The 60,948-nt window shown below is 25.6% G+C and overlaps 7 protein-coding genes and 1 non-coding gene across 8 annotated transcripts in view; 3 read left to right on the forward strand and 5 right to left on the reverse strand.

Moving 5' to 3' along the window:
- Window positions 1-4,604, reverse strand: part of LOC124930642 (serine/threonine-protein kinase BSK1-like) — a 7,392-nt gene extending 2,788 nt beyond the window's left edge. The window contains exons 1-5 of the mRNA XM_047470969.1: window positions 4,059-4,604; window positions 3,858-3,993; window positions 3,493-3,626; window positions 3,299-3,404; window positions 2,073-2,158 (exon numbers count right to left, since the gene is read on the reverse strand). Of these exons, the coding sequence (XP_047326925.1) occupies window positions 2,073-2,158; window positions 3,299-3,404; window positions 3,493-3,626; window positions 3,858-3,993; window positions 4,059-4,376 (780 nt within the window). The 5' untranslated portion in view covers window positions 4,377-4,604. The remainder of the gene's footprint in view (window positions 1-2,072; window positions 2,159-3,298; window positions 3,405-3,492; window positions 3,627-3,857; window positions 3,994-4,058) is intronic.
- Window positions 4,605-23,368: 18,764 nt separating this feature from the next.
- LOC124932194 (glucuronoxylan 4-O-methyltransferase 3-like) lies at window positions 23,369-24,558 on the forward strand. Its single transcript, XM_047472810.1, has one exon. The coding sequence runs from the start codon at window positions 23,546-23,548 to the stop codon at window positions 24,413-24,415; it is 870 nt and encodes a 289-aa protein (XP_047328766.1). The 5' UTR covers window positions 23,369-23,545; the 3' UTR covers window positions 24,416-24,558.
- Window positions 24,559-25,620: 1,062 nt separating this feature from the next.
- LOC124929181 (phosphatidylinositol-3-phosphatase SAC1) lies at window positions 25,621-33,021 on the reverse strand. Its single transcript, XM_047469474.1, has 16 exons — window positions 32,706-33,021; window positions 32,427-32,631; window positions 32,194-32,359; window positions 31,818-32,040; window positions 31,388-31,464; window positions 30,681-30,868; window positions 30,484-30,581; window positions 29,927-30,060; window positions 29,703-29,837; window positions 29,063-29,447; window positions 28,863-28,984; window positions 27,828-27,938; window positions 26,998-27,198; window positions 26,667-26,861; window positions 26,159-26,270; window positions 25,621-26,075 (listed from the first exon to the last, which is right to left on the reverse strand). The coding sequence occupies exons 1-16, from the start codon at window positions 32,853-32,855 to the stop codon at window positions 25,824-25,826; spliced, it is 2,754 nt and encodes a 917-aa protein (XP_047325430.1). The 5' UTR covers window positions 32,856-33,021; the 3' UTR covers window positions 25,621-25,823.
- Window positions 33,022-35,295: 2,274 nt separating this feature from the next.
- Window positions 35,296-35,367, forward strand: TRNAK-UUU. The gene has a single exon. It is a non-coding gene; the product is annotated as a tRNA-Lys (tRNA).
- Window positions 35,368-41,752: 6,385 nt separating this feature from the next.
- Window positions 41,753-42,509, reverse strand: LOC124928611. The gene is made up of 2 exons (XM_047468851.1): window positions 42,119-42,509; window positions 41,753-42,023 (listed from the first exon to the last, which is right to left on the reverse strand). Exons 1-2 carry the CDS (start codon window positions 42,467-42,469, stop codon window positions 41,985-41,987), a joined length of 390 nt encoding a protein of 129 aa, XP_047324807.1. The 5' UTR covers window positions 42,470-42,509; the 3' UTR covers window positions 41,753-41,984.
- A 4,722-nt stretch (window positions 42,510-47,231) lies between these two features.
- LOC124930631 (ACD11 homolog protein-like) lies at window positions 47,232-48,272 on the forward strand. Its single transcript, XM_047470960.1, has 5 exons — window positions 47,232-47,257; window positions 47,343-47,595; window positions 47,669-47,841; window positions 47,926-48,071; window positions 48,159-48,272. Exons 1-5 carry the CDS (start codon window positions 47,232-47,234, stop codon window positions 48,263-48,265), a joined length of 705 nt encoding a protein of 234 aa, XP_047326916.1. The 3' UTR covers window positions 48,266-48,272.
- Window positions 48,273-49,808: 1,536 nt separating this feature from the next.
- LOC124932816 (protein MIZU-KUSSEI 1) lies at window positions 49,809-50,685 on the reverse strand. The gene has a single exon (XM_047473499.1). The coding sequence runs from the start codon at window positions 50,667-50,669 to the stop codon at window positions 49,992-49,994; it is 678 nt and encodes a 225-aa protein (XP_047329455.1). The 5' UTR covers window positions 50,670-50,685; the 3' UTR covers window positions 49,809-49,991.
- A 3,269-nt stretch (window positions 50,686-53,954) lies between these two features.
- LOC124932292 lies at window positions 53,955-58,075 on the reverse strand. The gene is made up of 2 exons (XM_047472909.1): window positions 57,326-58,075; window positions 53,955-54,962 (listed from the first exon to the last, which is right to left on the reverse strand). The coding sequence occupies exons 1-2, from the start codon at window positions 57,851-57,853 to the stop codon at window positions 54,171-54,173; spliced, it is 1,320 nt and encodes a 439-aa protein (XP_047328865.1). The 5' UTR covers window positions 57,854-58,075; the 3' UTR covers window positions 53,955-54,170.
- Between the last annotated feature and the right edge of the window lie 2,873 nt (window positions 58,076-60,948).

Genomic DNA, 60,948 nt, shown 5'->3' on the forward strand with positions numbered 1-60,948 from the left:
GCAATTCAAAAAGAAGAGATCCATGACACTGCTTCAGCAATGCAAACATATTTCTCCTGCATGCTTACAAATTAGAAACTTGAAGCTGGAAAACTGTATTAGTAGTAAGTTCATAATAGAGATGTTGAGCCCATTTGAAAACAACATTTTTAGTAAATTAACAGTTTTGATTGGGTTCCTTTCAAAAATAATTTTGATTGGGTTCCGTTCAAATAATAGTTTTGATTGGGTCTTAGGAAAAAAAACTGCTAATTTATTTAGAGACACAAATACAGTTTCATTTGATATTAAATTCGGTTGGTTGAGATCACAATTTTATTTGACAAATAGATTGGTAGTTTGAAATATCATCTATAATTTAAAAACAAAAAGTAAAACATTTTCATTCAGTATAAAGTGAGGGGACACATGTGGCTGGAAATTAAGTTGGATGATCTGCTCATACTATTGGTGCACTTTTTCAGCTTTAGATAATTTGCCAAATGAAATGTGATCCAACATATCCGATTCTCACTAAGAACGCCTTAAGTTGAAACAGGGGATCGTGCTAGTTTCCTAAAATTCAAAAAAAAGTTGATCCAACATATAAAACAACACATCTTCTCCACAAAAAAGTTAAGTGATTGAGGCACTTGTCATAGAACAATTAGTGTCTGAAAGGTGCCTTAATTGCCCATCATGGAAACAATTAGAATTCAGGGAGGAATATTTGGTCCAAATGGTTGAGAAACTGGTGTGTGAAGATCTGATGAAATCCCATATTGTTCCAAGCACTAAACCCATCCAAGATGCATGAATGTGTAGAAAACACTAGGGTTCGATAGGGTTCTAAGAAGAGGGGTGAGAAGGCAAGAGAATTTGGAGAAGAGATAAATAAGTTGTTTATTGCATAATCCTAATTGGAACCCAAGGTTCCATTTAAATACTAAGAAAACCCTAAATTTCAATCCTTATCTAAACAGGAATAATATAAATCCTATCCTATTATTAATGAACTAATAATAATCCAATACTACTAATCTTATCCTAACCTATTTTAACTACTAACTGGACCATTAACCGCCTTCAGGCCAAAGCATCCTCCAACCCAACCGCATTCCGCAGGTGCCCTAAGTGCTCATAACACACCGCTTCATCTTAACCCTTCGTTCCTCCTTTAATTTCAGCCGCTTGATCACATATATAAAATGGAGGAGCAGCTAACACTAGCTTATTTAGTAACAGAATGGCCATGGGTTTCCTAACATATTTGTGGGGACAACAAAATACTAATCGATATAACATGATAAGGGGGAAAGTGTAACTAAGCATTATTTTTACCAGCAGATTGTACTGTTACTCTTTCTTCTCCAAGATTTAATTATTGTGTCCATCTCCAAATTGGATAATCCTTGTTTAATAAGAGAAATATGAAACATAGGCTTGTATGTTTTGCTATAAGAGCATGTGATGCAAACTAGAAACAGGGTGAAAACATATCCATAAAATATGAAGAAGCCCAGGGAACACATACAACAGAGCATTCAAGCTAGAGTGGCACCTATAATAGCTGTAAAACATGTGTAAGCATAATAAAACAAACAAGCCTATGGTTGTACTTAGCATGGTAAGAACACTATTAATTTTTCTCTTAGATTTGTTGATTAAAGAAATCTCTAGGTACCAGCCTAAATGAGGGAGATATATATGTAAACAGCCCAATTTTACTTTTTACCAAAGGCATAACATAGACCTGTTTTTGTATACCATTTTTCATGTTGATCATATTACCAAAAAAATCTACATTTTGTTATATTTTCTAAGCCACAATGATCTAAGAAGTAAAACAAAAAATTACAATAAAATTTGGATCATGATTTAAAAAATAATTACATAGCAAATGAAGCAACAAAAAATTACACTATAATTGGGATCATTATTCAAAAAATATTATGAAAGATCCAGGAAAATCTTATACCAAACGGGAAAAAATCACATCCAATTTTGAACTTTGGTGATTTTTCAATAGTATTGTGACTGACAGAAATCATAACAAAATACAAGTTTACAAATAGGCTTTGTGAAGCACTTACATGACTTGGTGGGATGTGCTTTCCACTAAGAAGATCCAGAAGCACTGTTCCAAAGCTAAATATGACACTTTCTGGGGTAACCCTTCCTGCAATAATGCACACTGACTTAGCTGATTGATGTAGATTCATTGATTAAACAACCCAATCTGAACTGCAGTCATACATAACAAAGACAGGAATGCATATCCATGTACATATATTGTGTGGAAATACAACAAAGAACACAACAGAAGTTGGCGATGAATGGGCAGCGTTTGATGGCTGATAAATCTGACAATTCGAATAATCTAGCAATCTTAACCATGGTGTTAGAAGTACACATATCCATAGTTAATGGTAGTAGTAGTAGGTAAATAGAAGTACACATAGTGGAGTATGCATTATATGGAGTAATGAATGAAATAGTTACTGAATAGATTATCTCTATCTCGTCTCATCTACAAATTTTACATCTCAATATGTAACACAATGGCCTTGTTCAGTTTTGGTTATTCGTGATTAATCTCAAATAACCCACCATCAATTAATTAATCCCCTCGTCAATTAAATCATTCAAATCATGAACCAAAAATACCAAAGTACCATCTTTTCCTTTTTCTTTTTTAAAAAAAAAGTCATTATATATTTATTTTCCTAATATCCTTATGCCCAAATAATCTATACCGAACAGGTTATTTAGAAATAACCCATAACCGAACAAGGTCCATACTTCATCCTGTTACCAATTTCCTCTAGATAAATCAAGGGATATGTGGTTATTTTGAAATAATCTTTTTGTTTAATGACTTAATCTTTTTAATGAAAAAATGAATTATTTGTGTTACCAAAATATCTTTAATTTTTTAAAATATTATAAATAAATAAATAAATAAACACTTTAGTATTTAGTTGATGATTTAAATAATTTGATAGAAGTGAGTGTCGATGAGATATAGTTTTATTTGGATTTAATCCAAATATTCCACATCAAACAACCCCCAAACAAAAAACAAAAGGGAAATTCTCTCCTTAATCTTAATAAATTTCTAAATACTCGAATCTTTACCAAAAAAAAAATGAAGAAATCTGCAACAAAGGCATAGCGCCGCTAACACTTTTGCCAACTTAGAAAATAGCATATACTGATCTCTCAACCCTCTTATATGAAGTATGTTTAATGAATGCAAACTCAGACAAACATATATAATTATATGGAGAAGAGAATCATAAAGATGGTTAGATAATACCATTTCTAAGATACTCAGGAGGTGTATAAGCAAGGTTTGTACTGTAACTTTTCCCATCTCTGCTGTTTTTCATCAAACCAAAACATGATAACCGCGGATCACCATTCTGCCAAAAACATTGAGAATTTGACTTAACTGAATTAAAAGTTTTCATTAGAATAATCTACTAATCAAGAGTCAAAAATAAGCATTACCTCATCAAATAGAACCCTATAGGCATTCAGATCATGATACAATGGTCGATTTTCACTTCTACAATATTCTAATGCTTCTGCAATATATAAGGCGGCCCTCAATCGCATAGCCCACTCAAGCGTTTGATTCTCCCCTGTTGAAATATTAGTAATTTGAAGAAACAGAATGAGAATTTGATGTCAAAATGTCAAAACCAGTATATAAAGATTCAGAAAATGACAACTTTTTTGCAATTAGGGCAAAATATCAGTTCCCAAATAGGGTGCATTTCTATATGTTTGCTCATTAGGTTGTTGATTAACTAAAAGATTCAGTATCTTTTAAATGTAAATGAAGTTCAAATTTAATTGAAAAAGCTACTTACAGTGAAACAAATGTTTAGCTAAGGTATCATTTGGCATATATTCTGCAACAAGAAGCCTCTCTTCTCCATCACAGCAATAACCAATCAAATTGGCTAAACGCTTGTGTCTCAGCTTCCCTACACCCCAAGCTTCATCCTGAAATATCAGAATCATGAGAAAACCCTAAGAAAGAAAGCTGGGAATAAATGAAAGAGCAGTACAGCAAACTGTTTGGGATCGGGCCAAGCCATTTTAGTAAATTTCTTGATGGCGATCCAACGCCTGTTTTGAAGACGGGCTTTGTAGACAACATTAGGGGCTCTCTCTCCGCTTTCAGAGACGATGAAATCTGAGCTGAAATTGTTGGTGGCGGCTTTAAGGTCGGAGAGGGAGAACTCAGAGAAGACCGGTACTGTTCCAGGTACGACGGCGGCTGAAGAAGCAGATGTGCCATTAGAGATTTGAGGATTGAATTGGGTTCGTGGATGAGATTTTTCTGAGATGGGTACTCGAGCAAAGATAGAATGAAAACAACCCATGATGTATTTCGTGTTGACTTAAACTTAAAGAATGGTGGGTAGTCCCTGATTTCAAATAATAGTCTTGAATGTTTTCATGGTCTGGAAGGAAAGAGAGAAAGATTGGAGTTTGAAGTTTATAATAGTGAAATCGTGTAGAGTCGGTAGTAGTAGAGAGGATGAGGAAGAGATCTGATCCAAACAACGAAATGAAATCGAATCAAAACTGGACTGCAGCCTTCTCTTCTCTCTTTCTCCTCTTACTGACAAAAACTCTGTAACTTTTCTTTGTTTTTCACTCTTTTTCGAGCTTTGACAGCATGCAATGCGCTACTCTTGTCCCTTGTTTCATCTTTCCTTTTTTCTTTTTTGGTATGTATTTTGTCAAAAACAAAATCTTGTTTAATAAAACAAAATGGGTTAGTTGAGATTTATTTAATAAAAATTACTAAAATATTTTTTATATTTTAAATTTTAATTTCATAAAATAAAAAAGTAAGAAAAGTAAGGAGAGTCGTGTTAATTTTTTACATTTTATAGATTAAATAAATTAATTTTAAAAACAAAATCAAGATAAAACGGATTCACACTTAAAACACACATTTTAATTTTAAGGAAATATCATAGGAGAATAATGCTAACTAGAGTTATTTCCCTACGTTGTAGGGTCATTTTACACATGATAAACAATTTTTTAAAGATAAATATTGTTGATTACAATTTAGAATAAGATAAAAGATAAGTGTAAATTTATTACATTATTACGTTAAAATTATAATATTATATAAGTCACACCACCATTCAGGAATATTATTAACAAAATTGAGTGAGTTTAAAAAAAAAATGACATACTTTTATACTAATAAATTATATTTTAAATATTTCTTCTCATTTTTATAATATTAAGTACTTTAAAAGATAAATAGATCTTAAAAGTTATTTTAAACTTTTAAGAGAAGACTCATAAATTACCTTTAAATATGACAAATTATAGATATAAAAAATGTTTAACAAAAAATTTAACTGAAATTAATCATTAATAAATAATCAAAAAAATTTAACAATATAATAAAAAAATCTTATAAATAAAATAAACAAATAAAAATTACAGAATTAAAGGAGAGGAGAGGAGAGCACATGGAGTCGCTCCGGTGATGTGAGACCCAATTTTTACTATCTATGAGCTGTTTTTATGACTTTACATTTTAGAAGGTTAGCAGGACATGAGAGCTTTTCAAGATAGATTGGTCCAGTTCCTATTGTAATTCATAAGAATATATCCGAACTTTTCCTGCCATTTTCTCTCTTGCTTATCCGTTTTTTTATATTTAATCAGTCCACCTCATTATCAGGATCAATTTCAGATATAAAAACTTTATTATTGACCTAAAAATATTATAATTTGACATATTATAATAAATAAATATATTTATCAAACAAATTTTAGAATTAATAAAAAAAATTAATATAAAATTTAAATAACACAATTATATTATATTACTCAACTTTTAGGTGGTACAATTTAGCTTCACAATTACTTCTTATCCTTAGAATAATTTGTCGAACTATAAAATGTGAAAATATTTGCATTGTTTTTATTATAAAAAAAATAAAAATATATTTTTAAATATCTTAAATCAAAGATTATAATATAAAAAATATTAGTTATAAAAAAATATGATCTTTAGGCACTTTTTTATATAAAAAAAATAAAACAATAAAAATTAACTAATAAGTTTTGCTTACAAAATACAAACTACATTATCAAACTATTTGAAAAAAATAAGTTCTTTTAAAAGGTTAATCTATATATTTTTAGAAAAATAAAATAAAGTTATAAAAATTTCAAAATTAATGTAATTTTTTAATTAACTTTTAATGATATGATATTTATTTTAGATTCATTATCTACTTATTTATTATTCAATTCCAAATTCAAGAAAAATAATAAAAGAAAAAATATAATTCATATATTTATATACATAATCAAGCAAAAAATATAATTAAATTATAAGATAGAAAACAAAAAGTGAATAAAAAAATAAATTAAACTTAAAATAATATTTAAGAAATTTTGATAAAAATAAAAAAAAAATACAAATTTGGTACATCAAATTTAAAATTACATTATTATTATTATTATTATTATTATTTTTATTATTATTATATAATAAATGTTTGAAAATATTTAAACTTAATTTAGATATAATCAAATAAAAGTTATATTATCTTATGTCATTTTTTTTAAATCATATAATTTTTTTTGATTTTTTTTATATTAAATATTATTTTATATGTGATAATAACATTTAAATTTAATATATATATATATATATAATTAAATAAATAAATAATATTATGAGTTTATAACTATAATTTTAAAAATAATTTATTTTTATTTAAGTTATTTAAACTTAAAATAAAAATTGAGAAAATTTGATTTAAGAAGAAAGATAAAATTTAAAATTACATTATTATTATTATTATTATATAAATAAAGGTTATAACATTTCATATCATTTTTTATATTATATAAATTTTTTAAATAAAAAATATTTTATAAATTTGTAATTTTAATTATAAAAATTATTATACCCATATAAAAATGTACTGTTAACAAAAACATAAAAAATTAAATCTCACTCTAAAAAAAATTAATATTTTTTTTATGTAGGGTAAATAAAGTATATATTATTATTTTTCTTATATTAAATTAAATCTCTCAACTCTAAATTAATTTTTAAACATTTGTAGATTTACAGATTTACTGGATGGTTCTTAATTCTTAAAGATGAGATTATTGACTCTAATTTTTAGTTACTTTTTTTTCGTCTTAATTTCTTGTGTCATGCTGTGCGAATCCTTTGAATTTTTATATAATTTTGTTGATTGTTTTTAAAAAAAAAATATTTTATTTTATGAATTATTGTTATACAATAATAAAAGCAAATTCATAATCAAATGAAGATAACATTACTCTTCATTTTACTAACTTCATAAAAAACGAAATTAGAATTCATTTTATAAAAAAAAAACTAACATAATTCAATAGTCAATACCCGATTTTAACTTAAAAATTGAATAAATATAAATAAATTATATTGGCTTAAAACTTAATTTATCTTTTGAATGATGTTTGAAAAAAGAGGATTGTTATTAGACTTCTAAACTATTTTATTAAATATATTTTTTATTTTTATATATTTCTAAATGTAATTAAAAAATTAGAATCCTTTTTTATAGAAGGCAAATTTTTGTTAGAAAATTTTCATCACAAAAGAAACGAAATAATTTACTCGAAGATAAGAGAGGGGATAAACTCATGCGGGATGAATGATATAATAGTATATAACACATTTTACCTATCATTGATATAGTTTGATATTATAGTTCAGCATTTAAATAAGTATTTATAACCAATTTTCAAAAAATCTCTTTTTTCTAAGACCAGCATAGTCCAAAAAATTTGAAAGTAAGTCAGGAAAAATTTAGATTAATAAAACTCCTTCACTAAATTATAAAAAAATTCTCTTAAATAGTATCTTGTAAAAAAGAAGATTAACCAAATGATACAAATTCTATATTTATAATCAAAGATTAAGTGAGTATTAATATATTCTGTTCAATAAAAAATATATCACTACTAACTTAATTCTAATAATAATATTAACTTAAAAGTAAGATATATATTTATATAATATAAAATATGTTTCGATCATATGTATATTAATTATTTTTAGTTCTTAAGGTTGACTGCATCAATTTTTTTTTTTCAATGAGTTTCAATAAATTTAGTAAAAGAATTGTTGAGACCTTTGTATTTTTCATAAAGTTAGAAGGTGTAGATATACAAGAGGCAAGACAAAAAAAAATATATTTTAGAGATAGATCACACTCGGTCACTGTGAAGATGAAACTACGCTGTAGTAGGGTAAATACCAGTATTGATAACCTTCAAGAAAAATGCAGAAAATTATCAAATAATAAAAAACTGTAATAAAAAAATATTGTCCACCAATAAATAGTTTCTTGAACAACCAAATTAAGAAAATTCTCTTAAAAAAATTCAAACTAAAAAATAGTATTATTTAAAAAAAAAATAAGTTGGCTCAATCAAATTTTCTTGAGACCTTTGTATTTTTTATAAAGTGAGATAGTATTGATATACAAGAATCATGACAAAAAAAAGAATATTTTAGAGATAGAACTTTGTTTGAAAGTTTAAATCACACTCGGTCATTGTGGAGATGAAACCACTGTAGTAGTGTAGTAGAGTGATTACCGGTATTAATAACATTAAAAAAAATGCAGAAAATTACTAAATAATAAAAGATGTGATATAAAAAAAAATATTGTCTCAAATAAATAGTTTCTTGAACAACCAAATTAAGAAAATTCTTAATTTAAACAATTCAAACTAAAATAATAGTATTATTTAAAGAAAAAATAAGTTGGCTCAATCAAATTCTCTTTAGACCTTTGTATTTTTAATAAAGTGAGATAATGTAGATATACAAGAGTCAAGATAAAAATAAGAATATTTTAGAGATAAAACTTTGTTAAAAAGTTTACATCACACTCGGTCATTTTAGAGATGAAACCACACTTTAGTAAAGTGATCACCATAACATTTAAGAAAAAGGAAGAAAATTACCAAATAATAAAAACTGTGATATAAAAAAATAATATTGTCCACAAATAAATGATTTCTTGAACAACCAAATTAAAAAAATTCTCTTAAGAAAAAAAAATATATATATATATATATATAAAGATTAAAGATAAAAAAATTAGGTACGAAATTAATATATATATAGATTTTAGTTGAGAGAAATATTTAATATTGTTATTTAAAATATTTATTTATATATAACCACCTATTTAAAATAAATAGTCTTAACTTACCTAATATATATATATATATATATATATATATATATATAATTTTAAATTTTTATATATTATGATAAGTAGAAAGTGAAAAAAAAATTTAACTAAAAAAAAGAGTAATATTATGAATTAATTAGAAAGATAAATTATGAAATGAAAAAATTCTTGAATATAAAATAATGAATTGAGATAGAAATCATAATGAATTTGTGTATAAACCTTCATATTCATCTATTAAACATTATTATATATTGTTATTATATATATATAAATAAATATGTTATGTAATATTATATATTTTAATATAAAAAATATTTTATATTATTAGTTTGAAAAAATATAAATATCTATATAGTAAGAGTAAGAAAAAAATACTTAATAATTAAATTAAGAAAGATAGTCAAATATATATAAAAAAGTAATTTAAAACGTAGAATAATTTATAGAGTTAATTAAGAGAGAAAAATTATGAATTGAGATAAAAATAATTTATGTACAAACCTTCATATTCATCTATTAAACATTATTATATATATTGTTATTATATATATAAAAATAAATATGTTAGGTAATATTATATATCTTTATGTAAAAAGTATTAATAAAAAAATATTTTATATTATTAATGTGAAAAAATATAAAAATTTATATAGTAAGTAGAAAAAAATACTTAACAATTAGATTAAGAAAGAGAAATATATATATTATGAAAGATATTTATTCTCATAATTAAAATACATAAACATCTTAGTAATTTATCCCAACCCAAAAACTCAAACTCAAAAGAATATTCTATTCATTTTTATAATAAATTTTAATTTTTTCAATATTATCTATATATTTATCTAAAATTACAAATTGAACTCATAACTTTATAACAACTTATTAATTACTTTTAAATTCTCATTCAATTATTTATACAATTGCATAAAATAAATTAAACATTATTACATAAACACAAATTACATCTCACAAACAAAAAAAATACAACAAAACAAACCTTGTTAAAATTATTATTATTATATATATATATATATATATATATATATATATGAAGATTAGAGATAAAAAAATAAATTAAGTACAAAATTAATATATATAGATTTTAGTTGAGAGAAATATTTAATATTGTTATTTAAAATATTTATTTATAACCACCTATTTAAAATAAATAGTCATAACTTACCTAATATATATATATATATATAATTTTAAATTTTTATATATATGAAAGTGAAAAAAAATTAAATTAGAAAAAAGAGTAATATTAGAAATTAATTAGAAAGATAAATTATGAAATGAAAAAAATCTTGAATATAAAATAAAGAAATTAATTTAGAAAGTAAAGTAATTATATAGAGTTAATTAATAGAAAGAAATTATGAAATGAGATAGAAATCCTAATGATTTTGTGTATAAACTTTCATATTCATCCATTATTATATATATTGTTATTATATATAAAAATAAATATGTTAGGTAATATTATATATTTTAATATAAAAAATATTTTATATTATTAGTGTGAAAAAATATAAATATTTATATAGTGAAAGTAAGAAAAAAAATACTTAATAATTAGATTAAGAAAAAAAGTAAAATATAAAAAGAAATTAATTTAAAAATTAGAGTAATTTATAGAGTTAATAATTTGTGTATAAACCTTCATATTCATCTATTAAACATTATTATATATATTATTATATATATATATATATATATATATATAAATATTAATAAAAAAAATATTTTATATTATTAGTGTGAAATATATAAAAATTTATACAGTAAATAGAAAAAATATATTTTTAATAATTAAATTAAGAAAGAGAAATATATATTATGAAAGAATAATTTATCTCCAACCCAAAAACTCAAACTCAAAAGAATATTTTTAGAATATTCATTTTTATAATAAATTTTAATTTTTTCAATATTATCTATATATTTATCTAAAATTACAAATTGAACCCATAACTTTACAACAACTTATTAATTCTTTTAAAATTCACATTCAATTATTTATACAACTGCATAAAATAAATTAAACATTATTACATAAACACAAATTACTTCTCACAAACAAAAAAAAATACAACAAAACAAACCTTATTAAAATTATCATGAATTAAACATATAAATAAATTAAAATATAAATAAATAAAATATGTAAACAAATTAAAATATAAATAAATTATATAAATTAATTAAAAACAAACTAAAATGACTGAAATGAAAGTTTTGAAAACCTTTTGAGTATATGAACAGTGTCCTGCATATTTGGGTTTGGAAGAGAAAGATACTTAAAATACAGTTGAGTGACCTAAAATGAAGTTGTTTGTGGTGGGTTGGAGATGATCTTATACTATGATAGAGAAAATAAGTAAGAGAAATAAATTAGGAAAGAGAAATTACCTGAATTTTGTGAATGATTGTAGAGTTAGAAGCTACAAAAGGAGATCGATGATGTTTTTGCATCTGCCTGAAATGATCAAATTCCTGGAAAAAAAATACAAATTAGTGAAAACGGATTATTGAAACATAACGTAATTCAAATTCAATTATTGAAAGCATGATATTGATAGAGAAATTGAAAAGATTATGAATAGAAATAGCACACGACAAAAGGAGATCGGCGAAATAAAATGCTCTGTATATGAAGATATCACTCTTCTCTCTTCAGTTGAACCTTGTTCATCTAAGATTATTTATAGGATTAAAATATTTGGATGGAGTAATATATTAGTTTAGTTGTAGTTATATATACATTGATATAATCAATATTTATTGCTAGTTGATATAATCAATATTTATTGCTAAATTCAATTAATAGATAATTATAATATGATAACTGAAATTTTTTATTTATATATATTTTCATTAATTATAATATGATAACTGAAATTTTTATTTTTACATATTTTCATTAATTATAATATAATAACTGAAATTTTTTATTTTTACATATTTTCATATTTAATATTTAATGCTAAATTTAATTAATATAAAACATTAATATATATATATATATATATATATATATATATATATATATATATATATATATATATATATATATATATATATATATATATATATAAAAGAGTAACGGACATAGATAATCATGAAACTTAGTTAATAGAATTGATGAAAAAATATATATTTTATATTATTAGTGAGAAAATATATATATGGTAAAGAAAATAAAAAAATTAATTAATAAAGATAAATGAAGAGAGAGAAATATATATATTTAACACATAAAAATATCTATGATGATGTAAATCATTTTGGAAAGAGCGTGATGTACACCTCCTACCTTTCAAAATTAAGCGTTATTAGATATATATATATATATATATATATATATATATATATATATATATATATAATTTTAAATTTTTATATATTATGAAAGTGAAAAAAATTAAATTAGAAAAAAGAGTAATATTAGAAATTAATTAGAAAGATAAATTATGAAATGAAAAAAATCTTGAATATAAAATAAAAAAATTAATTTAGAAAGTAAAGTAATTACATAAAGTTAATTAATAGAAAGAAATTATGAAATGAGATAGAAATCCTAATGATTTTGTGTATAAACTTTCATATTCATCCATTATTATATATATTGTTATTATATATAAAAATAAATATGTTAGGTAATATTATATATTTTAATATAAAAAATATTTTATATTATTAGTGTGAAAAAATATAAATATTTATATAGTGAAAGTAAGAAAAAAAATACTTAATAATTAGATTAAGAAAAAAAGTAAAATATATAAAGAAATTAATTTAGAAATTAGAGTAATTTATAGAGTTAATAATTTGTGTATAAACCTTCATATTCATCTATTAAACATTATTATATATATTGTTATTATATATATATATATATATAAATATTAATAAAAAAAATATTTTATATTATTAGTGTGAAATATATAAAAATTTATGAAGTAAATAGAAAAAATATACTTTTAATAATTAAATTAAGAAAGAGAAATATATATTATGAAAGAATAATTTATCTCCAACCCAAAAACTCAAACTCAAAAGAATATTTTCAGAATATTCATTTTTATAATAAATTTTAATTTTTTCAATATTATCTATATATTTATCTAAAATTACAAATTGAACCCATAACTTTACAACAACTTATTAATTCTTTTAAAATTCACATTCAATTATTTATACAACTGCATAAAATAAATTAAACATTATTACATAAACACAAATTACTTCTCACAAACAAAAAAAAATACAACAAAACAAACCTTATTAAAATTATCATGAATTAAACATATAAATAAATTAAAATATAAATAAATAAAATATGTAAACAAATTAAAATATAAATAAATTATATAAATTAATTAAAAACAAACTAAAATGACTGAAATGAAAGTTTTGAAAACCTTTTGAGTATGTGAACAGTGTCCCTGCATATTTGGGTTTGGAAGAGAAAGATACTTAAAATACAGTTGAGTGACCTAAAATGAAGTTGTTTGTGGTGGGTTGGAGATGATCTTATACTATGATAGAGAAAATAAGTAAGAGAAATAAATTAGGAAAGAGAAATTACCTGAATTTTGTGAATGATTGTAGAGTTAAAAGCTACAAAAGGAGATCGATGATGTTTTTGCATCTGCCTGAAATGATCAAATTCCTGGAAAAAAAATACAAATTAGTGAAAACGGATTATTGAAACATAACATAATTCAAATTCAGTTATTGAAAGCATGATATTGATAGAGAAATTGAAAAGATTATGAATAGAAATAGCACACGACAAAAGGAGATCGACGAAATAAAATGCTTTGTATATGAAGATATCACTCTTCTCTCTTCAGTTGAACCTTGTTCATCTAAGATTATTTATAGGATTAAAATATTTGGATGGAGTAATATATTAGTTTAGTTGTAGTTATATATACATTGATATAATTAATATTTATTGCTAGTTGATATAATCAATATTTATTGCTAAATTCAATTAATAGATAATTATAATATGATAACTGAAATTTTTTATTTATATATATTTTCATTAATTATAATATGATAACTGAAATTTTTATTTTTACATATTTTCATTAATTATAATATAATAACTGAAATTTTTTATTTTTACATATTTTCATATTTAATATTTAATGCTAAACTGAATTAATATAAATAAAATAATTTTATAATGAATATAATATAATAATTTAAACTCTTATTATTTTTGCAATTTTTTATAATTAATATTAATGCTAAATTTAATTAATATAAAATATTAATATATATATATATATATATATATATATATATATATATATATATATATAAATATAAAAGAGTAACGGACATAGATAATCATGAAACTTAGTTAATAGAATTGATGAAAAAATATATATTTTATATTATTAGTGAGAAAATATATATATGGTAAAGAAAATAAAAAAATTAATTAATAAAGATAAATGAAGAGAGAGAAATATATATATTTAACACATAAAAATATCTATGATGATGTAAATCATTTTGGAAAGAGCGTGATGTACACCTCCTACCTTTCAAAATTAAGCGTTATTAGATATATATAGATATGGAAATAATAAAAATAAAAAAAAGTATAATAAAATTAATTGACTTATGTGACTAAACTTAAACAAACTTGTAGTTAATGATTTGATATAAAAAGATGGTTGGGTGTTTATTCTCATGTATCTAGATGACTATATATGTTTATATCAATTTAAAATTAAATTGTAAATATAAATGAATAATTTTAAATGATTTAATAATTATAACTTTTTTAAATGGTGAATTAGTGGGTGAAAAATACTAGAAGTTAAACTCTATCAAGAGTTACTTGTACAAGTTTTTGTATAATTTATTTAAAAATATTCTAAATAAACTAAATCACACAATCTTTAATTTGTTAGTGGATTTTTCACCAACAAAAATAAACATGTATAGAATTTTAAGAGTCTCTTCTATTTAATTTTTAGTTGTTTATACAAATAAAAAAAAAAAGTTAGCTTTTTGGAAACAATTATTTGGTTGACTTTCTTTAAAATTATATAAATCTAGAGCAAATTATTTTAATCCTAGACAATATTGTTGAGAATAAGTTACTCTTTGCATGTTTAATTTGAGCAATATGATTAATCAAGGTTTGTTTGATAAAACTCAGAAATTCAACAATTATATCATATTTCTAATTAATTATTTTATTAATTTAAATATTAAAATTATTTTTTACTTAAATATTTTATTTTATATTAATAAAAAAAATAATTGATTTGGGTATTTTGGTCATAGTAATTTAAAATTTGATTTTTCTTTTAATTTTATCAAATTAAAAAAAAACAAAAAAAAAAAAACATTTTCTCAAACGAGCTTATGGAGAAGAGTGTCAACTACAAGGCATTCGAAAATATTTAATTATCTTCAATGAAGTTCCTAAAATCAACTATCTTTTAATTTTTCAAAGCAATAAGACATGAATGTATTTCCTTTAAATTAATTCAGTTTGTTTATGATATATTTATTTCAAATTTAAGAAGTACTTATAAGTATTATCAATATAATTTAAAATTAAGAAAAAGATTTAGTAGACTAAAAGTTTATTTAATATAAGTCTATTTAATAACACATATTTATAATTATTTATTTATTTTACTTAAAAGTAAAAATATATAAAAAAAAGTTAAAATATTAACTTATTTGAAAAAAGAAAAAAAATTAAACACACTTACAAAAATATTAAAATACCACTTTATCCTTTCATATTTAAAAAAATTACTATTGTATATAAAGTTTGATTATATTTTTTTATTTTTTTTCTTCTTATGAGCAGCAAACGATTTTATTCTATTTAATCATAATTCTTAAATTTTTAATAAATAGAAAAGATAAAGATGAATATATCTATATTCTCACTTCACTTATATATGGTTATTCTCTCTATATATATATATATATATATATATATATATATATATATATATATATATATATATATACCCAGTTAATATTTGCTCAATCTTAATCGTTTTCATCCTTTGAGTTTTGAACTTTAAATTATTTTATATGTAGCTCTAACTATCATAATTTATATGATTTTTTCAAACGAACAAACATATTTAATTTTTATATTTTAACTTAGTATTTTCACTTTCTTAACTAATATACTATTTTTGTATTTTTTTTTATCAATTATCTATTTTTTTATGATTATTCTCACTTATTACATATTTTTTAAAATATTTAAACTGCATTCGATAGTCTAAAATACATATATCACGAAAAAAATACTTATTTTAAAACACAAATATATCCAAATCAATAAACTGAAAATAAAGTTTTGTCTTTTCGACTTAAAACATATATTTTTTAGTCATTCAAATCATTCCTAACAAATTAAAATGGATAAATCTCAAAAAAATACTTCATTTAAAAATAATAAGTCAATTACTTCTATAATATCATTTCATTTACAACCGTATTAAATTAAAGAATGAAAATAATATGTTATAATAAGAATACAAATGTTTTGTTTAGTTGGGAAAAAGCCTCAAATTATTAAAATTTTAATAATTTGGAGGCATATACGGAACAATTCAAAATTTGAACAAAAAAACTCAAACAACAATTTTCTTATATATATATATTAAAAATTTATAAATTAATAATTTAATTTAAAGTTAAAAAAATATTATTATTTATTTTAACTATTTTTTATTTAATATATTAAATTATATAAATTGAATTTATTAATTAATATAATTAATATATAAGGATGATAGTGTTATATATTTTTTCAATATTAGTTTTAGATATAATAAACCAATTCAAATATTGAGTATTTAAAGTTGAAATTTTTTTATTTTAATTTTTTATCAAAATTTTATATATTTTATAGCGTTTACAAATACAACTTAGTGGGTAAAGTGGACCAACATATGAGAAATTAAATAGACTTAAATTAAGTCATATTAAAAAGTAAAAAAAAAAATACTTTTAGCATGACTTTGAGTCGTTCATTAATGACTTCTTTCGAATGAATCATATCTCATTTCATTTGCCATTGTTCTACTTTCTGCATTGTTTCGTCGACTGCTATATGAGTTCAGACTTAGATATGTTTGATCGCTTTGTTCTATTTTTTTTCTCAGTTTTTTGGATCGTCTGAACGTATTAAAAGAGTAAAAATTTAAATATATCAAGATCTTGTTCGATCCACTATTTTGACAAATTTTACTTTGTGTCTTTTTGCGATCCAATTTGCAGTTAGACTTTTTGTTTGGTTAATTTCATTTTTATTTAGGATATTTAAGTCATTAAATATTTAAAATTCAATAATTCATTCTTTTCATATCATTTTCAATTTTATGAAACTCTAGCTAAGTTAAAATAAATAAACATTCTATTATATAGAACTTTAGAATGTCAAGAATCTTATTCAATTTACAAAAATAACCTCAAAAATTGAATGTCTTTGCCAATTCCATATAAATTTCTTCATTTAGCTCATTGGAAAGGATATCAAGTTTACATTGTAAAACCCACTTGTTTGTGGCAGTTATAGTATATGTTGTTTTTTGTCTTTATCAATTGGTAAAAAAGAGTAATGACAAATCTAAATTTTTTTTATGAAACCTTTGACAGATTAAATTTGTGAATGATCCAACCAAGATTATTTGTTGGGTTGTAAATATATTTGTTTTTCTTTGAAAATGAGAAACTTTTTATTTGTAAACCTTTGCATAAATATTATACATACTCGTGGGGAAATAATATATAAATAAATTTTAAGTTGTGACAAAAGATGGTCATAAATTCAGTTCTAAATAGTATGCATACAAATCATTAAAGAATAACCTCAAGAAAAATTCAGAAAAGATCATTTACTCTCAAATTGTTGCGTCCCCCTTTTCCCTTTTACAGGGAAGAACAATATCGTAATAAAAAAAAAGAACCTTCCCCCGTGAAAGAGAACATATGAAACACGACAATTTAAGATCAAAGGATCAAAAATCAAAAAAATGACCAGAAAGGCAAATGGATGACTTTATTCTGGTTTTGTGCCATTGTTATTTTGTCTCGAGAATATTAAAAATTGGATTCTCTAGTTAGTTTTTTTTTAGAGATTGAATCCATGACGAAATATTATTATTTTTATTTTTATAATGAACCACATTGCTAACCCCTTTTATGTTTAAGAGAATTAATAAATTTAACTAAATAGTCTTGTTTTTTTTATTAAATAAGCTACTTTAGAATGAGTGGGCTATCCTACCCATGTGAGTTGGTTGGTAGTGAGTTGAGATTATGCTTTTTTTACTATTCTTTTTATTATCAAGTATCGGTTTAAATCTACATTATGTATGGTTTTCTTTTTCATTAATTCCATAATCGCATTGTCATGAGTATTAAGTTGGCATAGTTAGCTACTTTTTGAATTTTGTTTGCAAAAATTTGAGAAATTTCTTAAATGTTTGGAGTGTAATTTTAGTTTTTTGGTTTGAACTCATGACATAGTCTTAACCCATGCAAATTTTAATTTTTTTTGTTACTCTTTGTATTGTCTCCTAAAAAAACGTAATTTAAACCAATTCTTGAAATGACTTAGTTTCCTATTCAACTTCCCAAATTAATATACTTTATTAATCAAACTCGGGTTTTTAATTAATTTATTTATTTATATTTAAACTCATTATTATTATTATTATTATTATTATTATATATATATTTAAATTATTATTTTTATAAATTTGATATATATTTAAATTATTATTTTTATAAATTTGATTATTTATATTTTGATATATATTTTAAATATTATTTTTATAAATTTTATTATTTATATTTTAATATATATATATATATATTTACATTTCAATTATGAATTTATATAACTTTTATTTTTTTATAAAAAAAAATGTATTGAATAAATATTTATGAAAATTATAATTTAAATATATCGTTATGACGATAGAGAATGTCTTTTCTGGAAAATCGGTGAGCTTATTGATTTTTTTGAGCATCTCTAAAATTGTTAATGCTAGATTTTATGTTAAACTTATTTGTTGATGAACATTTTTTTGTTTATATTTTTATTGTTATTTCTCTAAGGATTAATCAACTTATATTTTGACTTTGTTTGATAACATGTTGAACAATCGTATTTTTGTAATATTTTTTTAAATGATTCTCATTCATATAATATTGGATCAAATTTTAAAAATGATAATAAAAGTTATATAAATTAATAATTGAAATATATATATATATATATATATATATGAAAATAAAATAATCAAATTTATAAAAATAATAATTTAAAATATATATCAAAATTCAAATAATCTAATTTATAAAAACAATAATTTAAATAAATATATATATATATATAATAATGAGTTTAAATATAAATTAATTAATTAAAATAAATTTGAACAATAAAGTAAGTTAATTTGAAAATGAATGAACAAATTAACAAAAATATATTAATTTAAAAAGTTGAATGAGAATTTAGTTCAAAGAATTGGTTACATCAAGAAAACGATTACTCATCGAAAATATATTTCCTGTTAAAAATGAATAAATGGTTGTGACTTGTGAGGGACAAGTTTATTATTAATCGGTGAACAATTTGGGATGATGTTGATCAAATTCATTTGTTTGGCACAGTTGTAACTTGGAAGCATGAGACAACTTAGCTTGCAAAGTAAATGACGTGTTCTTGATGAGTTGGTCCCATATAGGCCTTCCAATGTAATTTTTTTTTTTTTTATGTATTTTTTGAAAAATTTATCGTTCAATTAAACATAAGTTTCATAGGTATTAAAGAAAAGATTATTATGTTCCAAATTAATCAAAATCTTTTCACTTTCATGTATCAACTCAATTTATGAATTAAATACTCAGATTATTTAAATATATGTTTATTATATTAACAAAACTATTCAAAATTATCTCCAATCAAATTTTTAAAAACCATTCATAAATTATTTTAAACCCTTACAAAAAAAAATTCTGATATATTACTATTTCTTCTTTTAAAGAGTGATAAAAGAGATAAATTAGGGTATGATATGGGAAATATGGGAATATTGTGGCATCACTTCATTTTGTCAGAAAAAATATATTTATTCTTTATTTTTTTTAATCAATCAAATTGATTTCTACTTATCATTTGTTTTTTATAGTGAAATTTGGATTTCGAATTAGTCTTTTTAATATATATATATATATATATATATATATTTTATAAATTGGCCATCAAATTAGCTTAACAGTTTTAATGATGTTTTTTTTTGTATAAATAAAATAAATGTGCCATCATTTACGAGAGTAAGTTTTATGCATCTGCAACTCAAATGAGTATAGCATATCCTATAACTCTCTCACTCTAAAAGTCCATAGGTCAATTTAGAATAATTTGAATTTTAAGGATATAGATAAAAAATAAATTGTAGTGATTTTAAGGATATAGATAAATTTTATTAAAAAAAAATTTAGAAGATATTAATATACAATAATAAAATAATTTTATTTTTTTAAAATAAATAATATTTTAGTATTTTAATTAATAAACTGCATAATATTATTAAAAAATAAAAATAAAATTATATTGAATTATTTAAATAATCCAAGTTGAAAAACACCTTATAAGGTGATGGTATCATAATGAAACTAGGTGTATCCTTCAATTTTAAAATTAATATTCTAAATTATTATTTATTTATCATACATTTATAATATTTATTTATGAGTTTGTTTGATCTTGAGTTTTTATTGAGTTTTATCTAGATTTTTATAAAAAGGTTGTTGATTTGATTTAAAAAGAAAATAGTTTTTTAAGTTTAATGATTATTTCCTCTAAATAAATCTCTAAATAGATGAGAGAAAAAATATTAAATAAAAAACATTTTAATATTTTTTATAGATAAAAAAAGTGATGTAAATGAAAGAGGGATAGAAAAAGAAGTAATTTGAGTAAAAATTCTAAAAAACTTAATATCAAACAAGCACATATAAATACAATTTAAAAATATATATATAATTAAATATTAATTTAAAATATATATATATATAATAATATATGAAAAATAAAATTCAAAACTATATATATATATAATTTATCTTAAAAACCATCAAACAACTAATATAAAACTAGTCCTGCATAAAAAAATTGATAGATTTTTTTTTAAAAAATTTAGTTCAGTACAATTCTTACATATGAATTGAAATCATTTTATGAAAAAACTTAATATTACATATATAATTTTTTATTTATTTATCTTTTGTTATTATTTTTCATTTCACTATTTCAATATAAATATTCTCAGTTTCAGTAATATTTGATATATATATATATATATATATATATATATATATATATATATAATCATAAATAAATTGGTGAACACTAAATTAGATATAGACAAAAAAAACATCAATTAGCTAGGCTAAGAAATTCAAACTCATTTGAATTTGATCCACAGCATTTTGTTGACTTTTTTCTCTATTTAAACTTATTGTCATATAATTTTAAGAAAACACTAATCACACCTTGTCTCAACTCTCAACCACAAACTTTCATCATATCACATGATGTTTAACTTTTTTTTATCAAAAAATTATCTCACCTCTTTTTTTAACTATAAAAATAATATTATTAACTTATTTTTATAAAATTTAAATATAAAAATTATTATAATGATTCAACTAATTAAAAACAAATAATTAATATTTTTAATAATATTTAGTAAGAATCCTAAATAACCCAATATCAATTTAAGCTATGACTAATAGAAAATGACAAACATGTAAAATGTTGAATCATTCTTTCCACCAATTCAATTTACCACTTCACTCTTTGTTTTTATTTTATTTATTTAAATATAATAAACAATATTTCTTCAATTTCATTTTCATATCAATTGTATCAATCCATTTATTAAGTATTAAAATATTTTATATTTTAATAAAATAAAATTTATTTTATTATTTTTACTAAAAATATTTATTTTTTCAAAATTACTCCCACTTAACGTCTTGTAAATCATTTATGTTTATTTTAATAAACTCAAACCGAATAAACTCCAACACTTGTTTGACCAAAAAAATGAGAGAAAATTTGGAGGAGAATTAAAGATAAATTTATTGATAGATATTTCACCATCAATATAGATGAAATATTTAAAGTGTTGTGCACCTATATATTTTCTCCTCAATATTGCACACTAACATGTCACCACATTCTCAAACCTATAAAACAAATAATGAATACATGAATAAAAAATAATTTAACATGTGAACTATCTAGTAAACACAGCAAAAATAAATTTTTAAGTGATTTAATTAGATCATGTAGCATGCTTATGAATTTATACAAAGTGTGATGCATGACTTTCACATTAAACTGGAATAAGGAATCACTTGTCAATTTATAAAAAAGTAAAATATCATTAAGATCAAAAGTACCAATTTAAAACCTTTTAAATTTGAGTGAAAATCATTATTATAATTAATTCTTACCTTAACTCTCATTAATGAGAATTAACATTTTGATATATTTGGTGACACTCTAACCACTCATTTTGTCTTATTTTAATTGCTCGTTTATATTATATATATTGCATGTTTTATTTTTTAAATCATAAAAGCAATTGAGTTGGGCATTTTAGCATGAAAAATAAATAAAATTAACAGCAAATCGAGGAAAAAAATATTGTGATTAAATGATGTATTAAGGTCGGTTCGAAATTTAGGAAAGTCAATGTTAAAGATTTAGTTATGTATGTCCTCGTATAAATGGTTGGAACAACTTACAACCTAAATATAAAACTATTTATGATAATTTTCAAAGATTGATTTATATATAATATATTGTGTGATATATAGTGTTGTTGGGTTATTGCTAACTATTGAAGCAATAATTATAATATATTATTTATTTGTGACCCACTACTACTCTACTAACTTCAATTACAAGTACAACTAAAGAAGATTCGTGTACCAATCGATTGATATATATCAACAAACAAATACAAAAAGAATAATTAAAGAATGTGATCTTCTACCATGACTTCTCCACTCCTCTATAGTTAATCTCCCACCAAACTTTTAAATATTCTAACCCCCATTATATTTCCTCCCCCACATTACCCTTTTATCAATTCAGATCGATCTAGATCCCAAAACATATATAGATAGAGAATTGAAACCTAAACCTAGATCATCATCATCATCATCATCTAGCTAGTTTCAAGTCTCTTGGCTCGATCAACATGTCGATCAAATCCAAAACCCATAACCACCCCATGATCACCTTAAAACTCACCCTCATTTGTCTCTTCTTCCTCTTCCTCATCTTCTTACTACTAAGATCCAACTTCACAACCTCTTCTTTCATCTCATCTTCAACTTCACGAACCTCGAATAAGGATTCTCAATCTCAAACCAACGATTATCAAACATGCAACAAGATCCCGCCTTCGCTATCAACTGCCTTACTCCATTACGCTACCTCAAAAATAACCCCACAACAAACATACCAAGAAATCTCGGTAACTTTAAGAATTCTCCAACGTAAATCCCCATGCAACTTCCTCATATTCGGCCTCGGCTACGACAGTCTCATGTGGGCTTCTTTAAACCACGGAGGACGAACAGTTTTCCTCGAAGAAGACTTATCATGGATCAACCAGATTCAAAAGAAATTCCCTACACTCGAGTCCAAACACGTCAAGTACAACACAAAGTTAACCGAGGCCGACAGGTTATTCGAGGTTGGTTCGGAACATGAGTTATGTAAGGTTGTTGGGGATCCTAGGACTTCAAAGTGTGAGCTCGTGATGAAAGGGATGCCGGATGAGATCTATGATGTCGAGTGGGATTTGATCATGGTTGATGCGCCGACGGGATGGCATGATGCGACGCCGGGAAGGATGTCGGCGATTTATACGGCGGGGCTTATGGGGAGGAATAGAGAGGAAGGTGAAACAGACGTGTTTGTTCATGATGTGAATAGACCGGTTGAAGATAGATTCTCGACCGGGTTTTTATGTCAAAGTTATCTTACTGAACAGGTTGGGAGGATTAGGCATTTTACTGTTCCTAGTCATAGAGTACTTAGTAAACCGGCCTTTTGCCCTTGAATCATTCTTATATTTTATTTCAAAAGTTTATTTTTCAACTTTTTTTTTTCTATCAATAATATTTGTTGGGATGTAAACTGTCATGATTCTTAATATTGTTTATTTCTTTTCTTTTATTAAATGATTATATAAGATTTCATATATAGCTTTTAAAATCATTTCTCATTACTTTTATGTCTTTTTATCATTCTTAACATGACTTTCTTATATTTGTTTGAAAAAGTCCATTTTTTTTATATAATAATTTATATTAGGTTTGTATCAATTTTTTTAAAACACTATGGTATATTCTCATTTTATAAAATTATAATTAGAGAGAAAACTTGAATATCAAGTCATATATGTCACTTTATAACGTGCATATGAAGAGAACATAATAATAATAATAATAATAATAATAATAATAATAATAATAATAATAATAATATAAAAGCAAGGGACAATCAAACCTTAGTTTAGACTTTAGAGTACAAAATACTCTAACCATCATTATCACGATGAAAAATAAAAATAAAATAATTGGGCCTGCAAAATAAAAAATATAATACTAATTATAATTTTAATAAAATTAAAATATATATAAATTAAATATATAATTATAATATTCACTGTATAAAAAAAAATTAACTAATTAATTTATAATATATATTTATTAATTATAATGTTTGAAAGTTTTATATTATGCTTTTTATCGTTGTTGTGTTTAAACGATTTTTTTATTAAAATAATAATTTTTAATTTTTTTATTAAATAATTATTAATATTATATTTTTAAAATTTTAAAAATTAAGAAGTTTTTTCAATATCATTCTTTAATTACATGTCAATCTGAAAAGAAATAAAAAACTTAATTTTAATTTTACCAACCAACATGTAATCATTTGATTTGCTGAGGTTTGGTATGCCTATGCCCACTTTTTCTTTATTTGTATGTAGGGCAAGTTTTTAAATATTCAACCACACAATTAATCAATCAAAATAATTAAATATTTTTTTTTATTTTTATAAAATTTAAATTTAAATAAAAAACATTATAATAATTTAATAAAATAAAAATTCAAATGATTCAACTACAAACAATCTTTATTAGGTAACCAACCAATATCATATATATCTGACAAGAAAGAAGAAAACATCTTTCTTGATAATTAAGTATTGTTTCAATTCAATTTGAAAACACCATTTTATTTTCTAATATTTGTATGTCATAAACAAAATATCCAATTGTCATTATGCATCAGCTATACAAGTATACAAAAAATATATTCTTTCAAGTAGGCATATGATATGATGCCAGCCAGCCTTGAACACAAACCAGCAACAACAACTTATATAAAAAAACAACAAATAGGTATTATATATTTTATGCATTCTTATATAATCAATAGTTATAACTAATCAAATCCTTTTATAACCTTTGCATTCTTTCTTCTCCAATCATCCACCTGGTCAATTGACTTGGATCATGGGCTTGGATTTTGCATGATTTGGGTGCAATACCGAGATCTGTCCCAATTTGGTCATACTCATCAAGGGCCCCTTCCATTTCTGCTTTAACACTTGCTTCATCATTCTCATTCGCCACTGTTCCCCCCATAAGAATATGTTCATAATACTTCTCTTTCTCTGCGTCGTGTTGGAAAGGCTCAATTGTTGGACCCTGCTCCTCACGAATGCAACAACAAACAACAACTATGAGTCAAGGTTTTCTTTCCCTTCATTTTTACTTTCTATATATTTTACCTGGCATAGTTCTGAATAATGCTTATATATGTCGCTGGTTTCTTCCTGGTCACCAAGTAATGTACCTCCATACCAGCCGTTCGCCTCATCTACTGAAGTCGTTGCAAGATATCTGCCCATAAATTTCACAGCTATAAGAGAGGGTAATTTTGAACAACATACACATTCTCCAAAACAAACAAAAGAAGAATCCTACAAGTCTTCAAGAAACGGGGAAATAGTTTGGAAAGAGATTCAAGAATGTGCAATTACTCAAAGTGGAATATGGAACAATGTTGATGACTCCACTCAAAATTTGTTACTTTGCATGGAATGAGATAGCCAGGCTTCAAAAATGTTGCTCGACTAGATTTGTTACGTTAGTTTAGTTTCTAGTTTTTTTTTTCCGCTTTATTTAAGAAATCTAATAGTTTCTTTTTATTTGCTTACAACATTTATTTCTTCATTAAAAAGGTTTGTCATTTTTCGATAGTAAAAAAAGAAGTCTGCAAGAGAATTAATTAATTACCTTCTGAAGACATCCTCCTCATCAATATCATTCATGTCAGCAGAAAGCAGACCAAGGTCAAAATAATCATTCATTTCTCTTTCATCTTCATGCCCTTTATTTGAATTTTCATGTAAAGTGACCTTTGATGCAGAGTCATGTTCTTCAAACTTCCTTTGCCCAAAAAGCCAATTAGGACTCTTCAGCTGTATTTCACTGCAAGAAAGAAATTTCAACTCCGAATGGTAAAAACCTTTCGCCATAGATCTCCTTTTTCCATTTTAGTGTTTTTTCCCATGTTATTATCCTTTGTCGAGTAAAGAAAACACTTATGAATGAAAAGTAATATTACGCTGCATCAGGAGCCACCCCAGAATTCCCAGTTTTTTGATCTGGTTCTGTCCAAAGCCTTACATTCTTTATTGAGCTACATGTTTTCTCTATCAACTTATCAAATGATGTCAACTTCATCCGCGAGAAATCCTCTCTACATGCTGGAACAGGAGCAAGAATAGTTCCTACTCCTAAAGGTCTGGTACCAGCTGGAGGAGAACTGCAAAATAAACGGGAAATATTATTACTGTCATATTAGAATACACAATAAAATTATGCGTTTATGTTATGATGCAAATCCAAGTCAATCATAAAAAATTATTGATTGCACAACAGAATTTGAAAAAAAAGGAGTGATATTTGATTCTTTTGTTTTGTTATAATGATTCTTAACAATGTACAAGTATAACATACAAAAGCTCCCTTGACAATGGAATGGGAGAGAAATATGTAAATCAATTAAAAACACAATAAAATATTCATAATAATCCCATACCCTGCCCGCGGGTATTATTCTTCAAAGTTCAATCAACCAGGATTTCTATATAGCTTGCACGTATTCTTCAATCAATAACAATATTCTGCGTAATATTTTCATTTATTAATGCAGTATGCAATTTCCTTATATTCTACAATTAACTTGGATTTGGTTTAAAGAGGAAGTGCTATAGTATAAGATATAACATATTACTAGAATTATGGTATTAGAATAATATCTCATAAAAAAATTGACGTTTTGATTAAGATACTATTACCTTATGGAGGATAATCTTTATTATGTATGAAACACGTTCTCAATTACAGCAGAGAATGACAGACAACACAAATGACAATATGCAGTCTAATTACCTGTATTCTGGAACAAGATCATCTCCAATCCCAGACACATGAAGATAATAATCCGAATCCAGCTCCCAAAGGGCAGGTTTCCCTTCCTGAGGTTGAAAGTAGCCAAGAAATCTGATAAAGAATCAACACAAATGAAGAGTGAGCAAGAATGGTAAAGTTGCACTCCCAAATAAGAGTTACTGACACAACTTGCCACTAGACTCAGATGTCTCAACTAGGACTCCGTAAGTAAAGCAGTTAGACGTGGCAGATCACAGAAATGTATTGGAAATCAAGAAGGGGATGAGATCATCTGTAAAGAGAAAATCATTACACCTTTTGTCCATTCACCACCATTACTGCATGAAGACTTTTCTCAACAGGAAAAAACAGCTAAATCCAAGCACGAAAAAGACACAAACTCTATAGTGGCGTGAACTACAATGGACGAAAGGGAGCATGGCCCGATAATGCAAGTGTTGCATCCGCTAAAAGAGTTGAGCTCCATGTTTTCAGCTCTTTCGATCTAGAGCTATGAGTTTCTCTTTCTTGAAACTTTCCCTCTTTTGATGTTAACTTATGACAAATGATAATGTATCGACTTGTACTGTAATGGTTTGGTTTTCCCATGAGGAATGCAACTTTCATGTTACCGTGGATCAGTAAAAAAGAATCCGTCATGAGTTATTTATATTATATAAGGCCTATGGACTATTTAATGGTAATATTCTATAACGCACACTCACTTAGTAGAGTTAATATATAATGTGGAGAATAGTTAGGTTAGATTATTATGTTGAATTGTAGCTGAAAGACACTTCTATCTCTCATCTATTTCATATTGGCTACGGAGGGTTGGTTGTCTCCAAGCTTCTCACCTAAGGGCTTAGACCATTCCTTTCCCATCTCTTCTTGCATTCTATTATCCCAACCATTATATAATCTCACTTTTAAAAGAAATGTATTGAAATCATATTCTCCGAATAGATATATGTGTGTGTATCTGAAGTTATGCATGAACACACGGAAAGAGAAAGAGAGGAAGAGAAGCATTACAAGTTAATTGCATCTTGTTTTTCACCATCTGTGTAGGCATTGCTGTAGTATCGCTTGATGGACTTAAGAAATTCTCTAGACTGAGTTGTGGCCTTCCACTTCCCCTGTCTTTCTGGAAATACCTGTCATTCCAAATGAAGTACATTCAGAAAAAAGAGAAATCTTAGAATAAAGTTCACTTGTGAAGGAAAGTAGCATACAGTATTGTGAGCAGCAGAACCACCATACTGTTGGGCAAGCGCATCACCCATACTCTGATACATATCCATCAAAGCAGCAGCAATACTACTATCAGCATCCAACTTAAGCTTATCTGTTAATCCCATTGCATGAAGCTGACGACCTAATGCTTCTAATCCGTAAGCATACTGTGCAACATTGGTGCGATCTAAGCAATCTATACAGTTTGTGCGCAAAACTCCACTTTGAAACTGTGGGGCTTCGCCACCATAATTTTTTTTCTTGTTCAGTTGACTAGAATCGGACTCTCTCTCTTGTTTCACTAAAGAGCTCAAGACATCACTATTGCTTCCCATTCTGACGAGATCAACCGAACTACCTCTCAGATCTCTAAGAGATGTATCCCTGAAGAAAACATGAATAAATTATGCAACTTTGCCACTGATCAGCAGTGTAAAAAGTAACATGGAGATTCTACAGATTGAATAATAGTTAAACAAAATGGAACATCTCAAATCACCAAGAACTTGTAGATCTACATAAGGTCCATACAAGGTGAAAAAAAAACAGCAAATACGCATTCCAATATAATAGACATATTAAGTACAACATACAGGCGAGTTAGCATGTTCGGCTAAAAAAAGATATCAATGAAAGCACCTTGAAGTATTTGTTCGGCTAAGTGGGGTCACTCTTCTTTTATTGGAGGCAAGTCTGCCACCATAGTAAAACCCTGTCAAATCAAGTGCTTCACTTGCCACCCCGCCTAAAACAGCCAAAACATTGGCAGACTTGCTTGAAAGGCATAAAAAAAATATAGTGAGAAGAAAACATATGGCTTAATCTATATTAATAATAATAAAAAGTGAATAGAACCTGTTTACCTCTTAGCAAACTTATGAAAATCCCAATGGATGAATTTTAGGTCATTTTTTTCTGGAAGAATTTGGTTAAGATATCCAACAGCGTTAGCAAACTCACGTCTGAGCATCATTTCCCGGGGCCTTTTCTCCACTGTCTGCAAGGAAAATGGCCTCAGAAGTGTGTGATAAAGAAATTGAACACAAGCTGGTGATATCTAGCAACATATTCCTCACTGTATAGAAGAAAATTACTACTATAACAGTCAGAGTAATACAATGAACTTTTTCTTTTTCAAAAGTAGTTCTAACACAGTTGCATAAAAATGGATTATCACACAAATTTGAGGTAATTGTTAACATGCATGGAAAAAGAAGATATGGAAAAAACAATATAAATGTTTACAAATAAAACAAGGTTAAGGAAAAAGAATAAACTGAAATATGACAACCGTCATAGGCCTCGTATCCTTTTTGAAGACATTTCTGATATAACAGAGGCTAAGAAAGAGGGAGGGGGAAGATGTCCAAAGATTTTACAAAGTACAAAATGAAAACAGCTAGATTGATTAGGGAAAAACCTTGATTAGATTAAGAACAATAATGGGATTCCCGTATCTCTTTACTAGATCTTCAAAATGAAGTCTTGTAGCATCATATGTAGGATCATACCTCTGCACTAAAATTGCAAAACGAAAACAAACAATACAAGTTGTTCAAAATATAAGAAATAGAGAGTTCAGATATGTAGATGAAAAACAATCCAAGATGTCCTCACAAATTATGTCTGGCTTGGGACTGAATCTTGAAGCTTCTTGAGACCAGAACAATGGAATAGAACCACGCATTTGCACAACTGAACTCATCTTCCCTTTGCAAGATCCAGCTTCTTCATCCAGAATAATTTGTTCAGTTTCAACATCATTTGCAACTCTTCCCCGGTCATTAACCCCCCTTTTAAGATATCTGCATTCAGTAAAGCAATATAAAATAAAAAATGTGATCACTCCATGTGCCTATCATTTCATCAACTGTCTGGTTAGAATTAGCCTGCATAAGATTTCAAGGTTGTTTGAACTGGTTTATTTCGAAACAAACTGATTTCTGGAAAGAAAAAAAATCGTGATTGATGCAAAAGTGGTTTAAATTTGAAGTCAGGCCAGATTGTCCTTAGAGTTTAATATTTTAAAACGATATAAAAATAACATTCGGGTATTTTAGTTGATGACTAGATAGAAGAGGTGATTGATGATGTGATATTGGTTTATTTGGATTTAATTCAAATAAACCACATCAAACAAAAGTGAGTTTTCCTAAGAAGCTTCAATCAACAATTTTAATAACTAAAGAATCAGTGACAATAGCAGTAAATTTTATTTCAACTAAAATAAAGAAGATAATTCCAGTAAATTTGGGAAAAACATATATGGTGGCATGTCAAAGGACAAGAGATAGTAAAAAAATATCGGTTTATGATTAGTGTACCGTGTCCCTGCAAAATGCCGAGAACGCCTAGAAATCAAACTAACGCTGAAGTCACGCCCAAATATTGAGAGCCGAGTCTGCAAAAATGAGCATAACGTTCACTTTAAGAGTTCTAGTTTGCAGGCAAAAACCACCAATAAGGAAGTGCTATCTAAGGAAATTTCATATGATCATCAAAACCCATATTTACGTGGAAACCCAAGAGGGAAAAAAACAACGGGCAGAGGAGAAAACTTCACCATGTCGAAAATTAGGTTACGGGGGAGAGAGTATAGAAAACAAGAAAGACAAGAAACCCTAGCAGAAAATTTTAAATATTTATAAAGGTCCATACCCACAACAGTATCCTGTGAAATTCAGGATTATGTAGAATTACATGAATACATGACTTTAAGAAGAAAATAACAAGGAATTCAAGACATTCACATACCTGTTTAAAATGTCCATGAGCCATTGCGATTGTCCAGATAGTATTTTTGCATCTCGATCGAATTGGTTGTGTAAGAAAAGCATTCCATACAAACATGTTCTCATAAGGTATGCCTTCTTCGCCAGTTGATAGAACATTCTTTTGTAAACATTGCATAATGGGATATGTATAACTATAGAAGAAATCTTTGGTCAAATCAACACTTGATAAAAGCTTCTTGTACCTGAAATTTGAAGAAAGTTTTAGTAAGACCCATGTATTATCTTATACAACGGCAGTCTCTTCTAGAGCAGTCTAAGCAATAGGACATCATTAACAAATTTGAAAGTCTTGTACAAAAGCACCTTCAAACAAGGCAAATAATGCAAGTAAGTACCTTTGCTCGGTTTTGGAGTGAGCAAGATCAGTTTGGATTGAGGGATGAGGAATCGTAATTAACTGGCTCTCATCTATGCTATAAATTGCATGACCACATATAGAACCAATTTGCCTACGTTTGGTCACCAATATTAGATAATATGACTCCAAAATTCTAATGCAACCTGAAAGTGCATTAACTCATTATTAGAACCAAAAGTACCCAGAATCAATTAAGTAGCAAAAACCCACCAGCAATCCCATAAGCCTTGTAGACAGATGCCAGTCCGCCTGTTGCTCGATTTCCTTCGGCAATCCTCTGTAACAAGCTCTTGATTTCTTGCGGCGAGTAAACAACGGGATCCTCACTTATATTGAGATCGGAAGGCTCCATACGGTCGATCTTCAACACCCGAAAGAACCTCTTGTTCCGATCATTCCCAATCAGATAATACCTCTGCACAGCAAACAATTGAGGGAGATTTCACGAATAATTGAATCTAGGGCGGGAATAAGTTAGTTCTTTCTTACCGCTTTGGTTTCGTAAAGTCTGAATTTTTCCAGTGAGTATGAGTTGGAGTCTGGTTCGGCATCGTTGGCTGGGTGGACTTTTGCAGAAGGACGAACAACCGGAGGAAGGGTGGAAGAATTCGCCTTCAGGGTATCCGATTTCGTCGCCATTGAAGACGAGAGGGAGAGAAAGTCGTTTCTGATTTAAAATTCAGCACATTGGATGTGGACAGTAGAATGGATATATGATAAATTCAGATTGATTCCACTTTTTCCTTCATCATGGGAACGGGTCAAGGCTGCGCCTTAAACCCAAAAACCAGACCGACACGACATACCGTTGAACGATAATAGATGGGTTCATCTCAATTTGCCCAATGAACTAAGCCATATTTTATCAATTTATCTTTTAAATTACTCATTTTTATGAACCTTTTATAGTATAAAAAATTGTAAACTTTTTAATTAATGTTATTTTATTTTCATATAATTTAATAAAAAAATAAATAAAACATACCAGGCCTTAATGTATGGCTCAATTTCTATCTTAGGCCAGGGGTCGTTTTCATCAATTATCAATTGGCTCGAATTTTAAATGATGAGATATGAGATCAAACTATAAAAAATTTAGTTAGATTTTTCCTAAATTGAAAAAAGAAAAAAAGTGTGTTATTATTTTATCGTGTCATTTTTGTTTTTATTATTTAATTTATCAAGTTTTTAAGTAAAATGGTATTTAGAAAAATTTTAACCGTGTTTTTTTAAATTAAGTATTATTTTCATATTTTTTTTTAGATTTATGCCTTCTAAATTTGATAAGTTAGTTTGGGTGACTAAAAAAAATATATAATTTAATAAAATTTTTTTTTGTAAATATAGATAGAAATTATATATTTTTTTTCAAATAACCCATAACAACATAAACATAACGGTAGACACTCATTTTTCACTTCCAAAATTTTATAATTTATAAACAACTATTTTTTAAACAATTGAATTTTCAAGAAAAAATGATTTCAAATTTCAATAATGTTAAGGTGCTAATTAGCCTAAGTTATAACAAAATAAGGGTTTTATCATACTTGATATATTTAAGATATTTTATCATTTAATATCACATTAAGTAATAAAATAAAATTATTTAAAGAAAAAAACTTTTTTTTAATAATTAGATTTTGAACAATTTGTTTAAATAATTTGTTTAATTAAGTTTTGATTAAATAAGTTATTATGTAAAAGGGAAAATAAAATTAATAAAAAAAAGTTTTTTATAATCATATTAGTTTTTCAATTTATGTTGCTAAATTTGTTATTTTGTTTAATTAAATAAAATCTTTGGTATAAATTTACATTTACAAGATGTTTGGTACGTAATTTTTGTACTTAGTAAGGTGAAAGGGAATGAAATTATTTATTCCTCTATAACTTGGGAAGAATGAATCTCATTTCTTGATGCACTTCCTCTCTCATGTTATTCATTTTCCATGTTCTCTTATAATTATAATATTATATATATATATATATATTTTCTTTTATAATTATATTTGACTTTCTTTTATAATTAAAATAATAATAAAATTTTAATTTATTTATTAAAAATTATTTTAACTATTTAAATAATAAAATAAAATTATGTAAAATAAAATTTAATAATAATACAATAACTAATAATAATATAATATAATTAATTAAAATATTATATATTAATAATAATATTATAATATATTAATTAAAATATAAAAACTTAAAAATAAAATAACAATTATATATATAAAATATTAAAAAAGTTAAATATAAAATATTTTAATAAAAATTATTGCTAAAAAAAGTATACCATGTTATAATATATAGAGGAGTGATAGAGAGAGGAAATTTGGTGAATTTGGTGAGGGAATGACTTGGCATCACTTCATTGATTGGAAAATGTAAAAGTGGGAGGAAAGAGAGAAAAGAGAAAAATTATTTGATTTTTTCAGCGAATAAGATTATGCCAAGTTATTCCTCACCAAATTCCCTCGCCTAATCATTTCTCTAATATATATTATTAAGTAAAATGTTATATTTAATTTGATCAATTATTAGTATATAATATTTTAAAAACTTTGTTATATTAAATTTTTTAAAATCTTTTAACTATTTTTTATAAGCATTTTAAAAACTATATATATAATTAGTATAATATAAAAATTATATGTTTATATTTTATTAAATTATGAAGCATTTCAATATTTTAAACAATTATGATATAAAAATAAAAATATTATTTTTAATTAAATAAAATATAATAAAATAAAAATATTAATACTAGTTTCATTTACAAAATAATATTAATAATTTCTCTTTAATAAATTTAAACATTATCAATGAAAATGAAAATATCAATAGGATTGAGAATGATTAATACTCATAACCAAACACTACATTTCTATCAATATTCATACTTATTCTCATTCTACACATCAATCAAATTCTTATTCTCATTCCTATTTCTACTCTCATTTCCTTAACTTTTCCTCACTACAAAGTTTAGTATTTTTCCTCATTAAAATGTTTGTTTTTAATGTTAGTTAGATTTATAAACTTTAAATTATGAATAAATAAAATCTCAAAATGTCGTATTAGCTCAGCTGGTAGAGCGCATGGCTTTTAATCATGTGGTCGTGGGTTCGATTCCCACAGACATAGGCTACCCATTTCAAAACTTAAGCAAGAGCACCAACTATTGTGGTTGTGTCTCAAGTCCTGCTTAGAGTTTTCGGTGGAGAAGGAAAAACGGCAGCCTTAGGGGATTTGGAGATGAAAAATTGTGTCTTTTCTAAGGTGTTAGGGTGATGTATTTTTAGGGAAATCATGAAAAACCTAGGGCCCAAGGCCAATTTACCCTTAATGTCATGAGGAAAGGTTGATTGACTTAATATGGAGGAGGAATAAAGAAGTATTTGAACTTTTGAAGCATAATATATTTAATATCATGGGGATAAAAGAAGGAACGCTTCCAGTCAAATATTTTGGAGTCCCCTTATCTGCAAATCAACTTCAAATCCCACATTTTTGCCCATTTATTGAAAATGTCAAAAATTCTATCTTGGATTGGGCTACAAAAAAGTCTGTCATACGCAAGACGAATAGAGCTTGTAAAAAGAGTTACTATATGAATCATTGGTTACTGGGCACAACAAATAGTCATTCCATAAAAAGTCATGGTTGAACTAAATAAGCTGATGAAAGACTTCATATGGGGTACTGAAGATAGAGGAGACAAAAATGTCAAATGAGAAACTATATGTACCACAAAGGAAGAAGGAGGGCTTAACATTAAAAATTGTGTCATATGGAATCGAGCGCTCACAATTAAACATGTATGAGCCCTTGAGATAAAAGCAAATTCATTATGGGTCAAATGAGTTCATACGAGATTCATGAAAGGAGAAACCAACATATGGACATGCCAAATCAAAAATAAAATGGCATGGTCCTTGAAGAAAATCTTAAGAACTAAAGGAGAGGCAAATCAGATGATGAAGTTCAAAATTAATCGGTAATGGAAAAGGAATATTATTCTAGCATGATACTAGGCTAGAGAATGATCTCATAATTCTTCGAGAGTAATTCCAATTTATCAGAGTCAGAATTAGAAGAAATTGTCTCTTATACTCAGTTAGAGATATTCAAGAAAGAAAATGCAGCTTTATTCCGAGGAATATCATTAGAAAATGCAACTTTATTCTGAGGAGTGTCAATAGAACAAATTTGAAGGAGCCAGAATTCTAAATCTGATCAATAACATGTAATTAAATGGAAACACTGATACAAAGAGTTTGAATACTCTTATGAATAGAAAGTTCGTGGCAGCCGGCAGGATAAACATGGAAGATCATTAGAACAAACATAATGCAGAAATGTTGAAGGAAACTGTGCCGCTGAAACCATATTTCAATAGAAACTTGTTTATTCAAAATTTTGAATAATCAGAAACTACAGTAGAAGTATAAGAATAGATCGAAAACTTTTAAAAGAGGTTTTCATTCTAACCAAAACTTAAACCTCTTCCGATACCAAATTTTAATTTTTTAGGATGACATAAAATGAGTGTCAAATGTGTATAAACACAATTTCAATAAAAAATTATAAAGGAAATTCAAACAATTCCATTGAAAAATAATAGTGAAGATAACAAAGTGTTTTGATAAATATAATTTAAATGCACAAGATATAATTTTTTTTTATTTATCAAAAGTATGATCACAAATTTGTGTCAAATTGATTGTATTCTAATAAATAAATAAAATAACATTATTTCTGTTGAAAGAAATTCTAGTGATTGATAAGCCCATAATTAATTCTTTCAATCTACATTCCTATTTTTTTATTTTAAAACGCTGTAATAATAGTTTAATGACATAACATAATCTTAACAAAGAAGGTACCCATTCTAAGTTAGAAACAATTTAATATTAGCAAACATTTGATGAACATAAACAATAAACAAATTGCAAAATTGAATAACTAGTTATAAATTTATAATTAAAAAATATACATTCTTTAAACTACTCAAAACTCAAAGTAGATTTCAAAAATTTCAATATACTTCTCAAATCTTTTTTTATTTCAATATTAATATATTTTAATAAAGACTACAAATATAAGTGACATAACAAACATTTATAATAAAAAAAATGTGCTAATAAAAAAAATGTTCATACTATTTAAAACTAAGTTCTTTAATGAGATGAAGAACGTGGCTCGAGACTTACCAATTGTTTTTGCGGGCAACATTAACGAAGTGAGATTTCCGTCTGAAAGAAAATGGGTCAATAGGAATAGTAGCCTAATGCGCGAGTTCTCAAAGACAATTGAAGAATTTGAACTTATCAATTCACTTTTAGGAGAAGTAATGGCAATGAGGGTCACGTTCATTCTTGTATCAACATATTTTTAATTAGTGAATCAATTTTTCGAAGATTTTCTAATATATTTCAATAGGCCCTTTCATGGAGTTGTTCAGATCACCGACCGATATTGATAGAACGCCGAAAGATGGAGAAACATGTCGACCATTTAAATTCAAAAATAAATGGTTGATCAAAGAGGACTTTATAACTTGAATCAGTGGTGGGTGAATCAGTCATCGGTTGGTTCTCCGTCGAGTAATTTCTTTGTGAATTTAAGGAATCCGTGTAAGCTTCTTAAAAGTTGGTTCATGAGAGATCGTGCTTTATTTTATGGTAAAATCAATAACTTGTGTAATGAAATTAATGTCATTGACGAGAATGAGAAGATTCATAAACTCTCCGCTGAAGAGGTTAGTTCTCGGATTCATCTTTTTAGTAAATTATTCGATATGTGTAAGGATGAAGAAACTGGGCACGACAGCAAAGTAGAGCTACATGGTTAAGAGTCGGAGATAGAAACACCAAGTGTTCCTTGGGATCTCTTACGCGCAATCGAGAAATAATGTGATAAATTCTATCTCGATCGTGGGGAAAGTTTAAGATAGTGAACCTGAAATCTCTATGAGTATTGTCAAATTCTATAAGAGTTTGTTTAAGGATTCATTTAAGGTCAGACCTAAATTGAATGGTATAATTTGTTATTCAATTAGTAAAACGCAAAAAGATATGTTGGAAGCTCGTTTTACGTTGAAGGAGGTTGAGGTGGTCATTAAAGGGTGTGAAAATGATAAAGCGTCAGGATGCAATGAGTTTACTTTTGCTTTTTTTTAAGAAGGCGTGGCCTTTGCTTAGAACTGAAATTATGGAAGAAATTGATCATTTTTATCGATTTTTATCATTTGATAAAAGTTGGAACTTTATTTTGATATGTCTCATTCGTAAAGCTCCAGAAAACTATTGATGTGAAGAATTTTAGGCATATTAGTCTCGTTTTGTCATTCTATAATATTGTCGTAAAATATTTGGCTAACATGTTGCAAAGGGTATTAGAGACAGTTATATCTAATAATCAGATGACGTTCATCAAATGTCGTCAATTCTATGATGTTGTACTAATAGTCAATGAGTATATTGACTCAGTAAATTCAAGAGGTGAATAATGTGTGCTTTTGTCAAGTTAGATCGAAAAAGCTTATGATCGTGTTAATTGGGAGTTTTTATTTGATGTAATGGACAAAATGGGAATGAGTGCGAAATGGATTGGTTGGATTAGATTTGCCTCTCGACGGGTAAGTTTTCTATCATTGTTAATGGAAGTTCTCAAGGATTTTTGAAAGCCTAGAGGGATCAGAAAGGGTGACCCACTCTTTTCTTTTTTATTCGTCATTGTTATGGAAACACTCTAAAAAATGATGACTTTCGTAAAAAAACTCGGGACTCATCCGTAAAGTGTGTTGTGGGTCAAGAAGATATCAGTTTGTCATATCACATTTGTTTTTGTTGATGACACACTCTAAATGGTTCATGCTACTTATAAGAACTTTAAACACCTTTGAGATATTTTATGGTTATTTAGTGCATATTTCGGTCTTCGAGTTAATCTTAATAAATCAGGCATCTTTTTTCAAATTCTGTTTCAAATAGAAAAAGAATAAGGTTGGCAAATGTGTTGGGGTTCAGAATTGGTGATCTTCCGTCAACATGTCTTTGTATGCCATTATGTGCTAAATTATGATCCAAGGTCTCTTAAGATTTGAATATCACTAAAATGAAATGTAAATTGTCTAAATGAAAAAGTAAAATAATCTCGGAATGGGGTCAACTAATTCTCATTAAGAGTGTGTTGTCATCTATGCTCACATATATGATGTCGTTATTTATTCTCCCCAAGAGTGTGGCGGTGAAAATGGAAAAAATAATGTGTAAATTTTTATGGGGGTCTTCTAACTCATCGTTTTGTCATCTAGTTGTTGGGATAAGGTTAAATGTTTTAAAAATCAAGGAGGTATAGATATTCGAGATATTATTTCTTTTAATAAATCTTTTCTATCAAAATGGTGTAGTAGATTTGCAATGGAGTCGAATAGTTTTTAAGCATCGATAATTAGATGTAAGTATGGTAATGATTGGTCTGGTTGTTCACAAAAATGTCTAATTATTCAGCAGGATGTAACATTTGGAGGGGAATTTATCCAATGTGAAAAAGTTTTCGTGAGCAGTCTAAATTCATTGTGAGGGATGATTATTCGATTAGATTTTGGAATAATATTTACGAGCTCGATAACTTTTAAGTATTTTTTTTTTAATTTATATATAATGTTTTGTCGTTATGTTTAAACGATTTTGTTTTCATTTTTAATATATATGGACCTTTTTAAATTTTACTATTAAATTATAAAATAAATATATCAATTTTATATTATTTCTATGGAATTCAACTATGAAAATAAAAAAAAATAAAAAAATGTATAATAGACATTATTATAAATAATATATATAATTTCGGATAAAGATTTGGAGAAAAAAACGTGGAATTTTTTAGTTATCTGATATGTATAATTTTTTTTTTTTTTTTTTTTATAGATTGGAGAATTAATTTGTGAATTTCATATAGACGTACAATTTGTTAGACAAAATATTTGTGTTATTATTTTTATATTTTATCATTTTTTTAATGTCAAGCTTGTTTTAATTATTATTATTTATGAATAATAAATATTAAAATAAGATATAACATTAATATCACAAATCCAAAAATAATAATTAGAAAACTCGAAATTCTCAATAGAGTAAAAGTAAATAAAATTAAAATGAGATAAATAAATAAATAAAATGATCTTGTAACACACATATTTTCAAGAGTTTAGAATTTTTTTAAAAGGAAACACTTTTTATATTAAATTTTTTTGCTTTAAGAATATCACTTATTTAATTATTAAAGTTTGAAACTACTAATAATATAAAATTTATAAGTTTTATTTTCAACTAAAATAAAAAATTAAATAAAATTAGTAAAAATATTTTCATTTTATATATATGTCTGATCATGAATTAGTATCAATAATTTTAATTTTTTTAAATATAATTATTTTGAACTTTTTACTTTTAAATAAAATATTTACACAATCTTTGTAAATATTATCATACCTTATTACATTTAGTTCCTCTTTATTATTCTCGGATAAGTAAACGAGACCTACTTATTTATCTTTTCGTTTTAAATTGATTAATTTTGATTCTTTATTATTTTATTAATTATTTATCTTTTTATTAATTATTGTTTGGAAGAGATCATAGCCAAAATTTTAAAATTATCTTAAACTTGTGAATATTTTATTGTTTTATTTTTTCAATCTTAAGCTAGAAATGACTCACAAATAATTTGATCTGAGCCCAAATAGGTGTGGCCCAAATGTTGGGTCCATCTACATCATCTTTCTTTTGGGTCCATTTTCAAAAGATTGTTTGTTGAACTTGTATTAAAGTAAAACTAAAATGTAAAAAATTAAAGCAAAACACATTTATACTCACATTTAAGTGAAAGTCTTGAATATTAGTTATATTTTATTATTATTAATATTATTATTTATATATATAATTAATTATTTTGAATCCAACTAATTTTAAAATATATATATATATATATTTAAATTTAAAATATTAATAAATAAATAACATTATAAAACAAATTATATTTACAAAATTAATTATATTAATTAACTAATATAAAAAATAATTTATAAATATAAATTTATTTTTTAATGTAAAATAATATAAAATAATAAAATCAAAATTATTTAAAAACTATAGGAAATTTAAATTTTAAAAAATTTGTATATTCAATTAAGATTTTAACTTTATTTTGTTACTTCTATCCATCATGTGCACTTTTACAATTTTGATAATAAAAAATAAAGAATTTTTATAAAAATCAAAATATTTGCTCAAAAATGGTTTCTTTAATTTGAATATTTCTTCTATCATCTCATTTTTATCAATTGATCAAATATTGTCTTGTTACTTAATAAACTTAAGACTTTTTCATTACATACTTTTTATTATTTGTCTTGGATTAACTTTAGACAATACATAGTACAAATTTGACAATTGATCTAAATAAATACTCATAAATTTAATTTAGATATCTAATAACAATTCAAATCATAAAAAAACTCAATAAGCACCGTTCAACTTTTATTTTATTTCATTAAGATTTACAATTACATTCATCAATCATACACACACAAAAACTACTTCTAATATGAAATCCTAATACAGTTTAGAAACTCTACCCAGATTACATTTCTGATAACCCTTTCACACTCAGCCATTTATAAGCTTCTTAGAATCATCCAATTATTTATGTCTCTACACCAAACCCTAGAGTGTTTCTGATCAAGAATTGTCTTTAGCGGTATCCAAATGTTGATGGTCTTGGAGCATTCTCCTGCAATTCAAAGGAAAGGAAAGGAACAGCAAGCAAGCCAGATAAGTAAGTAAGTCTGATCATGTTAATTTGTTTGATGTTTCAATTTGATCTACCTTAACAAACGAAACCAAGACAGTGATGTCATCAAGCCTGCCCACAGAATAACGAAAACCAGCATTTTGGGCAGGTGTTGATCTCATCTTATCATTTCCACTCTGTCTTGCAAAAGCTGCAATCTTTTGAGTTGTGGCTTCAGGATCCGACCCAGTTCGAATGTTTAGCAGGTATGGTTGGATCGACTTCTCCTGTTTGGAGGATAAAATCATTAAGCTTGGCGGATTTATCAGACAAACCCTTAGTTCTATATAATCCATCATAGTCATAAACTTCATTATGAATCTTGTCATGAATTCCATGGCAACTGATTCATTGAAATTTTTGATAGAATGAAAACTATAGAACATAGGAAGGTGACGACCGCCGCCAAGAGAGAAAAATGATAATTACAGAACATGGGTGTCTGTCGTTTTATACATGAATAATTAGGGCAACACAAGTACCCAGGTTTTCATTGGGCCTGTTTTTGGGCTTATTAGGGCAACGTCACTGTCGGGCAGCATCACTGTCCTAATTTTATCACAAATAAAATTTTATTATTATTTTTAAATGTTATTTATATTATATGAAAATGAGTTATTATTAATTTATAAATCTTTATATAAATTAATAATGATTAACTGTTTATTAAAAAAAATAATAATATTGAATTATCTTGTGATGTGACGCCTTGAATTTTATTAACTATTTTTTACAAATTAATTAAATTTAATTAAAAATCAATTAATTAAATAATTAATTATATAATCATAACATAACATGGTATTAAACGAGTATATCAAACAATTTTATCATGTATATAATATAGATATATAATTTTAAATTAAAAATAATAATAATAAGGAATCAAATTTAACCAAATTTAGATAAATTTTAAACTAAAGTTTTTTTTAAACAGATAAATAAATAAAAATATTAAAAAATTATTTATATTTGAACTTAAAATTTTATATTAAAAAAATAATTTATAATTAATATAAAATATTTATTTTTTATTCATATATAAAATCTTTTTATTAAATTATAAAAATATATCAATTTATAATAATTTATAAAATATAATTGTTAAAATCACCAAAATTATTTTATTTACAAATAATATATATATATAATGATTGGGAGAGTGAATTTGAGTGAGGGAATAAGAGAGGGAAAGACGTGGTATAATGCTGAAAAAATCAAATAATTTCTCTCTCTTTTCTCTTTCCTCCAACTTTTTTATTTTTCCAAACCATGAGATGATGTCAAGTTATTCTCTCTTCTATTAATCCTTCCTTAAATTCCTTCTCTCTATCGATCCTAATATATATATTATAAATTTTGGAGAATTAATTTATCAATTTTCAAGATATCTTAAGTAATTTCTTAGACAAAATATTTGTGTTTTATTATTATTATTATTATTATTATTATTTTATTTTGTGACATTTTTTTAATGTATTGTCATGTATTTTTATCATTTTTGCATATTGTCATGTAATTAATTTTTGCAACTGATTATTTGGAAAAGAACCATAAAGGGAGAAAAATGATAATTAGCACGAAATACTGTTGGGCCTCTATCTTTTGGGCCTATCCCTTAATTAGGGTTAAAAATAATGAATTTATATTTTTTAAATTTGATTTAAATATTAAATAAATTAAAAAATAATAAAAATAAATAACACTTTAGAAATTATATTTATAAAATTAATTATATTAATTTATTTATTTATTTAAATAAATAATAACACTTTTTTATATAAATATAATATATTTTGTAATTAGGACGAAAACACTGATAAGATTTCTTTGAATAATGAAGAAACATCACTAACAAAGTGTTCTTTTGGTCAGAGACAAATTATTATTATTATTATTATTATAATTATGTTTTGTGATATTTTTTTAATGTAAAACTTGCTACTTTTTTTTTATCATTTTTTGTATTGCACATGAAATGTTAAAATATATAATTATTTTAAATAAAATATTTAAAAATTATGTCAACTCACATATTTATTTTCATGAATATATATGTATATTTTTATTTCTATTGTTTATAAATAATAAATATTTAAAATAAGATATAACATTATTATTAAACATCAAAAATATTAATTTGAAGACTCTAAATTCTAAACAGAGTAAAACGAATAAAAATTAAAATAAGATAAATAAATAAAAGATGATCTTGTAACTCAAATATATATATATATATATATATATTAAAGGAGGTGGTGGTGGTTGATTAGTATAAAGTAGTTTGGTCTTCAAATGTTATACCTCGACACCAATTTATCATTTGGATGACATTCAGGAAATTATTGGCGACAAGAGACATAACTAAGAAATATATGAATATTTAGATGTTGTACAATCTGCGCAATAAAAGAGGAAAACATTGACCGCATGTTTGGGAAGTGGGCATTTGTATCCAAGTTGTGGATCAATTTTGCTCAGAACATGAATATCACTAACTTTCAAAATTCATGGAACGAAATCATAAGGCTCGAACTTGAGTCGTTTTTTTATCAAATATGGTTCGAATTTTGCATTGTGTCGTATGAGGCTCAAACTATTATAATTTTAAAATAAATCGAACTGATAATTCTTTTTAATTCTAACCAAAAAAAATTGAACTATAATTTGGATATTGGACTAAATCAAGTACAGATCAATTAATTTAAATTAACAACCAAGGTATACAAAACCAAAACCCACTTTCTTTAAATTGATAATATACTTTTGAGAAGTCCAGTTCATTAACATATACATATGGACAAAAATCATGATTTACTAACAATCACAAGATTTCAAAAAGAAATTAACTTAATAAACTAAAATTAAACTTAGATTTCGGTTTATCTCAAAGGAAAACAATGAGAATCCATATTCTACGAATTCTAATTTCATCAAATTGAAGGATAAGTTTTTAGGAGAAAAATCGTTTAATTTGAATAAAAATGTTGTTCGTGCTTTTTGAAGTACATTCAAGATCAACAGGTTCCGATGTTGGAATGAAAGTAAATCAAGCTTGAACACGCATTAACAAAATGAAGAACTATCTCATAAAATTGCTATTCCAAAATTTGTAAGAAAATTTACTCACACGAGTAAAACGTATCGATTCCCCCAGATATACCCTGGGAAATAAAAAAAAATAAAAAAATATAAATATTCCCGTGTAGGTTGAGGTGTTGAAATCATCGTTTATGCTCACTCGGGCGACTATTCCGATGGCTATCATAAGAGCAAAACGTATTGATTCCCTCATATATATATATACCCCTGAAGCAAAAAAAAGAAATAAAAAGAAAATTCCCTAAGCCAGAAAATCAAAACTTTCTCTATGACTATACCGGGAATAATCAAATTTTCGAAGGATTACGGCCCATGGCAAAAGCAACCAAAAATATAACTAAACGAGACTGCACGTCTCGGTCACCTTATTTGCGAGTTAAGAATTTGACTGCACATAATTGAATTTATTATCTATATATCTTAACATAAGACTTAAGAGAAAAATGAACTCAAGATCTTTAAGCGAAATAATCTATATCAATTGCAGAATGCTCGTATCTTAACTCTGAACACATTTCGAATTCAAGTTTCCATAATTCTTGGATATGATCCATATTTCTTCTTTTCAAGCATTATTTGAAACCAAATTAAAAAAAAAAGTCTAGAAATAACAAAACAAAGGAGAAAATTTGCTAGATTGGTCAACCATCGAGAAATTGAAAAGACTTTTGGTAAGAACAAAAGATATTGCTTTGTTTATCTTCTTTAAAAACACATCCAACGGCAACGTATTTAGTTAAACGAAGCAATGATGAATAGTGTTAGAGTCCTCCTTGATTGGATGAAAAATCGTTAACTTCTTTTAGCGACATAAAGTATATTACTAAACAACTTATAAGCAATAGGCAATAGATTATATATATATCTTGTTTTATCCAAAATGTTTATTTTTGTGTTAATTTGATCTGACGGAAACATCGATAACTTTTATTTGACTAGAAACTAATGTAAATTCCAAACAAGTAACTAATTAAATAAGAGTGAGATTAGTTTAATGAAAATTTTAAACTTTAATTTCAGCACATTTTCATTATGGATATAATCATATAATATATACCTCATAACAAATAATTATATCTATTTGCCTAATTTACTTTTCATTATTATACATATATCAGCCTAATTGGCTTGAAATCATTACTTTTACTTAATAAATAAATGTTTGTTTAAAAATATATGAAAAAATTCATATAACATAATATAAATAAGCAGAGACGGATCCATGAATTCGAGTTTGGGTGTATTTAAAAAAAAATTGTGTTTGCTTAAAAAAGTAACGAGAAATTAAGGATAAAACGACAATGGAAAAATAAAGGTTAATTTTGTCTTTTTTTTTTAAATTAGATTAAAAATATTGTATTAAATTAAAAAAAGTTAAGAAATTAGATGGTAACATCCCATTTGTAAAGTAAAATAAATAAATTATTTTTTAATTTAGGCTTCAACCCATTCAAATCCTATTTAAATCAATCCCTGCAAATAAGATATAGTTTTTTAAGCTCAATCATAAAAATATTAAAAAAAAAATTAATGATTTAAATGACATCAAAATACACCATAAATGAGGAATAACTAATGGAGAAAACAAAATGCTGACCAACATAAAAGAAAAAAATTTGTTAACGAGCGTAATATCCTATTGAAAATTAATGAGTTCTCCCCTCCCCTCCATGGTTTTCTTAAGAGACATTCTCAATTATCACAATAATAATGTTTGCGATTTTTTTCGAGTCAAATAATAATGTTTTCTATCAGAATATGATGAAGACAAATAAATATCAACTTGATTGAAAGGGTTATAGTACAATACATTAAAAAAAAAAAAAAATTTATTAATAAAAAAATGAAAAGAGTTTTAAAATGTTAAACGGTTAACATGAAACTCAGAATAGTAAAACTCTCTCATCATCATCGACCCCAAGACATTAGATCATTTTTTTCTCCTTTCATTCATTCTCTCTCCCAAAATTATTTCAAATCAGGATCCTCATCATCATCAAGGAGCGATTTCATTCCATATACTTGAAACAGATCGATCGATCATCAATGGCTCTCAAATATCTATTCAACAGGTATCGATCAAATCTCTAAACAATTTCCAAAATCTTTCAATTCTGGCGTTAATTGATCATGATCATGATGATGATGATGATGCAGGACTATGTCCATGCCCGATATGGTCAATGATAATCCCGCCTTTGTTGATAATTCCGACGATACAAAACAGAGACCGTTATCTGCTGTAGCAGAGGCCTTCGAAGATCTATCCAAAATGCTCAATTCTACAGAAACTAGCCCCGACGTCGAACTCAAATTGAAACCGTTTTGCGATGCATGTTCTTTAGTCTCCGTCTTATTCGGATGCCTAGGCATGGCTTTCAGATTTGCCGAACTTGAATACGTTTCTAAGGTTAGATCTTAGATCCATCCATTCACGAAGACGATGATTGTATATATATATCAAATCATGAATTCAATTTCAGGTACATAATCTTGTTGAAGCTGGAAAAAGATATGAGACATTGAGTAGTATGCTTGATATTGATGTGAGAAACGATACAGTAAGAACAGCGGGAAGTAATTCACGCAATTTACGTAGGGTTAGACAGGGGCTTGATTTGATAAGAGCAATCTTCCAGAATTTCTTATCACCAGAGTATGTTAATTATTTGTGATTAATTAATTATACATTTCTGAAACCCTAACCCTAGCTAGGAATGATTTGGTTTTCTTGTTCTAGATTTTGTTCTTTGAAAGATGCAGCATCAACAGCTTATGCTGATGTTTGTGCACCTTATCATACATGGGCTGTAAGAACTGCAGCTTATGCTGGAATGTGTGTTCTTCCAACTAGAGAACAACTTCTACTTAAATTGAATGCAACAGGTGAGATGATTATGATGATTGATTGATTGATTAACTATTTCAATGGCTAGATCATGATTTTGATTTGTGTTTGTTAATTGGTTGCAGATGAATTAGCTGAAAAGGAAATGAACAGGTATATCAAGGCATCGCAACCTGTTATAGAATTCATAGACAAGTTGTATATGTCGAGGGATATCAGCTTGGATTGGTGATCACGATGATAAGGAAGGGCGGAACTAGGATTTGAAATCTAATCGGACAAAAACTTTTAACATAATCTACTGGAACTATCGTACCATGATAATAATATTAATCAAGTAAGCGGAATCTATTTAAGGTCATTTAATTATATATAACATTTTGGATTATCGGGGTTGTTATCGTGGGTTACAAAACCTAGTAACCCCGCTCTTGATGATGATGCGGACTGACTTGGTGCAAGCAACCATTTTTCATTCTTCACCAACAAGGTTTTCAGGTTTCATCTTCTTTCTTTGTATACATATATTATAAATTTTCCTTCTTAGTAGATTATTATCATTCATATGTCAATATATATATACATTCCTTGTAATACAAGATTATTAAGTAAATTATGTAATTTATTTATTTATAGATAAATGGGTTACTTTTTAACTCATTATGATAGTTCAAGTGTGAAGAAAGATTACCTTAATTAAAGAAAAAAAACATCTTAATTTGAAATGAAAATATAATCGTTGCATAGAAAAGTAATAGAACGAATTTAAAAATACACTTTCAATCGGGATCATAATTAACTATATTTGAAAAGTTCAGTTATAAAAATATTTTGTAGCATTATTAAACTCATTTAATTATTAAGTGACAAGAATGGTATATTTCCATTAAAAATGTTTATATGGGAGTTATGACTGTGAATATTTGTGCTATTTTCTTAATTAAAAAAGTTACAACCAATTAAGAAAACTGAACTGACAAAAGTATTGTCCAAGACATTAAAAAGTATAGTGTTTCTATTAAAACTGTCCTAAAATGAAGTTGATGTCTTATTTATTAATTTTTTTTATTAATAATGTAAAAAAAAAACTTGTAAATATGATTAATAATTGATCATATTTTAATCACAATTTCAAAGATTTAATATATATATATATATATATATATATATATATATATATATATATATATATAGAATTTTAATAGATTAATTTGCATATATTAATAAATAAAATTATTTTAATATTTAATTTATTTTACAGAAAACATTAATGATATATGGTTTCCTTGGGGAGTGTATTTATTATTTTTGTAACTTATAAAAATTATGTTTTGTTACTACCATTCTTTTCTGGTTTGATTTTAGAAAATTCTGGTGATGAAATCAATATACTATATTATTTGAAAAATTAAATTATGATAAAATTATATAAAAATAGTTTTATATAATATATATTAAAAAATATTTTTATTATTAAATATTTTTATCAAATATGAAAAATAAGTAAATATTTTTGTCATATTATATTTAATTATGTTTATTAGTATTCGATGTAGAATCACAGCTACCTCGAAAATTCATGACCAACGATGTATCATCCATACCGATCTAGACTTCTAGCTCAACTACGTATGAAATCTGAAAAAATGGTCCAAACAAAACAATTTGGATAAACACCTCTATTCAAATTATAATACTCATATTTAATATCTCTAACTAAAAAAAATGGTAGGTTAGTCTCATTCAACTTATGTAAATTTGATTATAAGCCTCAGTTTATGAATAATATTACTCAATTATATATATATATTTAAATGTATACAAATTTATGACAAAAGTATTTCAAACCTCTCACATTTTTTTTTTCTTAAAACCTCTTCCATTTTCATTACTATATATATATAGATAATTTATAAAATCAATAAGAATAATAATTAATAATAATAAAAAAGTATAAATTAATGAGGTCTAAGAAAGAAAATACTGAGGTCTGGTCCTGTTGGTCCATGAGGATTAATCATATAAAGAGCCTCTGAATCCTTAGACCCAATAACCCTATCAAACCTAGCTCTTATATAAGTCAATTCCCCATCCACCGGCGCCGGCGCCTGACCCTTCTCCGGCGGACATGGAACCACGCCGGCACCCATCGAAACCCCTCTCAAAAGTTGCATAACATATAACTCATCATCATTCATTTCTCTTCTCCTAATCGAATACCCAATCTTTCTCCCATTACAATAAACAGCCCAAACAAATTCTTCCATCAACTTCTTCTTATGTGATTTGGTTTCACTTTCCAATGCAATTCTGATAATATCATCCGAATCCATTTCTTTGTGGAAAGTTGAAGTTAGTAATGGGAGTTCGATTATGAAGATGGGTAATCGATGTGGATCATCTTGTACAGCTAGGATTAGTCTGCCTTTCTTGTACCCGAAAAGGGTACCTGTTGTGGCATTGTCTGTTAGAAGAGGTCTTCTTTGTCTTCCTAGAAGGGCTACCATTTTGCAACCGGAAGTTAACATGGGAAAAAGCTTGAATAGGCGGAGGAATCCTCCGCCGCCGCTACTGCGGCGGCGAGAGGAGCCCTTGCTTTGTTTGCCTAGGAGAGAAAGGAGGGCTGGATTTTCCATTTTTTGTAATGAAGAAGATGAAGTTGAGATTTGTATATAAATGGGTTTTAAAGGGTAAGTGGGTAGTGGATAAGAAAGAAGAAGAAGTTAGGAAAAGGTGTGTATAAATGGATGATTTTGATCAAGTGAGAATGACTCGAGGCATCCTTCCACTTGTAACAAAAGTGATTGAGTGTCCCCATTAGTTAGCTAGAGAAGGTGATTGGTTAGCTGGAATCTTGAAGTGGAGGAGTCAAATTAATGAAAGGACCCCATTTAGTTGGAAAATTATGAGCATTTGATGTATGGTTCGGATTTAGATTATTTGAAAAATGATGATTTGGGTTGATTTTGAAGTGAGAAGTTGTTGATTTTTTTTAACAATATTTAAAGGTATTAATATATAATGATAAAATAAAAAATATTAATTTAAAATATAGAGTAATATTTAATACTTTGATTAATGAATTAAGTGATATAATAGAAAAAAAAGAATTTGATATGATGTTTTTTTAATTTGAGTTGCTGAAATAACCTAAATTGAACGATGCCTTAATTTTTTACAAACAAATTAAAAGTTTAATGATATTTTAACCTTAAAAATAAATTTGGTAGAAAAAACAGAGAAAAGATATTATTAGTTTTTTTTTTTTTTGGGTTAGTTGAATAGATAAAAAAAAGTGATAGGATCACAAGTTTGAAACATGGTTAGATCCGTATGCGTTGAACTTATATTAAATGTAATTAATTTAAATTTGTTTTTTTTATGTGAAATCCTAACATAATATGATATAATAATCAATGTATTATGTGTTACAAGATATTTCAGAGTAACTATGTTGGAAGTGAGCTTAGTGATGGATCTATGTAAGAGTTTGGATTGCTGAACCAACCCGAAAAATTATATTTTTATTTTTACTGCAAAAATGTGATATTATCTCTAATTTTTTAAAAATTTCAATTTAATTCACGATTTGTTTATCTATTTCTTAAAAAAGGCAAAACTTAATTTATTTACTTGTTTTATTCATAATTTTCTCGTTTATTTAAGCTCACTCAAATCTTTTTCAAATTCATCGTAACCCCAACTCAGATTCTTGAATCCGTCTCAGGTTGAGCCGTATAACTTCTCATTTATTAGATTTGTGATAAAAAAAAATTCAAAAAATTAATATCAAACAAGCTCTAGAAGGTGAGAGAGCTTCACTTTCAAGATTGATTGATTGATGGGGGAATGAACAAGAAAGGGTGCTTTCAATTTCAACGTGATTGAAGAAGGGGCGGACCACATGGAGGAGGACCAGAAAAAGAAGCCTAATTCTAACATCTTGTTTGATCTTAGTTTATTTTTCAAATAATCTTGAATTCTAAATCTTGTTTTATTTTATATAACCCAGAAAGATAGCTTAAATGCAAAAGTTGTTGATTAATAGATTAAATGTCGATCTATTGTTCGATTCTCATTTATTTTGATGGGTGAATTGATCAATTATTTGAGTCAATATATGTATATATGTAATGTATTAAGGGATTATTTGAAAATGAATAAAGTAAGAGGTAGGTTATAAAGTTTTGAATGACAATATTGGTAATGGCAGGTGTTGCATGTGGCTGTCTCATGGTTACTTGGGTTATCACTTTCAATTAATAGCTTTATCTTTCTTTTTCTTTATCACTTTCTTTTCCAAATTCACGTACATACACTCAATTATTAAGGTTTTAGGCTATCCTCTTGTTTTTCTTCCTAGCTCCAATCATGAATGCATGCTTCTGTTCTTTCTTTCTTTTTTCCTTTTTCTCAATGAAAACTTTTAATGATTTCTTCAAGTGATGAATCTTCATAGCATTGATTTCCTAGAAGATGAATTGAGTGATTATTTCATTTATTAAAAACAATAATCATCCTAATAAGTAAACTAATGAAAAACAATGTTAATCAAGTAAAAACGGTAAAAACAAGTTAATCAACAAGGTAGCCTAGTGGTAAGAGTCGGTTTAAGAAACCAAAATTCACGGGTTCGATTTCATCTGGAAGTGTTTTGAGTTTAAATGGGGCTATAATTGTAGGGTCATAATAGTTCTCCTTAATTAAAAAAACGGAAAAACAAGTGAATATAAGCAATAATCATTTTATCATATAAGTCAGTTAAGGTTTTTTCGGAGTTGGGACATAATTAAACATTATTTCACTCTTTTTTTTATTTAACTAAAATAATAAAATATCTTTTATTTTATTTAAAATAAATATTTTATTATTATATATTATATTTAAATATTTTTACCAACAAATTACTTTTCCAAAATTTATCCTAAACAAGATTATTTAAGTCTAATTTTGAATGCATCATGCGAATAAAATAATCATCTCAATTGAAATAAGTCAAACATTTAAGCACTACATGATCATCTAATCAAATTAATCACTCAACACTTTATAAAGTTTAATATTTTTTATTTAAATAGAAAAAAATATTAAATTTAGGTTAATCTAACATACATGCATACTTACCTCGAAATAAACCTCTTTTTAAAAAATATGACGGACTAACTACTATTTCTATCTTTCAATGAAACAGCCCAATGCCAAAAACAAAAATTGCATGTTTGAGTCTTAGAAATAGTTCAGACCATTTTAATATAAAAAGTTTGATTTGTTCTACAATTAGAAAATTAAAAATCTACAATTTTTTCATTTCGTTTCTTTATTCTATTTGTTGGAGTTGGTTAGTCAGTTGCATAAATCAACATCATTCAACTAATATAATCAAAACAACTCAAATTATACTTTTATGAAATATATATTGTTTTCAATTATCATTAACCAAGGCATGAAATGATAATCAAATCACACTTTAAGTCATGTTTATCAATTTATATCATTATTTTATAAAACATACATTTCCTTTATTCAAATCATAGCTATTTTCAAAATTCTTTTAAAAGCTAATTAATTTTAAGAGAACTCTAAAGATAAAGAAATCAAGAATTTAACTTTTATTGATGTCTTAACTATCATATGTTTGGTTCTAAGTTTTAGCAAATCAAGCCCATAAAACTAAGGACACATCAATTTAAATTTGATTTTCATTCCAAATACAAACAAGTCCTTCACCATTTGAATCTAGACTCATTAATCTACTTTAATATTAATGTTCATATTAAAAGTGAGTTCCCAATGGTTTATTAACTATGAGTTCAACTACCATCGTTTAACAATAGTAATTTAAGCAATAGCGACGCTAATTTCATCGTTACATTACTATTTCATTTACCAAATTTTGTCAATATTATCCGCATGCTTTAGTGTATATAAAGAAGCTCGATTCTCCAAAAAAGTAAAATTACAATATACAACCACCAACAAAATAATCTCAAACACCGAGATCAACAAAAAAATTACCCAAAAAGAAAGAAGATAATTTCTTTTGTAAAAGAAGGGAAGCATATTTTTTTTTCTCTTTTGTTTTGTTGAAGTATCATTTTCTCCGTCTTATACTCTTTTATACACGACTCTTAACCAACTCAATTGGGCCGTCCATAAGTTGGTTTCAACCCTCCCAAACCACATATATCCGCAGCCGGCGGCGCATCCCAATTCTTCGTCTTCAATTTCATTATCTCGAACCAAGCAAGACATCTCTGAATATCCAATCCCATAACCCTTCTCCTCTCGGCCGCTAACCTCTTCCCCGCCTTCCTATCAAACAACTTTTCCCACCCCTTCTCCCACGCCCCATGCGCGTCACAAAGCTCTAACGTCTGATTCCCCCACTCGGTCCAACTCCAACCACGATCAAGAGCCGGCATTATCACCTCCAAACACAAACCGGAGCAAGCCGCCGTGCACGGCCTACACTTGGCACCGCTTAGCGGTCCCCTACTCGATATCGCCGCCACAGGAACCCCATTCTTATCCGGTGGAAAACTGTACCTCCTATCCGACATAACGCAAAATGGTACAGACATTGTCAGGTAGGGAATCTGTTTTACTTTGAGTTGGGCCTTGAAGGCGGACTCTGAGTTGAGTTGACGGTAGCCAGCTGAGTCGAGTTGATGTATTAGGGATAGGCGGGAGAGGGCCACCGAGGAAGTGAGGAAATCGCCTATCCCAAGGCGGTCGTTAAGACCGCCGTAGGATGAACCGGGAGGGACTACATAAAGACCGGAGATGAAATAATCGGATCTTAACGGAGTTGACCAATAAGCATCGACTCGGGTTCGAACTATCCAATCGTAGGTGAAATTATTCTCTTGTTGATAGGATTTTATCATGGTGAGGCAACCTTCTACAAGCTGGAAATATTGTAAAAGACCCTGCATGTGCATGCATGCATAGTATTTACTATTAGACCTACCATTCATTATTCTAAATAATTATGATTTATGATTTATGACAAAAACAAAGTATTTGTGATATTTATATGATTTTAATATAATGATAAAATAAAAAAAATAATAATTTAAAATATAAAATATTTTAATATTTTTGTTAATAAATTAAGTGATATAGGTAATAAATTAAAATAATAATAAATTAATTTTATTTAAATAAGATCAACAAAAAGAAGAAGCCCTAATAATAATTTATACAAAAGTTTCAAATGATTAAGAGAAATAAAATCTTAATGCAAGTGTGAACCTAATAAACAAAAGGTAAAAAGGTTTATTTTTGGAAAAGATTAACTTTATTTTTTATTTTATTTTTGTTTAGAGTTTATTTGCCGGGAATATTACAACCACTATACATTTAAAAATTAAAAAATGAAAACCAGAATTGAAATATTTTATATCTTTAATAAAACATTTTTAAAAAATTTAAGATTCTTTTTGCCTAACCAGCGCTAGTGAAATAAAGGCTATAAGTACTTGGGGAATATTCGGTTGTGGTTAATTTAAATTTTAAATTATTTAAAAAAATATTAATTAAGAATAATTTTGAGAATTTGATTTTTTTATAAAAAAATTTTAAAAGATATTAATATATAATAATAAAATAATATTTTTTTAAATAAAATATATTTTAATTAATAAATTAAGTAACATAATTAATAAAAAAATAAAATAATATATAATAATAAAGATGCTTTAAAAAGAAAAATTAGTAAAGTAAAAAAACCAAACTCACTTTCCTTTTTTAAAGGCTACGGACTTGATTAGATGTTTTGATCTATTTTTCAAAAGCCATTCACAAAATTTCTAGTTTTTTACATGAATATAACTTTAAGAGTTTGAATGAGGTTTGGTTATTTATAAATTTAATTTTATTAAAAATATATTATTAGTACTATTGATATAAATGATATAATTATCAGAAATATATTTTAATTATACATATATTTAATAATATTTTTCTAATTAGCCATCGTAGTTTGGTAAGAACAATTAATCATCATTCAAATTATTTTTGAATCACAACCTCATTAATAATTTTTAAAGAATTTTTTAGGATAATTAGTCAAACAGAATTCTAGTTTATTATAAATTATAATCCAGATATCTAAATAACAAAATTAATACTTTAAATAGACAAATTATGGATTTATAGCTATTTTACTAAAATATAATATATAAACTAACAAGAAAAGTGATTCAATATATAATGGTTAGAACAAAAAGACAAATAAATAAAAAGTTTGTTTTATTCTCAGTTAAATATATTAATAATTATAAGGTACTCCATTTATGTTATCACAAAAATAACTGGGTTCTGCCAATAAAAAATTATGATTATAACAATTAAATTTAAACTCTTATAAATTTGAAGATATGTAAATATTTTGATTTTCCTTAGAATTTGATTCTGGTTTTATGAGATTTTTTTTTTTTTTATAAATTCTGCGTCGCTATAGTTATAACCCTTAAATCTAGAGGTGAGTCGGTTAGTAATTTTTTATTTATAGTATATCAAAATTTTCAGTATAAAAAAATTCATACCGTTATTTTCGGTATGATACAAGTAACATACCGAATATTGACTATATATCACAATTTCGGTATGATATTGATATTATATTTTAATTTGATTTTCAAAAAGTAAATTTTTATAATTAAATTAAAATGAAATATGTTTAAAGAATAAAAATTAATCTATTAAAGTTAAAAATAAATAATATTAATGATCATTTAATTTTATGAAAGTTCATATTGACTATCTAAATCTATATTTAGAAATAAAAATTAAATCTTAATAATTAAAAAGTATTATATATATATATAGATATATAATTTATATTATTTAGACATAATTATTTAGAAATTTTAAAAATCTCATAAATTTACATATTCCTTTATATAGAAAAAAATCAATATTAAAATAAATACATTTACTTTTATCTTTATAAAATTTAAATAAAAAAATATTTTAATTAATAAATTAAAAATATAAAAAATTAATTTTCATCCAACAATTTTTTATTTTTACATAAAACCTCAACAAAATAAATAAAGATATTCAATATAATAAAGGTTTTATTTCAGCTAATCCATAAAAAGTTGTTTTTATATATTTTTAATTATTAGAATATATGAAATCATTATTATAAATAATATTTAATAAGCATCCATCCAAGATAGTAGGAAACCGCTCCTCCTAAAGAAACGTACACAAAAAAAAAAAAAAAAAAAAAGAAAAAAAAAGAGTAAAATCGAGGAAGAAGGCGTAAATGTTGTTTACTTACCTGTATGCCGTTAGGCGAGTTACTAGCGGTTAGAACTCGTGCTTGTGACTCAGTTTCCGGTATATGTTTGGGCTTGAAGATCCGTACAGCGGCGATTTTGTGCGCAGATTTAAGCACAGATAACTTATACGAATTCGAATCAAGCGGACTGTGAAGAAACAGATCTGAATTCGGATAAGCACCGAGTATATTCTTCATAATCGAAGGTCCGGTCAGTTCGAATCTCCTCGCGCCTCCGACTAAACAGACGGCGATTCTCGAACGATGCAATCTCTTGCTCGCATCCGATTCGGCGACGGAGGAGGAATTAGTGACAGGTCCGCGGTTGTATAATAAGGATTTCACTGCTCCGAATGATGGAAGGGAGACTAATGGAGATGCGGTTGGAGTTATTGAGAGAAATAGGAGGAAGGAAAGTGGAAGGAGAATTAGGAGAATAACTGACCAATCTGGATCGCTGAAAAATTTCGTAAATGAAATTACCGTCGTCTTCGTCGTAGGAGGAGATATGATTTCATCTTCGTTCATCTTGTTGAAAATTGTTTGGAATTAGGAGGAAGAGATCGAGATGGATCGACGATGAATGTATATATATATATACAGTAAGATGGAGTTTGAAAATGGTGAAAGTGGCTTAGCTAGGGTTAGGGTTAGAGATGCAGACGATTTAGGTTGAGGAAGAAGATGGTGTGAATGAATTGAGAGAGGGCAGTAGTTAAGGGTGGCGATACTTATGCACTCTCATATTTCCTTTTTCTTTTATTTCATTTCTTTAAATATTAATTGATATATATTACTTTCATTCAAAACTTTCTATAACTTAAAAGTTAATTGGTTTTAAAATATCCTAAATTAGAATTATTTATTTAAAATTTATTTTGTCTTTGATCTCCAAAATATTGTGACAATATTTTATTATTTGTATTACCAAAAAAAAAATTATATTTATTTTTTTATTAATTTTATTTCTTTATATTAAGATTATATGAGGAAAGATAATATAATTTTCTTTTGTTCAATATTATATTTTATTTTATTTTTGTAATAAATGGGTGACAATTTGAATCAGTTTCAAATTGGCTGGTTCGAGTTGACAGATTAGCAAGTTAACGGGTTGAGCAATACTAACATAAACCTCATAAACCTGATATGTTTAGTAATTAGTGTCAAAATATTTAACAGGAACCTAATTAGTTTATTTGTGATAGACCCGAATTCGACCTGATTTACTCAATTTACTCAATGTAATTAATTCGCATCTCTTTATTTCAATTAAAATGACATCAACACAAAAATGAAAATGAAATTAAATCACACATACGTTTACAAAAAAAAACACAAAATTCAAAAAAATAAAAAATTGTAAACAGGTTATCGATCTACTTTAGGTTATTTAGGTCGACCTGATTTAGACCTGAAAAAAAAAATCTATGATCCTATTTTGATTTTTTCGTGTTCGGTTTGGGTCGTACTTTTGTGTATAGGTCCAAAATTGTTAGCCTTAATTATTTATTGAAGGGTATTCATAAATTTAGTTATATTGATGAGATCAATTAACAATATCTTTAATATATATAGTAAGTTAGTAACGTAAACTTAAAATTATAAAACAATAATTACATGCTGGAGAATTATAACTAAATAGAAAAAGAGATTAAATAAATTATTTTAATACTAAACAAGAATATATTTTTATTTTTAAGGAAAAATAAATCTTTAGACCTATCTACTTGTGCAAATATAATTAAGTTATTCGTATGAATAAATAAAAAATCGTATAATTAATAAAAGTTCAACATATGTAGTCTATCAATTAATAGGATTAATTTTTTTAAAATTTATATAATTTTTAATTAAATATTTATTTTTTTCTTTCTTTTTATTAATTAATTAATTAATTTCTCTCATTTTAATTATTAATTATTTAATTTTATATTTTTATATTTTTGTTGGTAATATTTTTGTGATTTTTTTTTATTTTCTTTAATATAAATAAAAATAAATTTAATAGTTTTTTATTTAATTTTTTTATTCAAGTTTATAGTAATAGTAAACAAAATTATTGATTTATTTTTTTTATTTTATTTTTTATAAAATCTTGATTATTATTATTATTATTATTTTGGTGTTTGATTGATTAATATTTATTATTATCCAATTTCAATGGTTTTAATTTTTGTTGTTGAATGAATGAATCATTATAATATCTAAATATTAGTCCCTGAAGAGTTAAATAATTTTAAAATAATTAATGTTGATATAGAAAAAATACAAAAGAGTAGAAACAACTTAAATTAAAATAATCAAATATTAACTTATGAATAGACTGAAGGAAGAAAAATAAATAAATAGAGAGAAATTAATTAATTAATAAAAAAATAGAAAGAGAAATTAATTAATTAAAAAAATATAAAAAAAAAAGTAAAAGAGAAAGATTAATTAATAAATAAATAAAAAGAGAGAAATTAATTAATTAATAAAAAAAAATAGAAAGAGAAATTAATTAATTAAAAAATCACAAAAAAAAAAAGAGTAAAAGAGAAAGATTAATTAATAAATAAATAAAAAGAGAGAAATTAATTAATTAATTAAAAAAATAGAAAGAGAGATTGATTAATTAAAGAAAAAAAACTTCACAACAAAAAAGTAAATAAAAAAATTAATTAATTAATTAATAAATAAAATGAAGGAAGAAAAAAAAATATATATTTAATTAAAAAAATATATAAATTAAAAAAAAATAACCATATTTATTAATTAAAATTAAATAAATTAATTTTTAATAATATATACGTTTAAATAAACTTTTATTAGTTTATATGTCTAAATAACTTAATTATATATAAGTATATAAGTTTGAATAACTATTATTTCTAATTTCTAAATAAATTAGCTAGACAACAAATTTTTTAAATATGCTCATGGTTCATATTTTGGTTATCTTGTTTTCATAATTGTTTTCCATCCACATTATTTTTTATTCATTTGGTTGAGAAATATTATTATAACTTAATACTATTTTTTTTTTTTTAAAGTTGTTCTTACCGTAATTTTATGATTTTTATAAAAATATGATCTTCATGATATTGAGGTGACTAGCCTTTGCATTCTACCACTTGATTAAGTGAGATGCTTATTTTTTTTGGTATGATAATTATAATTCACATGTGTTATAGATCAGAATTAATTCGTTTAGAGAGTTTATTTATAGTATGATAGGTTATAGGTTATATGATAGAACAATTTTCCTCGTAAATTTTTCAAAACAATCGAGGGACAAGGCCGACACTAGGATAAGAGAACCAATGCAGTCGCCTATAAACTCTAAATTTTAGGGACCCAAGAAAAATTATAAAAAGAGTTTGAACTTAAAACTCTTAAAAACTATTATATGATTTATATTAATTAACCAACTAAATTAAAATACTTAGGTTAAATATAATATAAAATTATTAATTTTTATAATATAACATAAAACATATCAAATTATATAAAAAATTAAGAACTTTTTTTTTCATGTCCCAAATTTCAGGGTTAGCCCGCCCGAAAGAAAGTAAATTTGTCATCACAATCTATATTAATTATTCTAGTTTAAAATGAAAACTTATTATAATTCTTTATTC

Source organism: Impatiens glandulifera, chromosome 3, assembly GCF_907164915.1.
Source record: "Impatiens glandulifera chromosome 3, dImpGla2.1, whole genome shotgun sequence".
NCBI classification, from domain to species: domain Eukaryota; kingdom Viridiplantae; phylum Streptophyta; class Magnoliopsida; order Ericales; family Balsaminaceae; genus Impatiens; species Impatiens glandulifera.

Excerpts from the sequence above, each read along its gene's own strand:
- LOC124932194 (XM_047472810.1), top strand. The coding sequence starts at position 23,546 with ATGTCGATCAAATCCAAAACCCATAACCACCCCATGATCACCTTAAAA.
- LOC124929181 (XM_047469474.1), bottom strand. The coding sequence starts at position 32,855 with ATGGCGACGAAATCGGATACCCTGAAGGCGAATTCTTCCACCCTTCCT. Across the intron at positions 32,632-32,705 it reads GACTTTACGAAACCAAAGCG|AGGTATTATCTGATTGGGAA; the intron begins GTAAGAAAGAAC and ends TTTGCTGTGCAG. Across the intron at positions 29,838-29,926 it reads TTTCATAAGTTTGCTAAGAG|CAAGTCTGCCAATGTTTTGG; the intron begins GTAAACAGGTTC and ends ATGCCTTTCAAG.
- LOC124928611 (XM_047468851.1), bottom strand. The coding sequence starts at position 42,469 with ATGTTCTATAGTTTTCATTCTATCAAAAATTTCAATGAATCAGTTGCC. Across the intron at positions 42,024-42,118 it reads TCTTGGTTTCGTTTGTTAAG|GAGAATGCTCCAAGACCATC; the intron begins GTAGATCAAATT and ends TTTGAATTGCAG.
- LOC124930631 (XM_047470960.1), top strand. The coding sequence starts at position 47,232 with ATGGCTCTCAAATATCTATTCAACAG. Across the intron at positions 47,258-47,342 it reads CTCAAATATCTATTCAACAG|GACTATGTCCATGCCCGATA; the intron begins GTATCGATCAAA and ends ATGATGATGCAG. Across the intron at positions 48,072-48,158 it reads ACTTAAATTGAATGCAACAG|ATGAATTAGCTGAAAAGGAA; the intron begins GTGAGATGATTA and ends AATTGGTTGCAG.
- LOC124932816 (XM_047473499.1), bottom strand. The coding sequence starts at position 50,669 with ATGGAAAATCCAGCCCTCCTTTCTCTCCTAGGCAAACAAAGCAAGGGC.
- LOC124932292 (XM_047472909.1), bottom strand. The coding sequence starts at position 57,853 with ATGAACGAAGATGAAATCATATCTCCTCCTACGACGAAGACGACGGTA. Across the intron at positions 54,963-57,325 it reads ACTCGCCTAACGGCATACAG|GGTCTTTTACAATATTTCCA; the intron begins GTAAGTAAACAA and ends ATGCACATGCAG.